At 49.5% G+C, this 55,808-nt stretch overlaps 4 protein-coding genes and 1 long non-coding RNA gene across 11 annotated transcripts; 4 read left to right on the forward strand and 1 right to left on the reverse strand.

The window, feature by feature from the left end:
• Positions 1 to 288: 288 nt before the first annotated feature.
• On the forward strand, positions 289 to 4,661 carry Zscan10 (zinc finger and SCAN domain containing 10). Of its 4 annotated transcripts, none has more exons than XM_076577730.1 (6): positions 289 to 684; positions 1,589 to 1,853; positions 2,027 to 2,091; positions 2,245 to 2,302; positions 3,060 to 3,250; positions 3,335 to 4,661. In XM_076577730.1, exons 1-6 carry the CDS (start codon positions 289 to 291, stop codon positions 4,616 to 4,618), a joined length of 2,259 nt encoding a protein of 752 aa, XP_076433845.1. In that variant the 3' UTR covers positions 4,619 to 4,661. The 4 variants fall into 4 exon arrangements, with proteins under 4 accessions (XP_076433845.1, XP_076433846.1, XP_006996360.2 ...); XM_076577731.1 differs by having other exon boundaries at positions 289 to 549; XM_006996298.4 differs by having other exon boundaries at positions 3,060 to 4,661.
• Positions 4,662 to 9,339: 4,678 nt separating this feature from the next.
• LOC143274531 (uncharacterized) lies at positions 9,340 to 13,738 on the forward strand. 3 transcript variants are annotated; one of them, XM_076577967.1, is made up of 4 exons: positions 9,340 to 9,472; positions 9,625 to 9,665; positions 11,705 to 11,806; positions 13,115 to 13,738. In XM_076577967.1, exons 2-4 carry the CDS (start codon positions 9,651 to 9,653, stop codon positions 13,487 to 13,489), a joined length of 492 nt encoding a protein of 163 aa, XP_076434082.1. In that variant the 5' UTR covers positions 9,340 to 9,472; positions 9,625 to 9,650; the 3' UTR covers positions 13,490 to 13,738. The 3 variants fall into 3 exon arrangements, with proteins under 3 accessions (XP_076434082.1, XP_076434083.1, XP_076434081.1); XM_076577968.1 differs by having other exon boundaries at positions 9,347 to 9,503; positions 11,705 to 11,791; XM_076577966.1 differs by having other exon boundaries at positions 9,350 to 9,503.
• Positions 13,739 to 20,581: 6,843 nt separating this feature from the next.
• LOC107399923 (uncharacterized) lies at positions 20,582 to 26,026 on the forward strand. Of its 2 annotated transcripts, XM_076577965.1 has the most exons (5): positions 20,582 to 20,694; positions 20,871 to 21,040; positions 21,162 to 21,202; positions 25,076 to 25,312; positions 25,403 to 26,026. In XM_076577965.1, the coding sequence occupies exons 3-5, from the start codon at positions 21,188 to 21,190 to the stop codon at positions 25,823 to 25,825; spliced, it is 675 nt and encodes a 224-aa protein (XP_076434080.1). In that variant the 5' UTR covers positions 20,582 to 20,694; positions 20,871 to 21,040; positions 21,162 to 21,187; the 3' UTR covers positions 25,826 to 26,026. The 2 variants fall into 2 exon arrangements, with proteins under 2 accessions (XP_076434080.1, XP_076434079.1); XM_076577964.1 differs by having other exon boundaries at positions 20,602 to 20,694; positions 25,076 to 26,026.
• Positions 26,027 to 27,628: 1,602 nt separating this feature from the next.
• Mmp25 (matrix metallopeptidase 25) lies at positions 27,629 to 45,492 on the reverse strand. Its single transcript, XM_076577963.1, has 10 exons — positions 44,838 to 45,492; positions 44,296 to 44,428; positions 41,872 to 42,013; positions 41,489 to 41,778; positions 32,279 to 32,455; positions 32,100 to 32,184; positions 30,701 to 30,783; positions 30,253 to 30,405; positions 29,912 to 30,169; positions 27,629 to 29,751 (listed from the first exon to the last, which is right to left on the reverse strand). The coding sequence occupies exons 1-10, from the start codon at positions 44,943 to 44,945 to the stop codon at positions 29,480 to 29,482; spliced, it is 1,701 nt and encodes a 566-aa protein (XP_076434078.1). The 5' UTR covers positions 44,946 to 45,492; the 3' UTR covers positions 27,629 to 29,479.
• LOC143274532 (uncharacterized) lies at positions 29,346 to 30,921 on the forward strand. Its single transcript, XR_013053169.1, has 3 exons — positions 29,346 to 29,458; positions 29,870 to 30,041; positions 30,619 to 30,921. It is a non-coding gene; the product is annotated as an uncharacterized LOC143274532 (long non-coding RNA).
• Positions 45,493 to 55,808: the final 10,316 nt, after the last annotated feature.

Raw genomic sequence — 55,808 nt, forward strand, 5'->3', positions numbered from 1 at the left:
CTAAGATTTAGGCGCACTCTGGCCCATATTCCTACTTTTTAATGCCTGTAACTCAGGTAGGGATTAGCGTCCCTGCAGCGTATCTTGTTTTTGTGTTCCCCCTCCCCCTCTTTTTCCCCCTTTATGTGATAAGGCTGGCCTGGAACTCCTGATCCTCTTGTTTCCATATCCTGGAAAACAGACGCCGGGATTCCTGCGGCAGATCTTAACTCAGGGTCTTCAGTTCCACAGGTGTGGGAGGAGCTGACGAAAGGGACTAAGAGCGGTCCGGTTTCACAGGTGTGAAAGATGCTGGCCGAACCGGTCCCAGATGCTCCGGAACAAGAGCAGTTCGGAGCAGTGAAGCTGGAGGAGGAGGACTTGCCCGTCGAGGAGGACCCCGTGCGGGCAGAGGCCAGGCCTCGGCCTGAGGTGGCCCACCAGCTCTTTAGGTGCTTCCAGTACCAGGAAGATATGGGGCCACGAGCATCCCTGGGCCGGCTCCGGGAACTCTGCAACCACTGGCTGCGGCCGGCGCTGCACACCAAGAAGCAGATTCTAGAGCTGCTGGTGCTGGAGCAGTTCCTGAGCGTCCTGCCCCCGCACGTGCTCAGCCGACTGCAGGGCCAGCCACTCAGGGATGGAGAGGAGGTGGTCCAGCTGCTGGAGGGCGTGCCCAGAGACTCCAGCCACGTGGGGCCCCTGGTGAGCCGGGGCCAGACCAGGAGCTGTAGGGGTGGGGGTGGGTGGACAGAAACTGGTCACCTCAAGAAGAAACCTCTGCAGATTCCACTTGCTTCCATCTGTGACGAGACTCCTGGAGCTCATGGGGCGCATCACGACAAAGGCAGCGAACAGAGAGCTAGGAATTTATTTCTTTCAGTGGCACTTTCTACAGAGAGCTGGTGTTTAGAAGGTAGCAGATTAATATCTCAAACAAAACAGAAAAATTACCTTCTATCTCACCTCCAGAAGCAAGAAAGGGGTGGGGTGCCAGGAGAGGTATCAATAGTTCAGATTTGGTGTCATCCCTGTGGTCACATATCATTTCTTCTTTCTTTTTGAGACAGCACCTCTCAGTGTAGCCCTGGCTGTCCTGAGCTCTAGCTGTGGAGACCATTCTGGCTTTGAACACACAAAGACCAGCTTGCCTCTGCCTTCCAAGTGCTGGGATTAAAGTCATTCTCCACCACACCCAGCCTCTGGTCACATTTCGGTGCTTGTCATGTCTGGGCCTCTCTATCTATCACCCCTGCACCCTTTCCTTGATGTCTGGGGCTGAGCACGGCTTAAAACACTGCTGTCAGCCTTGTGCTCCAGGGTGTCTGGGCCATCACGGGGCTTAACTTGGAGCAAACCATTAAAAGTGTGTGCATGCTAAGCTATTAATAGCATGTGCATGTAGGCTCCTTTCTACAGTATGAGGTACAAGTGTGTTCCCATGAGGTAGAATATAAAAGCGCCCCTTCTGTTCTCTGTCCCCTTTCACGACACCGACTCATCCTTACCGTCTTAGCTGGGTGGCTCTCCTGTGTGGCTCTGTCCTGTTCTGGTAGAATCAGTAGACTCCTGCCGCCTGTCTGCCTCCTAAGACAGATATTTTCAACAGGATTTTAGCTTCAGTGCTGGCAAGAGTGCCCCTGCAGACATCATCTCGGAGGGACAGGATATCCTTTCCCAGGCCTCCAACACCAGCCCCAAAAGGGAGCTGCCCTCAGAGGAGACTCCAGCCCTGCATCCACTGAATGAATTACCCCCATCTCAGCCAGTGCCCACCAAGCCTGCTGAGCCTGAGGAGTGGAAACTTGCCCCGAGTTCAAACTGGCCAGTGAGCCCAGAGCCCCAGAGGATGCTCCAGGACCCACAAGAAATCCGTGAGGAGCTGGTGTCCTGGGAAGCAGACTGGAAGTGTGGGTGGGGGCTGGAGGTCAGGGAGGAGGGTGGTGGGAGAGTGCTGGGAAGCTTCGTGGTCTCGAGGATGGGTAGTCATGTCTTTAAAGCTGGCAACACTTCTAACAGCAATGTCTTCCTCTCCCGATGCTGCCAGACCCCTCCCAGGGCCCCTCGTGGCTTGAGGAGAATTCCAGAGACCAAGAGCTGGTGGCTGTGTTGGTAAGCGGAACCGATCCCTGTCACAGGTCTTTCTGAGGCTACCTGCTGCCTTTTAGCAGTCGATGTTTCCTTCTATTTAACCCCAGGAAGTACTGCCTCATGAAGGCCTCAGGGCCCGTTCTTCACTCAGAAGGGTCTCGGCTCTCTTTCCAGGAGTCCCTTACCTTTGAGGATACCTCAGAGAAGAAAGCTTGGCCTGCAAACCCTCTTGGTAAGCTCTGCCCCAGTCACGGCCACTGAATGCTCTTTGCTCAGGGTTCCAGATACCATCTGACTTTCTAACCTTTTGATGGGTTGATGCTGACCAAGTCTTGGGTTTGTTCATCTGTTTATTTAGTGGTATCCATAACCAAATCCAGGACCTTCCCCTTTCCTGTTCCTTGTGTCTGGTTGTTGTTCTTTTGATTTTGTTTGTTTTGGTTTTTGAGACAGGATTTCTCTGTGTAGCCCTACCTATCCTGGAACTCTCTATAGACCAGGCTGGCTTCGAACTCACGGAGATCCTCCTGCCTCTGCCTCCTAAGTGTGGGAACTAAAGGCGTGCACCACCACTACCTGGTGAACAAAGACATTTTTTTTAGAAGCACAAATATTTATTTGTAACAAAGGAGTTTGTGTATAGTGTTGAAAATCTACAACTTCTGAACAAAGACATTCTTTTTTGTGCTCAGACTGACCGTCATCGGGTTCTGATGATGCCTAGTAGCTCTTTCAGAAAGATCCTGTTGATAACTGTGCGCCACCACCTTCTCCTCCTTCTTCCTCCTTTTCCTCCTCCTTCTCTTTTCTTCTTGGTTGTTCTTGTTTTGTGAGGCAGGATCTCTCTATGTAACCCTGGCTGTTCTGGAACTGTCCATGTAGACCAAACTAGCAGTAAACTCAAACATCTACCTGCCTCTGCCTCCTGAGTTGCTGGAATTAAAGGTGTGTACCCCCATTTCCAGCCCTCTGTGTTTGCTTCTTCCCAGGATTTAGGAGCAGAATGCCTGACAAGGAGGATCTTAAAGTTGAAGAACCCAAGGAGAATATTTGGCCTGCCATCATTTTATCAGAGTCCCAGACAGAGGACCCTGGAGTCACAGCAGAGCCTCCTTCCCAGACACTAGGGCAGGAGGCAAATGGTGCTGGTGGAGGAGGGACCCCCGCTGACAGAGGTGAGGTTCTGGACAGCAGAGGAGCTGCAGGTGTCCCCGAGTCCGAGCCAGAGTTTATATGCACGGAGTGTGGAATGAACTTCCCACAGCTGTCCAGCCTGCAGGCACACCAGCTACAGTCTCACTCGGGCTCTGGACCTCAGCCAGTCTCTCGTTCCTTCCGGTGTCTGTGGTGCGGGAAGACTTTTGGGCGCAGCTCCATCCTCAAGCTGCACGTGCGCATACACACAGATGAGCGGCCGCACGCCTGTCACCTCTGCAGCCACCGCTTCCGCCAGAGCTCACACCTGGCGAAGCACTTGCTCACGCATTCCTCTGAGCCTGCCTTCCGATGTGCTGAGTGTGACCAGGGCTTCCAGCGTCGCTCCAGCCTCATGAAGCACCTGCTGGCACATGCCCAGGACCAAAATCCCACGCCAGACCCAGAAGGCAAGCCGAAAGTGCCAGAGAAGGCTGTTGTCCTCTGTCCCCAATGTGGGCAGACCTTCCAACGGCGCTCCAGTTTAAAGCGTCACCTGCGCATCCATGCAAAAGGCAAGGACCGTCAGTCCTCGGAAGACCCTGGCAGCCTTAGCTCTCACAAGGAGAGCAAGCCCTATGTGTGCGGTGACTGTGGCAAGGCCTTCCGACGAAGCGAGCACCTAATGGCCCACAAGCGAGTCCATACCGGCGAACGACCCTTTTCCTGCCAGGCCTGTGGCCGCTGCTTCACCCAAAGCTCCCAGCTGATCAGCCACCAGCAGGTGCACACGGGTGAGAAGCCTCATGCCTGTCCGCAGTGCAGCAAACGCTTTGTGAGACGTGCCGGTCTTGCTCGCCATCTGTTGACCCACGGTGGCCTCCGGCCTTACCACTGTGCCCAATGTAGCAAAAGCTTCAGCCAAATGCAAGACCTGACTCGCCACCTGCTCAGCCACACAGGAGAGAAGCCCTGCCGATGCAGTGAGTGCGGAGAGAGGTTCAGCCAGAGTGCCCACCTGGCACGCCACCAGCGCATCCACACGGGGGAGAAGCCTCACGCCTGTGACACCTGTGGTCACCGCTTCCGCAACAGCTCCAACTTGGCCCGCCACCGCCGCAGCCACACGGGCGAACGGCCCTACAGCTGCCCAACCTGCGGCCGCAGTTTCCGGCGCAATGCGCACCTGCAGCGCCACCTGGTCACACACACCGCCTCCAGGCAAGAGATGGAAGACCCCCAGGAGTGCCCCGAGTGTGGCAAGAGCTTCAGTCGCAGCTGCAACCTGCTGCGCCATCTGCTGGTGCACACGGGCGCAAGGCCTTACTCTTGTGTGCTGTGCGGTCGGGGTTTCAGCCGCAATTCGCACCTGCTGCGCCACCTGAGAACCCACGCCCGGGAGACGCTGTATTAGCTTCCCCCACGTCCCAGCAGCCTGTCCTGTATGCACTTCCCTGCATGAATAAGATTCCCTGTGATGTCCCCTTCACACGTACCTGCTCTTGGTTCCTCCACGTTTGGCGTCCCCACCATTGACCTCTTTTCCCTGACCCCAGGAATGTGGATTTGGATGCTTTAAGTAAAGCTACCTTCTCAAAATTGGTCCTTACAATTTTTTTTTCTTTTTCGGGACAGGGTGACCTTGAACTTCTGGTCTTCCTGCCTCTGCCTTCTGGGTGTTTGGATTATAGATAAATGCCATGTGTATGGTTTATGCAGTGTTGGGCATCATACCTAGGACCTTCAAGGCAAACACCCAACCAAATGAACTGCTTCCCCTTTGCTGAAGATCCAACCCGGGTTAGACAGGGGTGGTAGTGCTGAGCAAAGTGCCATCAGTCACCACGTTCCCCTGGGACACGGTTCCACCTCTGTCCTTCATGGCTGCAGAAGGTCCTCTAGCAGGCTGAAAAGGTGAGGCTGGCCGGCAGCGACGGCAGCTGAGGATAGAAGGTCCAGCACAGTCAGCTTTTCGCAGGCCTCTCCGTAAAATCAGCCTTACCAACCACAGGCCTCTGTGGCTTGTGGGACTCACTAAGACAGAGTCTAGGGTTAAATTGGGGTGCACTAGGGAACTTGGGTGTGGAGGCTTTGCAACTTTCCCAAACTGAACAGTGCCAGCAATTGAACAACCTGGTAGCAGGGCAATTCGACTATCTGTTGAGACCAGCTAACCACCCATAATCCTCTGATGCGATGCTGGTGTGGACATTGGCCCAATACCAGGGTGTCACACATAAGGAAGTCTCAGCTGCCTCCTTGCCTCTAAGTCAGGTGACTTGTGGTAAAAGCACAATAAGAAAGAGAACTTTCCTTTTCAAGGAAAAGGCTGTGTAATTTTTGTGTTTGTTTTACAGGGGACTTCATAGCAGTGACTTAGCTCCACCCAGGACTCTGCACCAAGAGCTGACCATAGATAATGAGGGAAGTACAAACTGTGCTTCCGTGTGTGTGTACATGGGCACACGTGCACACAAGTTGCTGAGTATCAGACCTAGAGACCCCACGGCTGGGTCTGTGCTTCACCAATGAGATGCTCCTCAAGCCTGGGGGGAATCTTAGGCCCAGTCAGCAGCGATCTCTAAGATCTGGAAGAGGCACCAGCCTCGGGAGGTTGGGGAGGTTGGCAAGGTTAGGTGGTAGAAATTTACCTGGTTGTCACAGAATACTTCCATTTCGTTAAAGGTCCTGGAGAAGGAAACTTTGAACAGAAGGGTCAGCCAGCTAAGAGGCTGGGAGTGAGCACCACAGGGTTAAGCTTTATCTATTAAGATAAATGTGGGCCAGGCATTATGTTGGGTTGTTGAAGAGGACAGAGTCTGAGATGCATCCTTCAAAGGGACAGAGGACCCTCTTGGTGACTAATGACACCTGAGGGAGAGGCTAGGATGGCAAGTTCCATGTCGGTCTGAGTACAGAGTCAAGTCCAGCCCAAGTGTTAGTTTTATGTGGTGACACAATGTTATTCATTACGTGGTGCTGTTTACCATGCAAGAAAAGCCACAAGGTATGAGAAAACCCACTATAAGAGTTTATTCAGGAAAGATGTGTTGAGGCCTATGGAAATGGTCATGCAAAGAGAGGAAGAAGAAGAGGGGGTAGGAGTCTGTGACCTGCTTTTTATTGATTTTCCCACACATGTATGTATGGGCTCACATAGCTACACCAAGCATTCACCATAGATTGTGTGATCAGGCTGTGCACAAATTATGTGACCATGCAGTGCACTGATTATGTAGGACGTAAGGCGGTGGGAAAACCAAGCCTCCTGCCTGACTACTGGACAGCACATGGGCGGCCGTGTAGCAACACTGAGGAACTTAAAAGACCTCGTCTAAAAGGTGAAATGAGGACAGGAAAAGGGCCTGCTTAGCAGGCATAAAGCCCAGACTCAGTTCTCAGAACCATCAAGAAACCAACAAACCTGCAGGAAAAGAAAAGCGGTTCCTGCCTGTAATCCCCACACCAGGGATGCAGGAGGATCCTGAGTGTGAGGCCACCCTGCACTGCATAGCCAGACCCCATCAAATCTCTGGCATAGCAGCCCAGGTCTTTAAAACCAGCATCCGGGAGGCAGAGGAAGGGTTCAAGACCATCCTGGTCTATACAGAGTTCAGGACAGCCAGGGCTATATAGAAAAACTCTGCCCCAAAAACACAAAATTGAATTAAATGTAAGAAAAAGACTCTCTGGGCAATGGAAGCACATGCCTTTAATCCCAGCCTTCAGGAAGCAGAGCCAGGCAGATCTCTGTGAGTTTAAGGCCAGCCTGGTCTACAGAGTGAGTTCCAGGACATGCTCCAAAAGATATACAGAGAAACGCTATCTCAAACCCCCCCCCCCAAAAAAAAAGACTGCCTAAAAAAAATGCCAAGGGAGAGAGCTCAGCAGTTAAGAGCACTGATTGCTCTTTCAGAGGACCCAGGTTCAATTCCCAGCACCCACCCGGTGCTAACAACGGTCTCTAATTCTAGTACCAGGGAATAGAAGCCCTCTTCTGGCCTCCAAGGGCACTGTGTGCATGAAGAGAACAGACACAGGCAGGCAAAACTGCAGACGTAAAAAATAAAATAAATTTTAAAAAACAATAGAGGCCAGGGAGCTCACACACACACAGCACTCTGAGAGTGGAGGAGGGAGATCAGGAGTTCAGGGCCTGTCTCTGCTACACAGGGCGTTTGTGGCCAATCTGGTTCCTGTCTTGACAAACCACAACAAAATGAAAGATTAGGAGACAGGCCTGTTAGGCAGAGGCCAGGAGGGAGGTGCTTGGCCCCGCAGCCAATGTCAGGGGTGGGGTTCTTTGTTGTGTTTCCCTTGAATTTAGATTTCATTAGCTTACTATATTGAAATATACTTACTATATGAAATATCTGAGAAGGGGCAGCTCAATGCGACTTCATTTCAACAGAGGTCTCTGTGTCATACTCCCAGGAATGTCACCTCCAAATAAGGAATGACCTTGCTGGCTACAACTCACTCTGTAAACCAGGGTGGCCATGAACTCACAGAAATCCTCCTGCCTCTGCTTCCTGAGTGCCAAAATTAAAGGCATGTGCCACCAACCCCAGCTGTTTAAGCCCTTATGTTTGGGGGAAGAACCTTGCCTCCAGCTTTCACGCTAACTGGTGCATCTCTCCACACTCTCCCCAGACCTGATCCCACAGATACTGCTGGTGCTCACATTTTCCCTTGAGATTTTTCTGGAAGCATGCTGTCACATTTTATTGCAGTTTTAGCTACACTGCTCTTGACCAATACTCTGGCAAACAATGGAAGGTAGTCTCTAGATGCTTGTCCTGCTGTGACTGTGCCCCTGCCCTGGGTCCCTGTTCTTTCATAATCACTGTGAGATGAGGATATCTTCGCTTTAGGAAGCTATGGTGAGCCTTTCAGGAAGGGATGATTTCATCTCCACCAATAAAGTTACTGGTATACCCTATGAACCTGACCTTGGCTTCTACAAGCTGAGAGAGAAGCCAGGAACATCCCTTTCCATCTGGACACTCACAGGAACCTGTATTATCCATAACTACATTTCAGACTGTGCCTGTAGACTGCCAGGCCTCCACAGGCTGAATGCCAGTTAATAGTCTGGGCTTAGATTAGTCCATATGCCTGGGGGAACCATACAGAAAGCCATATAATGCCTGAGCAGAGATGGGAGAATCTTGGGTCCAAGACTGGGGCATGAAGAAGACCTGGTCACATGACGCCAATCAGTGGAATAGGTGGAGGACTGCCCAACTCTCAGAAGGAGCCTCAGAATTCAGGCCATGGCAGAAGAGGGACAGGAACTTGCTTCGCTGAGTAGAGAGTCCAGCTGCCTTGAGTCCTCTTGAGGGCCATTCTGACCCTGGTGGAGTAGCATTGCTGTGACTCCTGATCCCACCTCTGTGGTATTGGAATGGGATTGGCCCCATAAGCCCATAGAGAGTGGCAGTATTAAAAAGTGTGGCTTTGTTGCAGTAGGCATGGCCTTGTTGGAGGAAGTGTGTCACGGTGGGGTGGCTTTGAGGGCTCTTTTGCCCAAGCTTCCCTCAGTGTGACACTCAGACCACTTCCCGTTGCCTGCAAGATGTAGGACTCTCAGCTGCTCTGCCAGCACCATGTCTGCCTGCAAATTGTCATGCTGCCTGCCATGATGACAATGGACTGAACCTCTGAGCTGTAAGGGAGCCAGCCCTAATTAAATGGTTTTCTCCATAAGAGCAGCTGCGGTCATGGTGTCCCTTCACAGCACTAGAAACTGTAACTAAGACAGCCTCCAGACCCCTGGCCACAAAGGCCCAGTACAGTGCCTGGCAGGTTCTGCCTCCTCCATCCAGCAGCTGCAGCAAGAGCTTGTCAGGGTTCTAGAAGGGTGCAGTGCCGGGCACACCCTGGTCAGGCTTGCCCTCTGACCCACACACCCGGCTGTGGGCCTCACACAAACCTGCAGATCCCACCTGCTCCTCCAAGTCAGGACTTTGCTTGTTTCTTTTCAGTGTGGGGTCAGCCCAGGATGTGGCCTTCACTAACGAAAGCAGTCTGTTCTGAGCCACACCCAAACCTAAGTCCTCTGCTCTGAAGAGGGATGGGCGACCCTGCTCTGACTCTTTTTTCCTGACTGTTTCTCTTTCACTTTCTCTTCCAGTGTTCTCTTCTGAAAGAGGCTCTCACCAGGGAAACCCCACCCTTCCTTCCTCCTGTGGGATCAGAACAGCCAAGACCTTCCTCCTAGGCAGACATCAGCTAGCCTTTGAGCTGGGAAGACAAGAAGAAGAAGGTGATAATCTTAGATCAGAACCTGGGACAAGGTCAGTAGCAGATGTCCAGTTAGAGGGAGCTGGGCCTCCATTCCTTCGGCCCATGACTCTCTGGGATAGTGTCCAGGAAGTTACCTAATACGTTCCTTCATTCTCTGTTTCTTCGGGACAGGCTCCGGCCCTGAACCTTGACGTGCTATGGGCGTCCTGAAGGTGAGTGAGAGAAGTTAACGGGCTGGGTCCTGGAAGCTGTCTCCATCATTCTCCTTGGGTCTTGAATGGGGAGGAGTTGCTGGGAGCCATGATTATGGACAAATTCACTTTTTAGTCAGGAGACAAATGCAGTCTCTGCAACGTACCTGGTCACCTAGGTGACTGTCCTGCTGTCACTGTCCTGTCCTAACTGCCAGAGACCAGCTTTGGGAGCGGTTCAGGTCCTAGAGAGGATGTGTGGAGTGGGCTGGGGGGAGAGGAGGAGATTGACAGGATCTGAGGGAGAACTGGGATGACTGGCCTTGAGCTTATTGAAAAAAGAGCACAGCTTTATCCTCTGTAGTCACACATAGGATTAAACTGGAGACAGGGGCATGTGAGCTGTGGTGCGGCTTGAGACCAGGGACTGAGAAAGCTGGCATTGACCTTGACAAGCTACTAGGAACCAGTCCTATGTTGATGGAAGGACCACCAGTTCCTCTTGCCTGGGGTAACAATGTCTCCTTTTATAGCAAGCAGGAACTTTCTTCGAGCCCCTGAGAGAATGGAGTTTTTTTGTCTAAAGGCCTGGCCATGGAAAAAAGGACTTTCATGAGGGGTCAGACATGATATTATAGAATATTGTACTTTCTTGTATGGCTTAGGTTTTCCAATTAAATAAAACTTAAAGATGAGCAAAGACAAGGCCAGACAAATATTTCTGTGAACCTGAGTAGAAGTGAGGACTTTATAAATCTTGATTATCCAATATACCTTATTTATCAAGCAAATGTGATTTGTCTAAATGTCCTAGCAGCTTGGTGTTGACTTGTATGGGAGCAGACAAAGTTATCAAGCTATGTGGTCCTATGGTGATGAGGACTTTTTCCAAGATAATCAGTTTGTTTAGAGGCTGCCATTTTATACATCTCCATCCTTCAAATCCCACACATAATTACCCAAAGGAAAAGGCATAGGGAACTCTCATGACACATAGTAGAATCAGTAAAAACAAAACTAAAAGGGTGCTGGAGATTTGTGATCTGCAAAGTCAAACGATTTGCTGGAACTTTGTCAAGCAGCACTGGTCACCATGGGTCCACACCACCTAACATTCTGAGTCAACACTGAGCAAAAGGCCCAAAACGTTTCTTCCTTTGAGTTCTGCAAATGACAAGGTAGGTCGTAGACATGGAACACACTCCAGACAGGGATAATTTAGACTGGAGGACTGGAGCAGGATTGTGTGATTTTAGAAAAGGAACTTAGAGACACTGAGTGTCAGGAATGTAGTTAAAAATGGGGACAGCTGGGTGGTGGGGTGCTCACCTTTAATCTCAGGACTCAGGAGGCAGGGGCAGGCAGATCTCTGTGAGTTCAAGGCCTGCCAGGTCTACAGAGTGAGTTCCAGGGCCTAGAAACCCTATTCTGAAAAACCATAAAAATCAAAAACAAAGCAAGCAAGCAATGAGGATAGACTGGTGGGTTAATTACGAGGTCACATGGCCCCATTCAAATAAAATGATCCTTTCATCTGAGTGTGGTGGGTCACACTTGTAATCACAGTGCATGGGTGGCTGAGGCAGGAGTTCTGTGGTTCAAGACCAGCCTGGCTATGTAATTAATGAGTTCCAGGCCAGTCTGAGTTAAGTTCTTGCTCCCAAAGAGGGAAAAGTAGTGACCTCCCCTGCCCCTTCTCTGAGCTGGGACCGAACCCAAGGCCTTGCGCTTGCTAGGCAAGTGCTCTACCACTGAGCTAAGTCCCCAACCCCTTGACCTCCTCTCAAACACAGGCCGTCTGACACTCAGATCCAAAGTGAAAGGCAGCCCTGAGTGTGTGTACACTCATGTTCAGTGAGCTGTGGTCTCTGTAGGGGGAAACTTAGGGCAGGGTCCCTCGGAAAAGGCTGTGTGTCTGTGGAATTGTTCTCAGGAAACTGGCCTTTGTCCCCACGACTCTCACAGAGGTGAGGTGGCCTCCCCAAGCTCAGGACCAGGAGAGCCAGACCCTGGCCTGAGCCTCTTCAGCCATCAGCCCTGAGCAGCCTCTCTTCCCACAGGACTCTCCTCTCTTCACTGAATTGGAGCATATACAACAGAAAATCCAGGGTTACTCCGACAGCTTCCCAGATGTTGAGAATCTAAAGGTCGTGAAGTGGCAGGTGATATTTGGAAATAAGCTGTGGGGGTTGTTCCTAGCATTGCTGGTTGGGGGGCTGGGCAGAAGTGCTGGACTCAGGGTGCTGAAAGCAATGTGAGCCAGCACATCTGGTGATGTGCATCATTGCATGTTTCTCTGCAGGGATGTTTGTAGGACAGGGTGTGTATGCATTTGTGGCTGGTTGGAAGGTGGCATGGGTCACAGAAGAGGCAGAGTGCACATTATTTCCCCAGATAAAAGAAGATTCCTGGACAGCAGGGATTCACATAGGCAAGGCTGTTCTGCGTGTGTGTCCGGGGTACTATTGTAACCTTGTTTTCTGTGATGCTTAGGAGGTTCTGACCTCCTGGGACCCACAAGGATGGAGGATCTGGCACAATGATCCCACCTCTGTATCTCATCACATTCACATCTGTATCTAGACAGACGCTTTCATAAACATCCGTTGTATGCCCAGGTGTGGTAGCACACCTATTAAATCCTAGCACTGGGGGTAGGGGGGGTGCAGAGACAGGCCGCTTGAACTCAGAGACAGCCTGGTCTACAAAATGAGTTTCAGGCCTCATTCAGCCATAGCTACACAACACTGTACACTGTGTACAACTCTACGCAACTGTGAGACCCGGTCTCAACATCAGACAAAACAAAAAGAAGGAAAGAAAGGAAGGAAGGAAGGAAGGAAGGAAGGAAGGAAGGAAGGAAGGAAGGAAGGAAGGAAGGAAGAAAAAAGAAAGACAAACAGGATTCCTCGGTTCTCATGCCATGCAAGAAATGACTATGCAGAGCAGGTGTACTGCTCTCTCCTGTAATCCCTGACCTCAGAAGCCTGAGGCAGGAAGATGCCAGTAAGTCCTGAGCAGGCTGGGCTGCAGAGTCAGTTCCAGACAGGAACTGTCTCAAAAAGACCTAAGGTAATTAAACAAGTAAACATAAAGTTCCAGACTGTTGAATCTGCCATCAGACTCCCCACCTACCCAGGCTTATGTTCCAGCAACCTCAGCCTCTCACTCGTGTTTATTGGTTGGAGAAGTTTGTCCTATCTCAATGAGGAAGCTTGTTTCTCAGGCTTGCCCATCCTTCACGTACAGACTCCTGCAGACTCCCCAACTTCTCAGTTAGTGTGGACACAGAAGGCCTTGGAGACTAAAGGTGGTGTTTGCATCTCATGTCACATTCAGAGCAGGCCAGGGATCCCTGGCTCACTGGTCTCTAAGTCCTAGCTGGACTTAAGGGGATTATGAGGCCTGGGAACAGGGTTTGGGAGACAAAAAGATTCAGGCCTTTAAACCTTGTGATCCTTTCCTACCAGAGTCTGTCTGACAGAGCTGGGGTATTGGAGACCAGAGATGGGGTTGAGTTTATCCGAGTCCAGGCTCACTTGACCGGCAACCTGAATAAGTTGATCCAAGCCATGGCTGACAAAATCCAAGCCCAGAATGAGAAGACCAGAGCCGAGGCTGACTGGATCCGAGCCCAGGCTGAGTTGACCCGAGCCCAGGCTGAGTTGATCCGAGCCCAGGCTGAGTTGACCCGAGCCCAGGCTGAGGTGACCCGAGCCAAAGCAAACCATGATGAGACTGGAGACGGCTCACAGCAAAGACCTAGCAAAAGTTTATGGGACAAAATCGGCAATATCTTTAAGATGTTGAAAGAAATTTGTATGGCTCTCTACAAGTTTTTTTAAGAAATTCAAAGCACTGTAACCATATCTTTCCACTGTATTAAAATTTCTGAGAATCTTACTCATCTGAAATTCACTCAAATATGTCTAGGTAACAGTGCAGAGTCTGCCCTTTCCTAAGGCCTCACACAGAATGCCCTCATTTTGACTACTGTGCACACCGACACTCAGGCCCTCTGTGTCACGGTTCCCCTGTATGTCCATCCTGTTGCTCTTGTCCTGTGCCCCTTAATAAAAGCCCTTTAAAAGGAATCGGGTATTTGTCTGGAATCTTCTTTGACAGGCAGGCATTAGATCTATGTGGGAACCCAGTACAAGGTTCCACCTTTGGAAGGTTGTGTCATCCCTACTGTGTGTGCCCTGGGACACTGATCACTCTGCAGTACTGGGTTTGTGGTGAACTCTTGATGGAGGCTTCATTCTGGCACACACTGAGTGTTCAGCGGTCCTTGGTTCTGGGTCAGCACATGTAGACGCTTAGGGACTTCAGTCAGCCTGTCCATGTCTGTGTCACAGGACATAGAAGACAGGCTGGTTTTGCTTTGTTTGTTTGTTGTGAGATTGTATCTACCTTACACTGGCTTCAAATTCTGGGGCTCAAGTCATCCCCCTGTCTCAGACTCCAGATTAATTCAACTGCAGGTGTACACATGCCATTGCTTATTTCTTAAAATCCCTGCATGGAACAGAAGTCACAGGGCCGTTAAAGACTTAGACATCAGGAAGGAGAAAGTGGGGGTTAGGACACCCGGGAACTCTGAGGCATCAAATGATGGCTGACACCAGACACCTGGAAACCCCCAGAGTAAAGAGTGATGTAATTAATATGCAGATACCACATTTTTGTGAATTTTGTATAACTATGTCCTTAAAATCCAAGGCCTGTGCCTTCGCCCTGTTGCCTTTGCCTGTGTGTGGCCCGTGTTTCAGTAAATAAAGTCCGTCTCATCTACCTACAGTTCCTGGAATTCTTCTCAACCTCCTGGCCTCTGCTGAACCTCCCCTTTTCTAGCTTGGTAGCTTGGACCTCATCAACTCCCTGTGCCTGTCTCCACTGAACAAGTACTGTGGGATACTATGATGTGACTTTTGCTCTGGGCTTGACATGACCTCTGCCCCAGGAAGCAGAGCTACTGTGGTCACCTAGGGAACAAAATAAACAATTATATAGCTAAGAGCTAGGTCTATGGTAGTAGGGCTGTTCACATTTTTTCTGAAATGGTGGAGGGGACCACCTCCCCCCCCCCCCCACTGCTCAAGCGATATATAATCATGGGAATTCTAAAGTAAATCTGATAATGTTGGGTCATGAGTTCAACACCAGCCTCAGGTATATAGTGAGTTTGAGGGAATTCCAGGCTACAAAAAAAAAACAAAAAACAAAAAAAACAAAAAACACTACTATATACTATATACATGAGGTTGAAAACTGATCAGGGGTGAGGCTTCCAGATGTGACTCTGTTTGCAAGTTGCCCATGTTCCTGCAAGTTACTCATGGACCCATTCATTCACCAAATTGGACCTCAAGCCTGTGTGTGTGTGTGTGTGTGTGTGTGTGTGTGTGTGTGTGTGTGTGTGTGCGTGCTCTCCCCTGGGTGAACTGAAGTCCCCAAGGTTGGGGTAGGGTGGAGAGGAGTTACACCTGTGTTAAGATTCCACAAGCCGACAGGCACCGCAGCAGCGACAAGCAGAGGCAGGTAGGCCTGCGGCGGCAGATGGCAGAGACATACAGGCCCAGCAGCAGCCCGCAGAGGTAGACAAGCCCGGCAGCAGCGACAAGCAGAGGCAGGGATGCCTCTAACCCCAACACCCGGGGAAGAAGCTATCTCCGTGGGACGGAACCAGAACAAATCTGAACACTCCTTCTGAGAACAACCCAGGGCCCAGCTGCTGATCCTGCAAAACCCAACAACTTGGAGGTGTTGGTGAGACTACCCCGCTCAGCTGAAATCCTTCCAGGAGAGGATTCAGATCCCTACAGTTTGAAGTCTGAAGAAACAAGATCAGCTGAGGAGTTGACGAATGAACAAAACGTGACCTGGGAACACAGAAGAAGGCGCTGCCCAGCCACCAAACCAGATCACCAGAATCATAAGTATATACTTCACCGACTGAGATCAGCTACCCCTGAAGAAACAGCCCAATAGCACCAATTTAACCAAGAACTCCTACTGAACCAAGACTAAAAATTAGAACAAGGGAGGCACTCTCAGACACAGACACCACCTGCACCGAGCAGAGGAAGAGATGAGTAGACGCCAGTGCAAAAATACAGGCAACAACATAAAGACCTATATGGCAACATCAGAACCTAGTGATTCTACACCTGCAAGACCTGAACATACCAAGACAGAAGAAACAGAAGAAATCAATCCTAAAAATGACTTTAAGAAGATGATAGAGGCCCTTAAAGAAGAAATAAAACATTCCCTCAAAGAGGAAATAAAAACTTTCCTTAAAGAGGAAATGAAAAACTCCCTTAAAGAGGAAATAAAAACTTCCCTTAAAGAGGAAACGAAAAATTCCATTAAAGAGGAAATAAAAAACTCCCTTAAAGAAATGGAAGAAAAAACGAACAAAAAATGGGAAGAAATCAAATCAAGCCAAGAAAAAGCAATTAAACAGATGAAAGAAACATTCCAAGATTGAAAAATGAATTTGAGACAATAAAGAAAACACATGCTGAGGGAACGCTGGAAATAGAAATCCTGACTAAATGAACAAAAACTACAGAAACAAGCATAACCAACTGATTGCAAAAGATGGAACAGAGAATCTCTGACACTGAAGACACAATAGAGAAAATAGATTCATCAGTTAAAGAAAACACTAAAGACAAAAAAGTCGTAACACAAAATGTCCAGGAAATTTGGGACACCATGAAAAGACCAAACCTAAGAATAATGGGGATAGAAGAAGGAGAAGAATACCAACTCAAAGGCACAGAAAATATATTCAACAAAATCATAGAAAAAAACTTTCCTAACCTAAAGAAAGAAATACCTATGAAGATACAAGAAGCTTACAGAACACCGAATAGGCTGGATCCAAAAAAAAGTCCCCTTGCCACATAATAATCAAAACACTAAACACACAGAACAAAGAAAAAATATTAAGAGCCGCAAAGGAAAAAGACCAAGTAACATATAAAGGCAAACCCATCAGAATAACACCAGACTTCTCAATAGAGACTATGAAAGCTAGAAGATCATGGACAAATCTCATGCAGACACTAAGAGACCACGAATGCCAACCCAGACTATTATACCCAACAAAACTCTCAATCACTCAATAGGCGGAGTAAACAAAATATTCCAGGATAAAACCAGATTTAATCAATACCTGTCCACAAACCCATCCCTACAGAAAGCACTAGAAGGGAAAATCCAACCCAAAGAAACTAAACACATCCATGAAAAATCAAGCAATAGATAATCCCACACCAACATACACCACAGAAGGACAACACAACACAACCACAAAAAATAACAGGAATTAACAATCACTGGTCATTAATATCTATCAATATCAATGGTCTCAACTCACCTATAAAAAGACACAGGCTAACAGAATGGATAAGAAAACAGGACCCATCCATCTGCTGCATACAAGAAACACACCTTAACCTCAAAGACAGACACTACCTCCGAGTAAAGGGCTGGGAAAAGGTTTTCCAAGCAAATGGACCTAAGAAACAAGCTGGTGTAGCTATCCTAATATCTAATAAAATAGACTTCAAACTAAAAATCAATTAAAAGAGATCAGGATGGACATTACATATTTATCATGGGAAAAATCCACCAAGATGAAGTCTCGATTCTAAACATTTATGCTTCAAATACAAAAGCACCCACATTCATAAAAGAAACACTACTAAAGTTTAAAACGCACATCAAACCCCACACATTAGTAGTGGGAGATTTTAACACACCACTCTCACCAAAAGATAGATCTACCAGACTGAAACTTAACAAAGAAATAAAGGGCCTAACAGATGTTATGACTCAAATGGACCTAATAGATATCTACAGAATATTCCATCCTAACACAAAAGAATATACCTTCTTCTCAGCACCCCATGGAACCTTCTCAAAAATTGACCACATGCTTGGACACAAAACAAATCTCAACAGATACAAAAAAATTGGAATAACCTCCTGTATCTTATCAGACCACCATGCCTTAAAGTTAGACCTCAACAACAACAAAAATTATAGAAAACCCACAAACTCATGGAAACTGAATAATGCCCACCTGAAACATCAATGGGTCAAGGAAGAAATAAAGAAAGAAATTAAAGATTTCCTAGAATTCAATGGAAATGAAAGCACAACATACCCAAACTTATGGGACACTATGAAAGCAGTGCTAAGAGGAAAATTCATAGCTCTAAATGCACACATAAAGAAGATGGAGCAATCCCATACCAATGAATTAACAGCACAACTGAAAGCTCTAGAACAAAAAGAAACAAACTCACCCAGGAGAAATAGACGCCAGGATATAATCAAATTGAGGGCTGAAATCAACGAAATAGAAAACAAGAGAACAATACAAAACATCAATGAAACAAAGAGTTGGTTCTTTGAAAAAAATCAACAAGATAGACAAAACCCTAGCCAAATTAACCAAAAGGCAAAGAGAGAGCACCCAAATTCACAAAATCAGAAATGAAAAGGGAGACATAACAACAGACAATGAGGAAATCCAGAGAATCATCAGATCATACTTCAAAAACCTGTACTGCACAAAAATGGAAAGCCAGGAAGAAATGGACAATTTTCTGGATAAATACCACATACCAAAATTAAATCAAGACCAGATAAACCATTTAAATAGACCAATAACCCCTAAAGAAATAGAAACAGTCATCAAAAGTCTCCCAACCAAAAAAAGCCCAGGACCAGATGGTTTCAGTGCAGAATTCTACCAGACTTTCAAAGAAGAACTGATACCAATCCTCTTCAAAGTGTTCCACACAATAGAAACAGAAGGAACACTACCAAACTCTTTTTATGAGGCTACAATGACCCTGATACCCAAAGCCACAAGGTATGAGAAAACCCACTATAGGAGTTTATTATGGAAAGATGTGCTGAGGCCTATGGAAATGGTCATGCAAAGAGAGAGGAAGAAGAAGAGGCGGTAGGAGTCTGTGACCTGCTTTTTATGAATCCCCGGCACAAGTATATATGGGCTCACATAGCTACACCACGCGTGCAGCATAGATTGTGTATTTACGCTGCATGCAAATATGCAACCATACAGCACATGGATTACATAGGACATAAGGCCCCGGGATGACCAAGCCTCCTGCCTAGATACTGAACGGCACATACGTGGCCATGTAGGAACATTCCAGACTCTTCGTTTATTAAAAAGAAATGGCGGGTGAACAGGAGTGTGGGCACTGTGTCTCCCGAAACTGCTTCCAGCTGACTCGGTGGGCATCAGTTAACTCTTGTGCAGCAGGGATGGGGGCTTTTGGAGCAGCTGGACGTCCTGAGGCAGTGGATCGTCCTCTGCTGCTTTGGGAATCATCTAACACCTTTCACTGCTTAGGGCTCAGTGGCTGCTTGGGTCTGACAAGGTGCTGTCCAGGTCAAGCTGTCTCTGGATCTCCCTGACCTGTCCAGGTGGATTCAAGCTGGCTCTGGAGCTCAGAAGAATTTTTAAACATATTAAGAAGCAGCCACGGGGAATTTAAAATATTTTGTTGTTGATTTGTTTTCTTTCCAAGACAGGGTTTTTCTGTGTATCTTTGGAGCCTATCCTGGAACGAACTCTATAGACCAGGCTGGCCTTGAACTCACAGAGATCCACCTGCCTCTGAATCCTGAGTGCTGGGATTAAAAGCATATGCCACCACACGCTTTTAAAATTTTAAAATCTTGAGTTGGTATCCATGATATTATAATGTTTAGTACTCTGCTATATTGGTTAGTGTTAGTGGGGGGCGGGCGAGATATTTGGAACATGCTTTTAATTTTTACCTGAGATAAGCCTTATCTGAGACAGATTTTAATGCACCTGTTTTCTTTATTAGTTTAGTATCCAGGAGACACAGGTGATCAATTGCTGAGGGCATTTAACAGTGATAGATTGTTATATAAAATCTGTTTTTTGCAGAGTCCAGACAGACCCTGTTGGAACTTGGGGTGTAAATACCTCTGGACTATTGCTATTCCTTATGGCCTGGGTATACTTGATGGTCCTCAGCGTCCAGCTCTATGGTGGTCCTAGAACAATTATCTGAGTGGTTAATTAGGAGAGGGAACCAGGAAGGAAAAGCTTGTAGGATGAAACCTCATTCTTCTGGAAGTGGTGACAAGGCAGTGGATCCCGATGTCCTCTGGACTTGAGAGAGCAGGGCCCTGTCTGTGTCCCTGTGCATGGGGAGGAGAAGAGGCACTTCTGACAGGTCTGGAGTGAGGCACATGGAGGGAGCAATGCAATGAAAGCTCCTACCTTAGCTGGAAAACCTCTTCCCATTAGGGGCCCAGAGCCTCAGAATTCAGGCCATGGCAAAAGAGGGACAGGAACTCGCTTCGCTGAGTAGAGAGTGCAGCTGCCTTGAGTCCTCTTGAGGGCCATTCTGTCCCTGGTGGAGTAGCATTGCTGTGACTACTGATCCCACCTCTGTGGTATTGGAATGGGATTGGCCCCATAAGCCCATAGAGAGTGGCAGTATTAAAAAGTGTGGCTTTGTTGCAGTAGGCATGGCCTTGTTGGAGGAAGTGTGTCACTGTGGGGGTGGCTTTGAGGGCTCTTTTTCCCAAGCTTCCCTCAGTGTGACACTCAGACCACTTCCCGTTGCCTGCAAGATGTAGGACTCTCAGCTGCTTTGCCAGCACCATGTCTGCCTGCAAGTCGTCATGCTCCCCGCCATGATGACAATGGACTGAACCTCTGAGCTGTAAGGGAGCCAGCCCTAATTAAATGGTTTTCTCCATAAGAGCAGCTGCGGTCATGGTGTCCCTTCACAGCACTAGAAACTGTAACTAAGACAGCCTCCCGACCCCTGGCCACAAAGGCCCAGTACAGTGCCTGGCAGGTTCTGCCTCCTCCATCCAGCAGCTGCAGCAAGAGCTTGTCAGTGTTCCAGAAGGGTGCAGTGCCCGGCACACCCTGGTCAGGCTTGCCCTTCGACCCACACACCCGGCTGTGGGCCTCACACAAACCTGCAGATCCCACCTGCTCCTCCAAGTCAGGACTTTGCTTGTTTCTTTTCAGTGTGGGGTCAGCCCAGGATGTGGCCTTCACTAACGAAAGCAGTCTGTTCTGAGCCACACCCAAACCTAAGTCCTCTGCTCTGAAGAGGGATGGGCGGCCCTGCTCTGACTCTTTGTTCCTGACTGTTTCTCTTTCACTTTCTCTTCCAGTGTTCTCTTCTGAAAGAGGCTCTCACCCAGGGAAACCCCACTCTTCCTTTCTCCTGTGGGATCAGAACAGCCAGGACCTTCCTCCTAGGCAGACATCAGCTAGCCTTTGAGCTGGGAAGACAAGAAGAGGAAGGTGACAATCTTAGTGGAGATCAGAACCTGGGGACAAAGTCAGTAGCAGATGTCCCGTTAGAGGGAGCTGGGCCTCCATTCCTGCGGCCCATGACTCTCTGGGATAGTGTCCAGGAAGTTACCTAATACGTTCCTTCATTCTCTGTTTCTTCGGGACAGGCTCCGGCCCTGAACCTTGACGTGCTATGGACGTCCAGAAGGTGAGTGAGAGAAGTCAATGGGCTGGGTCCTGGAAGCTGTCTCCATCATTCTCCTTGGGTCTTGGATGGGGAGGAGTTGCTGGGAGCCAAGATTATTGACAAAACCCACTTTTTAGTCAGGAGACAAATGCAGTCTGTAAACGTCCCTGGTCACCTAGGTGACTGTCCTGCTGTCACTGCCCTGTCCTAACTGCCAGAGACCAGCTTTGGGAGCAGTTTGGGTCCCATAGAGGATGTGTGGACTGGGCTAGGGGAGAGGAGGATCTGAGGGAGAATCATGATGGCTGCCTTCGAACTTATTGAAAAAAAGAGCACACCTTTATACTCTGAAATGCAAACAATATTAGGACCAGAAAATACTGTTTGCTCCCAGGGTCTGTGAAAGAGTCTAACAACCAGCTGAGGATTCTAATCTGAGGGATGTTCAATGAATCTAAGCACATGGAGTTCTTCAATCCATTCACTTTATTCTCAGTCAATTCTATCTGCACAGTTCCTTTTCTGCTCTCTTACTTAGCTCCTCTAGGTCCCTCCTGCTCTGGGTCCCTCCTGCTGTTCTCTCATCATTCTGCCTAGTTCTCTCCATCTCCATCCTCATCTCTGTTCTTCTCCATCAATCCTCTCAGTGCTCTCAGAAAACCCGTATATGTACCCACACAGTAATTCTTTGGCAAAGGCTTGTGAGTCTTGAAGTTTTCAGGGTCTCAGAGAGAGGTGATAAGGATCCACACATAAAGCAATTAATTGTCAGCTTCCAATCACAACCTCAAAGGGGAGTGACTAAAGGGGAGTTCTCTGGTAGGTCAACTAAAGGCTAAGATCAATAGGGAATTTATGTGCTCAAGCTATAATCTAGAAATGGCTAGGTATAGGTAAACTTGTGCCCAAGACTGAGCTGCAATCGTGCGATCACATGTACAACAACATGGAGATGCACGGTAAGTGGGGAGACTCACAGCTGTCACTGCACAAGAAGTTTACAAGAGACAGCCAGTTCATTCAAAAGGCAGGAACTCCATAATGCCTTGCATGATGGTTTCCTCTAACAGAACCCTTAGTTCTGATAGGTGGACCTTCTGAACTCTAGCTGTCACTGCTGTATACTCCCATGGATTTTTGCTACCAGCGGCTCTCAATAACTCTGTAGATGCACATAGAATTAATGGAGACAGGGGCATGTGAGCTGTGGTGCGGCTTAAGACCAGAAATTGAGAAAGCTGGCATTGACCTTGACAAGCTACTAGGAACCAGTCCTATGTTGATGGAAGGACCACCAGTTCCTCTTGCCTGGGATAAGAATGTCTCCTTTTAGAGCAAGCAGAAACTTTCTTCAAGCCCCTGAGAAAATGAGCTTTTTGTCTAAATGCCTGGCCATGGTAAAAAGGACTTTTTTAGGGGATCAGACACGATATTATAGAATATTGTACACTCTTGTATGGCTTAGGCTTTCCAATTAACTAAAGCTTAAAGTTGAGCAAAGACAAGGCCAAACAAATATGTCTGTGAACCTGAGTGGAAGTGAGGACTTTATAAATCTTGAATATTCAATATACCTTCTTTATCAAGAAAATGTGATTTATCTAAATGTCCTAGCAGCTTGGTATTGACTTGTATGGGAGCAGACAGAGTTATCAAGGTATGTGGTCCTATGGTGATGAGGACATTTTCCAAGATAATTAGTTTGTTTAGAGAGGCTGCCATTTTATACATCTTCATCCTTCAAATCCCACACATAATTACCCAAAGGAAAAGGCATAGGGAACTCCCATAACACATAGTAGAATCAGTAAAAACAAAATTAAAAGGGTGCTGGAGAATCGTGATCTGCAAAGTCGAACAAATTGCTGGAACTTTGTCAAGCATCAATTGTCGCCATGTGGTCCACACCACCTAACATTCTGAGTCAGCACTGAGCAAAAGGCCCAAAACGTTTCTGCAAATGACAAGGTAGGTCGTAGACATGGAACACACTCCAGACAGGGATAATTCTAGACTGGAGGACTGGAGCAGGATTGTGTGATTTTAGAAAAGGAACTTAGAGACACTGAGTGTCAGGAATGTAGTTAAGAAATGGGGACAGCCGGGCGGAGGTGGCGCACGCCTTTAATCCCAGCACTCGGGAGGCAGAGGCAGGCGGATCTCTGTGAGTTCGAGGCCAGCCTGGGCTACCAAGTGAGTTCCAGGAAAGGCGCAAAGCTACACAGAGAAACCCTGTCTTGAAAAACCAAAAAAAAAAAAAAAGAAAAAAAAGAAAAAGAAATGGGGACAGCTGGATGGTTGGGTCCACACCTTTAGTCTTAGGACTCAGTAGGCAGGGACAGGCAGATCTCTGTGAGTTTGAGGCCTGCCTGGTCTGCAGAGTGAATTACAGGACATAGGAACTTTGTCTCGAAACCTCTGCCGCCCCAAAAAAGCAAAGAAAGAAAGGAAGAAAACAAGGATGATAGACTGGTGGGTTAATTACCAAGTCACATGCCCCCATTGGAAAAAAATGATCCTTGATCTGAGCGTGGTGGGTCACACTCGTAGTCACAGTGCATGGATAGCTGAGGCAGGAGTTCTGTGGTTCAACACCAGCCTGGTTCCATAGTGAGTTCCAGGCCAGCCTGAGTTCCATTCTTCCTCCTAAAAAAGGGAAAGTAGTGACCTCCTCTCAAACACAGGCCCTCTGACACTCAGATCCAAAGTGAAAGGCAGCCCTGAGTGTGTGCACTCTGGCCAGGGAGCTCTGGCCTCTTGGAGAGGGAAATTTAGGGCAGGGGCTCTAGGAAAAGGCTGTGTGACTGTGGAACTGTTCTCAGGAAACTGGCCTTTGTCCCCACCACTCTCACAGAGGTGAGGTGGCCTCCCCAAGCTCAGGACCAGGAGAGGCAGACCCTGGCCTGAGCCTCTTCAGCCATCAGCCCTGAGCAGCCTCTATTCCCACAGGACTCTCCTCTTCTATGGTGTAGAGGCTGCTGTAAACTCAGAGACAGCCTGGGCTGCAAATGAGTTTCAGGCTTCATTCAGCCAGAGTTACACTGTGAGACTCTGTCTCAACCAACACACAGAGAGAGAAAGAAAGAAAGAAAGAAAGAAAGAAAGAAAGAAAGAAAGAAAGAAAGAAAGAAAGAAAGAAAGAAAGGAGGGAGGGAGGGAGGGAGGGAGGGAGGGAGGGAGGGAGGGAGGGAGGGAGGGAGGGAGGGAGGGAAAAAGGAAGGAAGGAAGAAAAAGCGATAGAGAAAGAGAAGAGAGAGGAGAGATGTAGAGATAGAGAGAGAAAGAGAGAAGGGGGTAGAAGGAAGGAAGGGAAGAAAGGAAGGAGACACACAGACAGGATTTGTCAGTCTACACCCAAGAAATGACTATGCAGAGCAGGTGTACTGCTCTCTCCTGTAACCCCTGACCTCAGAAGCCTGAGGCAGGAAGATGCCAGTCAGGCTGGGCTACAGAGTCAGTCCCAGACAAGAAATGTCTCAAAAAGACCTAAGGTAATTCAACAAAGAAACGTAAGGTTCCAGACTGTTGAATCTGCCTTCAGACCCCACCACACACCCAGGCTTATGTTCTAGCAACCTCAGCCTCTCACTCGTGTTCAATGGTTGGAGAAGTCTGTCCCAGCTCAGTGAGGAAGCTTCTTTCTCAGGCTTGCCCATCCTTCATGCACAGACTCCTGCAGACTCCCCAACTTCTCAGTTAGTGTGGACATAGGTGGCCTTGGAGACTAAAGGAGGTGTCTGCATCCCATGTCACATTCAGAACCAGCCAGGGATTTCTGGCTCACTGGTCTCTAAGTCCTAGCTGGTGCCAGTTAAGGGGATTATGAGGCCTGGGAACAGGGTTTGGGGGACAAAAAGATCCAGACCTTTAAACCTTGTGATCCTTTCCTACCAGAGTCTGTGTGACATAGCTGTGGAAGAGGAGACCAGAGATGGGAGTGAGGAGATCGGAGCCCAGGCTGAGTTGATCCGAATCCCGGCTGAGGTGACCAGAGGCCAGACTGAGTTGATCCCACCCCGGGCTAAGTTGACTCGAGCCAAGCCTAGACATGAGCAGATTCAAGCCCAGGCTGAGTTTATCCGAGACCCCGCTGTGTTGAACCGAGTCCTGGCTGAGTTTGTCCGAGCTCAGGCTGAGTGGACCCGAACTCAGGCTAAGTTGACCGGGGCTCAGGCTGACTTGACCCAATACCAGGGTGGAGATGAGTGGATTCAAGCCCAGGCTGAGTTTGTCCGAGCTCAGGCTGAGTATATCCAAGCCCAGACTGAGTTGACCCAATACCGGGGTGGAGATGAGCGGATTCAAGCCCAGGCTGAGTTGATCCGTGCCCAGGCTGAGTTGATCCGTGCCAAGGCTGAATTGACCAGAGCCCAAGCGAAGAAGGGAGATGTGATAGAGGAGGGCGAAGCTAAGAATCAGAACCAAATCCAGACTGAAGAGAGTCAAGCCAAGGCCAAGGGGAATCAGGACAAACAGAATAGACACCGTCGGTCCAAACCCAGAAAAAGGGTTGGGAAAAAAATCCTGGATTTTTTAGAGTTAGTGAAAAAAATTATGATAGCCTTGCTTGAGATATTAGTAATACTCAAGGCACTACAACCATATTTTTCCACTCCTTTTGATTCCTGCAATGAAACCCAATAGGTGTAGGTAACAGTGCCGAGTCTGCCCTTTCCTAAGGCCTTGCACAGAATGTTCTCAAGACCCTTTTATTTAGTCTATAGTCCACACCGACCCTCAGGCCCTCTGTGTCACATTCCCCTGTATGTCCATCCTGTTGCTCTTGTCCTGTGCCCCTTAATAAAAGCCCTTTAAAAGGAATCGGGTATTTGTCTGGAATCTTCTTTGACAGGTAGACATTAGATCTATGTGGGAACCCAGTACAAGGTTCCACCTTTGGAAGGTTGTGTCATCCCTACTGTGTGTGCCCTGGGTCACTCTGCAGTACTGGGTTTGGGGTCAACTCTTGATGGAGGCTTCATTCTGGCACATAGTGAGTGCTCAGCGGTCCTTGGTTCTGGGCCAGCACATGTAGACGCTTAGGGACTTCAGTCAGCCTGTCCATGTCTGTGTCACAGGACATAGAAGACAGGCTGGCTTTGCTTTGTTTGTTTGTTGTGAGATTGTATCTACCTTACACTGGCTTCAAATTCTGGGGCTCAAGTCATCCCCCTGTCTCAGACTCCAGATTAATTCAACTGCAGGTGTACACATGCCATTGCTTATTTCTTAAAATCCCTGCATGGAACAGAAGGCACAGGGCCGTTAAAGACTTAGACATCAGGAATGAGAAAGTGGGGGTTAAGACACCCGGGAACTCTGAGGCATCAAATGATGGCTGACACCAGACACCTGGAAACCCCCAGAGTAAAGAGTGATGTAATTAATATGCAGAATACCACAGTTTTGTGAATTTTGTATAACTATGTCCTTAAAATCCAAGGCCTGTGCCTACGCCCTGTTGCCTTTGCCTGTGTGTGGCCCGTGTTTCAGTAAATAAAGTCCGTCTCATCTACCTACAGTTCCTGGAATTCTTCTCAACCTCCTGGCCTCTGCTGAACCTCCCCTTTTCTAGCTTGGTAGCTTGGACCTCATCAACTCCCTGTGCCTGTCTCCACTGAACAAGTACTGTGGGATACTATGATGTGGCTTTTGCTCTGGGCTTGACATGAACTCTGCCCCAGGAAGCAGAGCTACTGTGGTCACCTTGGGAACAAAATAAACAAGGATATGGCTAAGAGCTGGGTCTATGGTTGTAGGGCTGTCCACATTCCTCCTGAAATGGTAGGAGGACCTCCCCCTCCGACCCCAGCTATGTATAATCTTGGGAATTCTAAAGTAAATCTGATAATGTTGGGTTGGGAGTTCAAGACCAGCCTCAGGTATATAGTGAGTTTGAGGGAATTCCAGGCTACAAAAAAGAAACACTACCATATACATGAGGTTGAAAACTGACCAGGGGTGAGGTTTCCTGATGTGAGTCTGTTTGTGAGTTGCCCATGATCATGCAAGTCACACATGGACTCATTCTTTCACCAAATTGGATTTCAAGCCGTGTGTGTGTGTGTGTGTGTGTGTGTGTGTGTGTGTGTGTGTGCTCTCCCCTGGGTGAATGGAAGTCCCCGAGGGGGGGGGGTTAGGGTGGAGAGGAGTTACACCTGTGTTAAGATTCCACAGGCCAAATAAGTGAACTTCATGGTTATGGAGTTAAAATGTGGAGGAGGCTGGTGAGACGGCTCAGCAGGTAAGGAGCCTGCCCCAGAGCCTGATGACAGCCTGAGTTTGACCCCAGGATCTACAGGAAGGAAGGAAAAATATCTCCCACAGATGGCCTCTGACTTCCACACAGGCCTGTGGGCTCACGTGTACCTGTGCAAACACACACACATGAGATCACAACCTGTCTCCTAACAAGATGGGCATTTTGAGAAACCACGTTTTGCTGGGTGTTGGTGGCACACACCTTTATTCCCAGCACATGGGTAGACATGGGCTTTGCTCACTAGCTTCGTTCTTTGGTCTTTCTCAATAAGCAAATCAATCAGTCCGTGCCTCTTGACTGGATGGATTCACTCCGTCAAGAAAACAAGAATGGAGAGATCCCCGTGACATCTGGGACATTCTCCCGTGGAACAGAGTCTGGGGGAGACATAGACGGCTCCCAGTCATCAGCCTGGCCCCGTGGAGAACCCAAGAAGAGGTGGTCCCCAGAAGGACGGCAGCACTGTGAGGAGACCAGCATCTGCTCCTCAGGCTCACTGTGCCTCCTAGCCCTGACTTATAAAAGTGCAGGTTCCTGGCCCCAACACCAGGATGAGGATCAGGCTGAGGGATGGGATCTGCACTCTAAATTCCCAGGAGATGGTGCTGGCACGTGTTTCAAGCCCAGGACTTCGGAGACAGAGGCAGGCAGATCTACAGAGTGAGTTCCAGGACAGCCAGGGCTACACAGAGAAACCCTGTCTTGAAAAAAAATCCCCATGAACTTATTCTGATGAGGAATATTCTAGAATCCATGATCTAGCTCCTGGATATGGGGAAGTTGTTTTTCTTCACTCCTAACCCTGTACAGCTGGGCACCTGGTGGGTGATAAAAAGGCCAGGGCAGGGGCTAGAGCTGTGACTCAGTGGTTAACGCTCATGCCATTGTCATAGAGGATCTGAGGTCTACACTCACCACCCAGGCTGAACAACCACTCCAGGTCCAAGAAGATCCAGAAGTGAGGGCCCCTCAGGTCAGGCCCCCACAGACACAGGCCCCCACTGGCACCCACAGGCCCCCACTGGCACAGGCCCTCACAGGCACAGATCTCTACAGACACACTAAAATTACAATGTTAGAAGAAGACAGAAGAGGAGGAGGCTGCTACAGCCATAGCTGAGAGAGTCATGTCCACATCTTCCCAGCAGCACTGTGCAGATGGGAGCCAAGCTGTTCAAGAAGGAAGCAATGGTCACTTCAGTTGGTGACAGGGACAGGCATCTTAGGATCCCTTCCAATTGAATTGAGATATCCTGAATTCAGGGTGACACCTCCCCCCAGGTTATGTTCAGGGATGAGGGTGACCTGAACTGAGATCACCAGGGCCACAGGAGAAACCCCACCATGTCAACACTGATGTCAACCAGGACTTGAAGCATACCCTAGGGGAGGTATTGATGCTTGGTCTCTGTCCCCACCCTGTGGCAGTGACTGTCAAGGGACATGGAGTACAACAAGGTCAGAAGGCTCAGGAACACATTCAGCGGCCACAGGAGGCACTGGAGTTCAATGTCCTGGTCCTGTTTAACCATCTAGTCAGAGTACAGTCACTGTGCCCTGTAGACCAATTGTGGAGAATCAGAGGAGAGCACATTCCCAGGAAGCCGGTCAGCACAGCAGAACGCAGCACACAACCTGAGGCAGGCGTGGTGTGGCCTCTGTCTGAGGAGACGCGGGATAGAGCGAGCACTGAGTGTCCAATCCACAGTTCAGGTGGGTTCCTAACACCAGTAGCAGCGGCAATGCGCCATTCTTGGCGGTGGAGAGAAAGGGTGAATACCGCCCCCTGTCGGTATCCTTGACTGTGACCACAGCTCCTGAGCCCCAACAGGAAGCAGGCTGGGGGACCCCGGAGGTGTCCGCAGTCTTCAGATAGGAATCCGCCCAGCTCTGTGAGCCTGAGTCCCCCTGTGGGAACAGTGAGGCTCTGCTCCGAGGGAACAAACAGTGAGGTTCCCGCAGATCCCACGACCCCACACTAAGTCGGGTTGCGGGAGACTCCTGCTCCTTTCGAGGTAGGGAGCTGACACCATGTTTCAGCAAGCAAAGACAGATCCAGCCAGTGAGGGCAGGAGGGGCAGCAGGAAGGTCACCAAGAGCTGCCCTGAGGCTTGATTGAGCTCGCAGTGACAATCACAGGTTCCAGTTTTGGGTGTCGTTTTCGGGGAGTTGGGGATTTGAGGGTCATATTTGGGGGCAGGGCAGTCCAGCCACTTGGGCCCCATGGGCTGGGGGGAATCCGACTCAGATTTGACACTCCCCTTCGCAAAGCGCCAGAAATGGGTGCCCTTGAAAAAGTAGGTGTCACCTGTAGGGGAGGAGACACCTCAGAGCCATGGTCCAGACCTGTCCCAAAGCCACTGCTCCTTTTACACACCCACTCCCGGGCCCGGCCCCTCCGTTTTCCCCTTCTTCCCCTCTCCCAGGGACTGCAGTTTGTAGACAAGGACTCCCAGGGCTCCCCACACCTGTGTTGCTGATGGTGACATCGTCTGGCGACGGGGGCGCCCCCTCCCAGAGACTCAGGGCACGTGGGTAGCCAGGGTCCAGGCGCGCGGCCTCCTCGTCATAGCGCCAGTACTGCTGGCCTCGGATCAGGTACGTCTTGCCATTGAGAGGCCAGGAGAACACAGCATCCACTTCTTCTCCAGGGGGAAGCCCAAACTCCACCAGTGGCCGCGCTGCGCCCTCCAGCTGCCGGTCCTGGAACACCCAGAACTGGGGGCCTGGAAGGAGGCATGTTGGTAGTGGAGCAGCAGGGAGGCGCTTCTTAGACCTGCCCTATCCGGTACCCATGACCCCTACCCACCGCTGAAAAGGATGATTCGGCCATCTCGGGGCCGGGCATAAGCAGCCTGGATGACCCTCACGTGTTCGGGCAGCCCCTCCCAAAAGCGGTGCAGCCGAGCTGGACGGGGCGATACCAGCTGTCCTGAGGGTTGGAGGCGCCAGAACCAGGGGCCTGCAGGGGAAGAAGGGAACAAGGCCTGGGGATGTGACAAAGTAAGAGTTCATGTCCTTTCCCTGACCTCCCTCTATCCAACCCAGCGAGTGGCTGGGCAGGGGAGAATCACTGTATATATCAAGCAGATCTATGGCCATCATTTTATCACTTGCCCAGGATGTCTCCCCCACACCACTCCACTTTTTTAACACCAAAATTCTCACCTCCCAGGAAGCTTTGCAGCCTGGGTGAGTCACCTGAAGTGTAAAAGAAGCCAGTCATGCAGATCCAAGGGTCATCCTAAGTGACTTACCTTTGAAGAAGAAGATCTCCCCTCGGATGTTGGCAATAGCATCAAAATTGCCCTCACAGCGATCAGGCACAGGTGTGGAGGGCCTGGGAATGATGAGGAGAGAACAGGAGGTAGGCTTCCCTGTCCTTGATCTTGACTAGTCTGGTAAGGATGCTTCCCATCCGCATCTTTTGTGTGCTTGTGTTGTAGTGATGTATGTGCACGTGTGTATGTGTGTGTGTAGTGATATATGTGCACGTGTGTATGTGTGTACTGATGTATGTGCATGTGTGTATGTGTGTGTGTACTGATGTATGTGCATGTGTGTATGTGTGTGTGTACTGATGTGTGTGCAATTGTGTATGTGTGTGTGTACTGATGCATGTGCACGTGTGTATGTGTGTGTGTAGTGATGTATGTGCACGTGTGTATGTGTGTGTGTAGTGATGTATGTGAACGTGTGTATGTGTGTGTGTAGTGATGTATGTGCACGTGTGTATGTGTGTACTGATTTATGTGCATGTGTGTATGTGTGTGTGTACTGATGTATGTGCATGTGTGTATGTGTGTGTGTACTGATGTATGTGCATGTGTGTATGTGTGTGTGTACTGATGTGTGTGCAATTGTGTATGTGTGTGTGTACTGATGCATGTGCACGTGTGTATGTGTGTAGTGGTGCATGTGCAAGTGTGTATGTATGTGTGTACTGGTGCATGTGCAAGTGTGTGTGTATGCAGGCCATAAGTTGACAGTGTGTCTTCGCTGGTTGCTTTTCACCTTGTGTTTTTGGGGTCTGGGTTTGTTTTTTGAAACAGAGTCTCTCTGTGCAGCCCTCACTATTCTGGAACTTGCTATGTAGACCAGGCAGGTCTTGAACTCACAGAGATCTACCTGTCTCTGCCTCCTGAGAGCTGAGATTAAAGGTGTGCACCACACCTGGCTTCCACCTTATTTTCTGAGACAAGCTCTCTCGTTGAACCCGGAGTTCATTGACTCAGTGAGGCTGGCTGGCCAATGAGCTCCAGGAACCTGCTTGTCTCTGCCTCCCTGAGTCATGGGATTACAGACCCACAGCTCTGGCTCTCCCGGGGCCTTCTCAAATGTGATTTCAGAGCCTCATGCTTGGGTGGCAATTGCTCTGCTCCAGCGGCCATCTCCCCAGCCCTGTGTTTATTATTATTATTTTTTATTTTTATTTATGTGTGTGTGCCACGTGTGTGGGTGTTCGAGAGGGCCACAGGTGTTCTCCAGAGTGGGAGTGACAGGTGGTAGCAGGCTGATTGAAGTGGTTTCTGGGAGCTGAACCTGGGTCCTCAGAGAAAAGCAAATGCTCTTCAACACTGACCATCTGCCCAGCACTTCCAGCCCCTTCCCATGGAGGACCCCGAGCCAGGGTCACACAAATGGCAGGGGACTCACCTGTCAGGGGGCAAGGCTGGAGGCTGTGGAGGGGAAGCCAGGGGTTTCCTTGTGGGCTTGTCACCCGGGGTATGGGACACTTTCCCTGTGGGAGAGGCAGACAGATATGGGTTCCCTGACCTGCTGTACAGGTCATAAGGAAGCTACACCTGGGGTGGTTTGGCGTCTCCCTTCCATACCATAGAGCTGCTGCAATCCATCACGGTCATCTTGGGACAAGCGGTATTTGTCAGGGTCACCCACCGGGCCCTGGTAGAAGGGTCTCATAATGGAGTTGGGAGCAGAAGAGTGGCCAAGGCCTAGGGCGTGGCCAAACTCATGAACAGCTACTGCAAACAGGTCGGTTCCTTCGCCATCTGGGGAGAGAGGACAGAGGGCGGAGCTAAGGCCACCCCACATTGGGAAGGGAGCACAGGCATTGGGTCTGCTGTCCTGGAAGAAGACCCAGGGGACCCTGGGGTGTGGACTCCAGCTCCTCTGCCCTGACTCTTTCTGATCGGCACCACCCGCCTGTGCTCCTTCAACCATTCAGCAAATATTTTTGCTGTGGCACTGGGCTGTGGGGTCAAGAAGCCCAGAGGTCAGAAGAAAGGTGTCCTTGCGCTGCCGGAGCCCCTCACCCACCGAGGGAAAACTGATTATAGAGACTTAGGGTGCAGAAGGCCTGGGTGCCCGGCACCTGGAGTACCCCCTGCCAATTCCTGCCTGTGGGTAGAAATCCCTACTCTGGGGACTGGAGACATGGATCATCGGTTAAGAGCTGCTCTTCTGGAAGTTGTGAGTTCAATTCCCAGCAACCACATGGTGACTCACACCCTGATGCCCTCTTCTAGAATAAAAGTGACCATGTAGATAGACCAGTCATATACAAAAATAAACAAATACTGGGGCTCGAAAGGTGGACCTGCAGTTAAGAGCACTGGCTGCTCTTCTGAAGGACACAGGTTCAATTCCCAGCACCCACATAACGGCTGTCCACCATCTACATTGGAATATGCTGTCCTCTGCTGGCAGAAAGCTGTATGTGCAGATAGAGCACTCACATACATTAAATAAATAAGTAAATAAATAAATAAATAAAGCTTTAAAAATCTTTTTAAATAATCGGAAGAAATAAAGAAATCCCCCACTGCTGGGTGTGGTGGTGTAGGCCTTTGTTCTCAGCATTCAGGAGGCAGAGACAGGAGAATCTCTGTGTGTTACAGGCCAGCCTGGCCTACATAGCAAATTAAAATGTAGCCAGGACTACATAGAGAGACCATGTCTCAAAAAAAAGAAAGAAAAAAGAAAAAAAAAGAAAAAAAAAGCCCCAACCTCCTCTTCCTGCCTCCATCTCCCCAGGATCTCTTTCATTTCTTTTCTTCCATCCCTTCTGTTCTTGGATCCACATCTCCAGGCCATTTCCCAGCCCTCACATCTCTGCCCTCGCCAACCCCGCACCCCCCACCCCATCCCCACCCCCACCTTGCTGCCCTCCTCCAACTCAGGGAGGACCAGAGCTCCCACACAGACACTCCCAGACCACAGCCAGCTGCTCTGGCGCCTCTTCCCGCCACAGCTTCTTCCCTGGGGATCCCACCCAGGCCCGGCCAGAGCTCTGGATACTTGGCTTCATCGATCTCTGACTTCATCGGCTAAGAAGGCCTGTCCGGAAGACACTAAGACAGTTAACAGCCAGGCAGCCCGTCAGCAAGGCCCAGGTTTCTGAATGTTGCTCCACCTCATAGTTTCTAACCAGTATTAATGATACTGAAAGTGAGATATTTAGATATAACTGGTGAGCAAAAAAGCAACTTGCTCTTACCTGTCAAATCTACCAGTGAAATAACAGGAAAAACAAAAAAACTACTTTTTTTTTTTTTTGAGACTGGGTCCCACTCTATAGCCCTGGCTGGACTTTAATTCACTATTCAGACTGAGCAGGCCTTGATCTTGATTCAATCCTCCTGCCGCTACCTCCTCAGTATATGCCACTATACTTGGCATACCAGGTAAATTCTAAGAGCAGCAAATGTTAGGCTTGGGTTCATCTTAGACTTCTATCTCCTATCATTTTTTATTATTATGTATACAGTGTTCTGCCTGCATGTATACCCGCACGCCACAAGAGGGCGCCAGATCTCATTACACAGGATTGAGCGCCACCATGTAGTTGCAGGAAATTGAACTCAGGACCTCTGGAAGGGCAACCATCTCTCAGTCACCAAAAGTCAGAGGCGGAGCCAGGCCGGAAGGTGAGTGCCCCGGCTGTGCCCCTGCCTTTTGCCAGGTCCTGTCTTCAGGTGAACCTGTTCGAACTACAATTGAACTTCCATGTTGGCTGCAGGTCATCTTATTGCTCTGAATCCTTTTACTGAGAAATCAGAGGAAGTTGGGTGTCTCAATCAGGGTGTTCTCTTTCTCCTTCCTTATCTCACCTCTCTTGGGGCAACATGGGCCTTCCGGGCCCTGAACCCCTTCCTGCACCTTTCTCACGCTAGGCGGGTGGAGAAAATTGCATAATCACCCTAACGAACCCTGTGAGAGCCCTGGTGGACAATGTTCAGGGTCCCTGTCACCACCTGGCTTTCTTGTCCTTGGCCTAGCAGGTGGCTGCTTTGGTCCTCTCAACTTCTAGGTCCACAGCCCCTCAAAGATGGACCGGACTCAGCCCCACCTTGTCAGACACAGCGGCAAGTGTGCCTCCTATTTCATCAAGACAGACGGGGCTGGGGATGGACTCAATCCGGAGAGAGCTTGCCTAGCATGCAGAGTCCTGGGTTGGCTTCCCAGTGCAACGTCAAGAAGCCGTGACGGTGCATGCCTGTGACAGAGAGGGTGGTAGAATGAGCAGGAGTCCAAGGTAATTCTTAGCAAGTTTGAGGCCAGCCTGAGATACTCGAGACCCTTAATAAAAAACAAAATAAAACCAGAGGGCTGGAGGGACGGCTCAGCTATTAGGAATGTTTACTGCTCTTCCAGAGGCCCCCCTTTGGCTCCCAGCCCCCACCTCGAGTGGCTCACACCTGCCCGTAACTCCAGGTCCAAGGAAGTCTGTACCTTCCTCTAGTCCCTGCACACTCATATGCACACACCACACACAGACGGACATACACATCACTAAAAACAACAAAAATGAATCTTAAAAACAACACCAGAACCAAACAAAATGAAAAGGCAGGCAATGCAATGTAACGTCACTTCTGGTACACACGTACACACGGGCAGATAGCTTCTCGGCTCCACGTTCACCTCTTGTCTCCTGTCCATGCTCATTTCTTTCTTTCTTTCTGTCCAGGCATCCATGCCCCCACTCTCAGTTTTGAGACAGTGTATATAAACTCTGTAGACCAGGCTAGTCTGAACTCATCTGCCTGCTTCTGTCTGCCAAGTGCTGGGGTGAAAGGTGTGCCCCCCCACACCCTTTCTATCTAGGCATCCACATCCTCCTTCTGTTGACTCACTGGGAGATCCAGTGCTTAAAACACTTCATCCTGAGCCACCCTTTCAACTGGTCCAGGCTCCCAGCCTCACTAGTGGCCGCCTTGCTCTTTAGCCAAGTTCTCAGTGGTTTGAAGAGTCCTCACTTCCTCTCTTCTTCTCACGCCTAACTCTACAGTTTGGGACTCTTCTCACACCCAGAAAGCAAGCAGGCACCAAAAGGTCACTTGTCAGCCAGGTGGTGGTGGTGAGTTCGAGGCCAGCCTGGTCTGCAAATCGAGTTCTAGGACAGCTGAGCTGTTATACCAAGAAACCTTATTCCAAAAAACCAAAACCAAAGAGGAAAAAAAAAAGTCACTTGTCCCCACATAACTAAATCCTGGCCATGTGACTTACTGGACTTGTTCCCCGCGTCGCTGTGTCTAACCACTTCCTCTGAACTTCTGCTCATCATCTGGCAGCCTGTTTCCTCCCCTCCTCCATTGTTTTAGGTTTGGGGGTTTTTCCAAGACAGTATCTCTTGTCTGCAGGCCTCGATCTTTGTGTAGATTATTCACCAACTGGTCATTTGTATCGACCACCCAGCCTTTGCCTCCAAACACTGGGATTATAGGCATGTACCCCCCCCCAGGTCCCCATCTCTCTTCCCAGCCACCCACTTCTTAATGTCCAGTCTCTCCATTGCTCTGTATTTGACTTTTGCGTTCTATACTTTCTTCCTGGCCCCTCGCCACCCCTCCCCAGGCTCAGCTCTGAGAGCAGCTGGCAATGCAGTCAGGAGCACGGGTGCCCACGAGCGAAAAGACCACAAGCCACGTGGCGAGCGGGGACTCTTGTCCCCTCATCTCTCAGCGGAGGAAACAGAGCAACAAGGCAGAGTCATCTGTACTGGTTATGAGGGGAGGAACCGGAGCTGACTCAGCCTCAAAGCTGAGCTGCATGCACTGGAGGTGCAGCTCTGTGGTCTGCACAAGCTCCTGGCCTGCATCTCTAGCCTCACAGTGCTGCAGGATGCTGCTTTGCTGTCACAGTCCGGGACTGGCTGCCAGTGCCCCACAGAGCCTGGGCACCAGACCCAACTATCCCCCCCCCATCCTACCCTAGCGCAGTAAACGACTGATTGCTACAAAGCTGAGAAGAAGCTGGCCTCACATCCACGGTCGGCTCTGTCCCCTCCTGCTTCCCTTTCTCCCAAGAACCATTTCCCTTGAGAAACTCCTTACTTAAGAACTTCTATCTGGCTGGCTGGTTGTGGCACACACCTTTAATCCCAGCACTCAGGAGGTAGAGGCTGGCAGATTTCTGTTAGTGAGTTCCAGGACAGCCAGGGCTACACAGAGAAACCCTGTTCTGAAAGACGAAACAAAACAAAAAACAAACAAGAAAAAAATAAAAATAAAAACAGGAGGCTGGAGAGATGGCTCACCAGGTAAGAATACTGGCTGCTCTTCCAGAGGTCCTGAATTCAATTCCCAGCACCCACATGGTGGCTCACAACCATCTTCTGGAATAAAGGAGTACATGCAGATAGAGCGCTCATTTACATGAAATAAATAAATAAAATCTTCACAAAACAAAGACAAAGAAACAAAATTTCTATCTGGAAACAAGAGAAAAATATACAAAAAAAGAAAGAAAGAAAGAAAGAAAGAAAGAAAGAAAGAAAGAAAGAAAGAAAGAAAGAAAGAAAGAAAGGAAAGAAGGAAGGGAAAGAAAGGAAGGAAGGAAGGAAGAAAGCCAGGTGGTGGTGGTGCACGCCTTTAATCCCAGCACTCAGGAGACAGAGGCAGGCGGATCTCTGTGAGTTCGAGGCCAGCCTGGGCTACAGAGCGAGATCCAGGACAGGCACCAAAACTACACAGAGAAACCCTGTCTTGAAAAACCAAAAAAAAAAAAAAAAAAAAAAAAAGAAAAAGAAAGAAAGAAAGAAAGAAAGAAAGAAAGAAAGAAAGAAAGAAAGAAAGAAAGAAAAAGAAAAAAGAACAGTTCAGTGAGGGAGAGGGAGGGCAGGAAAAGAATTACTAACTGAAGCTCTACTTCTAAGAAACCTGACCTAGAACAGAATTGGGAGTCCAAGCTCTAAAGAGGATGCTAACCCTCCCTGCCGCCTACACAGAACACAAACCCACTGCCAACACACACCCTGACCCACACTCAGCAGCCTCAGCAGCCCACCGCTTCCTCCCCATGGACACAAACAGAAGCAGTCTTCTAGGATGCCCCACTGAACCTGGCCCCGTCATCACCTCACCCTCCCTGTCACTAGGGGTCTAGTCGGATGGCAATCTGGACCTGTTCTGACTTCGCTCCCATCTGCCCCTCCACATCAGTCCCCACATTCTCTGACCCGGACTCTTTGGCCACTCCCTCCCCCTTCACCTCTCTCCACTCTCCCTCCAGTCCACTCCCCCTGCATCCAGGAATAGTTCTAGGATGCAAAACTATTTGATGTGTTCCCATAGTTTCCCAAATCCCGTTGGTCAATCTGCTTGCTTTCCAAAGCCCTTTGTAATCTCGAGCCCACTCTCCTCTGTGACATCATCCCTTCTTGTGTAATATTAGAAGGACCAGCCTTAACATTATACTTCCCAGGGGCTCAGGAGAGAAAATGACCAAGGGCAGGAATTGTTTTCGGGAAATGAATCTAAGTCCACCAAGCTCTGAGTCCGTCTACTTCATTCCTCTGAGATAAAATCCTGTCTACACAGCCTCAGTTCTGTTCTCGTGCCTGGCTCCTCTCTTGACTGATTTCTTTCTACCTTTAACTACTGTTCCCTCTAAGTTCTATCTTAATTCTCTCATCTTAATTCTGCCTCATCTAGGTCCTTCTCATCTCATTCTTACCCAGCTAGTTCTTCCCCATCTGGCTCTTCCTCATCTTCCATCTCGTTCACACGTTCTCGCTGGTCAAAAATCCTCCTTATCCCTCTCAGTTCTCCGTCCTCAAGTTCTCCTCTCCTCTCTTCCTCTGTCTCCTCATACCTCTAAATTCTATCCTCCCTCTCTGAAAATAAAACTGCTTTTTTATCCCTTGGACTCTTATCTGTCCAAGCTATCTGCCACTTTTCTGCAGGGTAGGGAAAAGTGTGCTCAGTCGCTAGGCAGCCTGTGTACAGCTAGATGCCTCTGGTGATAGTTAAAGGGAGATCTGGAACTAGAGGTAAGATTTGGGAAAGGAGGAAGTTAAGCTTAATTGGCACATCCGCCAGGCCTTCTCAAACAGGTAATTTGGACACTAGAGTCTGTTCTTAGACAGTACAGAGGTATCTCTGATAAGGTACTTTCATCCCTCTGGGGATGGACCTGGCCGGATGCTGCCAATGATGATAATTACAGGGAGGCTTGAACTGGGGTTCTGGCTGCCCATAGCTGTCAGCGCAGAAGGTTATCTAAATATTCCTAGAAGTGGTTAGGTAAGGAGTTAAAGGTCTATAAAGTTAGTAAGGCTGTAAGAAAAGGAGGGTCTGAGCTAAATTGTGTAAAGCTATTACTTAAGGTCCACCTGACCTAGGCGGTGTCTCCGTGTGGAATTTACCTTAAAATCAGGAGACTTGCATGTGCACTGTTGTTTCTGTTAGTCCTTGAATGTGGCTAAGGGAGATATCTGATTCCAGTGCTGAAAGGGGAGAAATGGATGAGCTGGGGGGGAAGGAAGCCTTTCCTGAGGCTGTTCTCCAAACACCTGGAATGTGTATGTCCAGAGAGTGATCGGTCCACACTGTTAGCCCTTCTTAGGGAAAAGTCAATTGGGAAAACTATGAAGGCACACATGATTTTCATAACAGAATGCAGCTGATCTATAACAAGCCAAATAACACGAAAAGCTCCTTGGAATTTGGCTTCCTCTGAAGGAATTCCTTGATCCCTTCAGGTAGTAGCTTTGCCATAACCAGCTGAGTTCTTATGATATATTCCTGCGGCCCGTGCAATCCCCGCTGAAGCCACCCACAATTTGGTTTTCCAGCCATGGAGGCTCCAGACCATATCTCCCCTCAGTGGTTCCTCCCAAGTCTGGCTACATGGCACTCAGCCATCTCACTGGCTGGTGTGTTCTTGTATGTCCCTATACCTATGCACCTCAGATGAACAAGACTTTGTCCATCTGGCCTGTGACACCTGGCACTCAGCGCTCTTTGTTGTCTTGTTCAAGACTTGGTCACTCTGTAGCCCCAGGTTGGCCTCAAACTTGCTACAATCCTTCTTTAGCCTTCTAAGCACTAGGATTCCAGGTGTGCACATCACACCTGCTCGGAACCTTGTCTTTTAAAAATAAAATGTTTGTCTTGAGTTGGAGTCTTTTTTGATTTGGTTTTTCAAGACAGGGTTTCTTTGTGTAGCCATGGCTGTCCTGGAACTCTCTCTGTAGACCAGGCTGGCCTCGAACTCACAGAGATCCACCTGCCTCTGCCTCCCAAGTGCTGGGACTAAAGGCATGCACCACCACGCCCAGCTCTGGAGTCTCGCTCTACATCTTCAGCTGGTTTCAATTTCATAATCCTCCTGCCTCAGCTTCTCAAGCACTGGGATTACAGATATGTGCTGTTACCCTCAGTGCCACCACATCTGGCACATGTGTGTATTTAAACAGAAAGAGTCACCACTTCTAGGAAGTCTCCTCTGCTCAAGAGTACTAGGCTGCCACCTCCTCGGGAAACTCAAGCTGAGAACTTCCTCTGCTAGGATTTCTGGCTATCTCGTCACTGTACGTAGTAATGACAGTCACTCTTCTGCATAAATGATGGACAAAGAGGTGTTTGAGTTTTTCACACCAGTCCATCTCTGAGCTGGGCACTTGACAAGGCACTTTTTTTTTTTTTCTCTCTCTCTTTTGAGACAGGGTTTCAGTGTGTAGCCTTGGCTGCCCTGGAACTCGATCTGTAGACCAGGCTGGCCTTGAAATCAAAAGAGATCTGCCTGCCTCTGCCTCCCTAGTGCTTGATCAAAGGTGTGCACCACCACTGCCTGAGCTGGGCACTTGAAAGGCCTCTGTAGTGGTAATTTTGGATTGATTTGGTTGTGCCCATGTGGATGTTGCTGTGAAGGTTTTTCAGAGATTTGACTACCATCTACTCTCACTAAAGCAGACAGACCACATTCATCCAGGCCCTACGCGCAAACGCTGGGGGTTCTAGGAGGGAAGAAATTCTATCTCAAGACTGTAACAGAAATCTAGCTTGAGTTTTCATCCTGCTTTACAAATTTTGGTCATGCTAACTCCTACAATCTCCATGCGCCAATTCCTTAAAGTAAATCTCTTGTAGGACATCCTGGACTAAATAGTGAGCTCAAAGCCAGCCTGGGCTATAACAGTGAGACCAAGTCTCAAAAAAACAAAACCAAAAACCTCTTTTTAAGTATTTTTTAGGGGTGGGGGAGGGGCTGGAGACTAGAGAGGTAGTTTAGTGATTGGGAGCACTGGCTGTTCTTCCACAGGATCCAGGTTCTATTCCCAGCACCCACATGGTAGATCACACCGTTATGTAATGCCAGTTCCATATCCTCTTCTGGCTTCCTAGGGCACCAGGCAATGAACCTGGTACAGACATTCAGGCAGATAAAACATCCATACACATAAAATTAATCAGCTTTTTAAAAAGTTTTTTGTTTGTCTGGGATGCAAGCTCTCTCTATGTAGCCCTGCTGGGCTCACTATGTAGACCAGGCTAACCTCAAATTCACAGATATCCACCTGCCACTGTCTCCTGAGTGCTGGGATTAAAACTGTGTGCTACCATGCTATGCAGCGCGCACGTGTGTGTGTGTGTGTGTGTGTGTGTGTGTGTGTGTGTGTGTGTGTGTTCTGAACCCATACATGCTGGACAAGCAGTATTACCACTGTACTGCACACCTCCAGCTCCTCTGGGGAAATCCCTGACTGACCTAGCTTTCATCAATCAATTAATATAAACCCAGTTCTTCAGCACAGACAGATCTGAAGAGGGGACCACTCTGAAGATGGAAACTTTTACCTTTTGACCCAAAAGTCCAGGTCTCCTCATCGTCAAAGTGAGTGTCTCCAGAGATGGGGTGCTCCCCAGGGAAGAAGGCATGAGCCAGGGTGCCACCAGGCCCATCAAAGGGGTAACTGTCTTGGTGGTAGCCCCGGGAAAAGTGGATAAGGATGTCAGGCTCCTGGTGCCGAGAATCCACCTCCTGGAAGGTAAGGCCTGACTCAACAGCCCAGACAGTCAGGGCATAGCTCATGAGGGTCCGCACCATCGGCTGGCTCAACTGGGAGTTCTGAGAGAAGGACTGGATCCTGAGGAGAGAGGAGGAGAGCCAGGGGCTGTGGAGGGAATGGCCAGCCAGACAAGTTAGCAGGCCAAGGGGAAGCACAGGCACCCAGACCTACCTCCACGTCAGGGTGCGCTTCTTCCACACGCTGCCACTCAGAGCATAGCGTCGCCGCCGCCGCCGCCTGACCAGCCCAGCAGGCCCCAGAATATCAGGCAGGGAACAGCGGGGTTTGTGCATGGTGGCTATCGTTACTGGGTCTGTGGAGACAGGCATGGTGAGTAACAGGACAGTCTGTCATCATGGTACCAAATAATTAAGAAATTGGCTGAATGGAGCTGAACAGTTAGCTCAACAGTTAAAGCCACTGGCTGTTCTTCTAGAGGACCTGAGTTCAAGTCTCAGCACCCATGTGGTGGCTCACAATAGTCTGTCACTCCAATTTCAGGGGACCCGACACCCTCTTCTGACCTCGATGATGCATAGACATAATACACAGGCCAAATACCCGAACACATAAAATAAAAACAACTGAGTCTTTAAAAAAGAAAGAAACTGGCTAATGCCTCAAGCCTGGACCCAGTCACTGTGAAAGCTAGCTTAAGCCAGGCACTCTCTCTGCTTGACCATGGGTGGACTGGCCACTGTAGGAGGCACTTAGAGGCTTAAGCTGGGTCTCTTGTACCACTTCCCCAGCCCCAGTGGGTGGATCCTGAAGGAAGGTACTCCAAAGGTGAAATGGCGTGCATCTGTGTGTGCCTAGGGGTCCACGTGCAGCTGTGACTGTGGAGACCAGAGGCCAGCCTTGGATGTCATTCTTCACCTGCTATAATCTTGGGTGTTTGAGACAGCATCTCTGACTTGGTGCAGAACTCTCCAGCTAGGTTGGACTGGCCAGTGAGTCCCAAGGATCTGCATCCCTACCTCCACAGAGCTGGGAGGACAAGGCATTCCACCAGGCCCCTTTTCAGCTGGGTTCTAGGGATCAAATGCAAGCCTTCATGCTTACAAGGCAAACGCTTAACCAACTGGACCACCTCCCCTTTAAGGCCAGAGCTCCAAAAGGCTGCCGTCTCGCGTGGAAGCTGCCCATCACTCACTTTTTGTTGTTGTTCTTGTTTGTTGTCCCCCCTCCCCTGACACACACCGGCTTTTTAAGAGTTTCTCTGTGTAACTCTGGCTGTCCTGGAACTCATTCTGTAGACCAGGCTGGCCTTGAACTCGAACTCAGAGATCCGCCTCTATCTGCCTCCCAAACACTAGGACTAAAAACGTGCGCCACCATCCCACCACCACCCTGCCTCATGGGATGCTGATCACAGTCTGAAAACCAGCAGGGCTCTTTAGTCCGCAACAGCTAACCATCCCTTCTCAACTTAGGTCTATCTGTAAAGCCCCTTTCTACGCATTTCCAGGAGACATCTCACCTTCAAACGAGGTCACACCACATCTCACTGGTAGCAATAGCAAACCGTAGCCAAGGACATAGTGATGTCACACTCTGTTCCAGGCTGCGGGTGAGCAGAGTAGGGGGAATTTTTTCCAAGCTCCTCTGCCTTTCTATTTCACTCTGCACATGAGAGCCCTCAGCTCTACCTCCAAAATATACTCTGGGCCACATCCCCACCTCTACTTCCCAGCACCCCCTGCAAAAGGCTCCTGGTTCTCCATCCACCCACCACTCTCCAACGGCAGACAAAAGATGCTGAAGGACAAACCAGAGCTGAGCATGATGGCCACTGTTTCCCGTCTGTCCACTCGGGGAGGTTGAAACAGAAGGACCACATGTTTAAAACCAGCCTAAGCAACACAGAGGAATATCCACCCCCACAATAAAACAAACAACAAAAACCTGAAAGTCAGATCAAGCTGCTTCCCTCCTCTGAGCCCTCCTTCCCTGGCTTCTTATTGTCCGTGGAACAAACCTCTTTCAAGGTCACCTAATCAGGCGCCTGCCTAAGCCCCCCGGCCTGCCTTGCACGGCAGGCAGATAAACCTGTGTCTGCCACAGTTCTTTTGAAGTTACTGGGCCATTTCCCCCCACATTTCCCTGTCGCTGTGTCCTCCTATTTGTGATCTTAGCTTATAAGCTCACATGACATCTTTCAGAGTAGCTTGCCCAGCTAGAGGCAGTGGGTACAGACCTGGAATTTCAGCGCTCAGGCTGAGGCGGGAGGATCTTGAGTTCGAGGCCAACCTGTGCTTATACAGCAAGACTGTCTCCAGAAACAAATCAGTGGCCTACCCTAACCAGACTAGCTCTTAGCGTTTGGTCTTCTTCAGAATGGCACCATCGGAAATAATTTTGCATATTGATCTGTTTCTTCCTTCCTCAGAATGTCAGCTCCAGGCAGTGGGGGCCAGATCTGTGGCAACAGCGGAGGCTGACAAAGCCAAAACCGGTTATCTGGATGCCCGCAGACCTCCAAGGTCTGGGCTAGGAGACCCAGCATCTCTATGTGATTCAGGCGTTCCCTGCGGTTTAAAGACTCTGGGTCACCGACTGAGGCAGGACCGCCTCGTGTAGTGCAGGGCTACCTACCCATTTGGCCTGTCTCAGGCAGCCCGGCAAATCTCTGCATGACTTTGATGGCATCCTGCAGCTTCGCAAGGCTCTGCAGCTGGGCTTGGGTAGGATCTGCCGGCGGCAGGTAGCCATAGCGAGTCAGCCAGTCCTAGGGCACGGGAGAGGAACCATGAAGCACTAACAGGATGGGGCGTTCCTTTCTCACCGTTATTTGAAAAGACCAACCCTCTAGGGAATCCAGAGCCAACGCTCCTAGCCCCGGATGATAGAACCCACCTCCCTTATACACACGGCCAGGGTCCCCAACCCCCGGCTCTGAGTTTTTCAAGTCTTTATAGATGTAGCAGGTGAGGCCTCAGTTTCCCATTTTAGCTCCTTTCCACACTTCCGAATCTCAGCCACCAAACCACCAGAGAGAAGAGCCAGTAATCCAGGGCCCCCAGAGCTTCAGGACATTTGAATCCAGCCCGCTCTTTCCTTCAGACCCAGGAGTCCGCCCTGCACCTTTCCTTTTACAGGCTCTCTGTGATCTCAGGAGCCAGCGGACCGAAGCTCACCACGCCCAGGCTCACGTCCTGCGCCCTGGGAATCGGAGCGCGCACAGGCTGCAGCAGAAGAACCAGCAGAAGCGCCAGAAACCGGAGCTCTAGCGCCCACAGCCTCATGGCGTGTTCAGCCTGGACCTCCGGGGCACTCGAAGGGGCCCTGACTCCGGCCGCCCTGGAGGTCTGGAGGAGGACAGGGACCCGGCGAGGATCTAGGGAGCCGACACAGGGTAGTAGAGATGAGCAGGAGAGATCCGGGATCCTAGGAGGCACAGCAGGGGCTGAACGGCGATAACCGAACCCGAACGAGGGTCCTCGGAGGGTGGAGAAGGCGCAGGAGGGGACAGAGATCCGGTAAAGAGGTCCACTATGGGGGCCTCTCCAGTGCCCCGGCCCCCAGATGCTGTCCCGGCCTGGGCGCTGCGCCAACTGCCCCACCTGCAAGTGGAAGCCTGGATGGGGCGGGGCTCACTGCGATAAGTGCTAAGGGTGCGGCGGGGGAAGTAGTCCAATCTTCCAATGTCCAGCCCGAGGGGAGGGCCAGGGGTTCCCCCCCCCCTCCGCTCACTGGGACGCAGGGACTCTCCTGAGAGCTCAAGGACTAGCGGTGGGGCAAGAGGTCTAATGCGTCCTCTCCTCCACAGCCTCCGTCAGAAAAGTTTCTGTTCCCAGATCGGGGACTCCTGGAGCAGGCCTTGCTTCTGCTTCCTTCGGACCGCGAGCCGGGGGAGGGGTGGCCGGAGCTCCCTTCCCCCACGCATCCTGCCGCTCTGCCGGGGGACCCCAGGCTACCGGCAGTCTCAGCTCCGCTGCTTCCTTTCGCCGCAGGATACCAGCCCGGGCCAGCTGTGCTCAGCATGAATACCCCGGACCATTCATTGTCCCAACCCACCTAAAAGGCTCCGCTCTGAGCACCAGGCGCTGGCATCTCTAGCTCAGGACCAGTTCCCATCTCAAGGTGTTCTCACCAGGGACTAGGCATTTAAACCCAAAACCTGCACCCAGAGGAGACAGCAAAAGGTGGAAGAGGCAATCCCTGGGGAAAGGGCACGGCCTGGGGACCAGCAGAGGCTCCCCTCCAGCCAAAGGAACCTGGAGATAGGAGACCAGACTAGTGGAGAACGGCTGAGAGGAATCAGGCTGCGGGTTAGAATGGAAGGAGATTATGGTCAACGGAGTGTGTGTTGACTGCTCGCTATCAGGAGCAGCAGGAGGAGATCCATTTGCATTTCAGACAAAATAAACAGTGTGCAGGATGAACAAGCAGCAAATGTAAACTAAAACATTGGTATCCTGTATTCTTCTGCCGAGCTGTGGACAAGTATCACAGACTGGGTGACTTACACAGAAATTCAAGGAGCCAGTACAGCTGGTTTCCCTTTGTAGGGACACCAGTCATTGGGTTTAACTTAACCAACTTTCTTTTTCCCCCTCTCTCATACATTACATCCTGATGGCAGTTTCCCCTCCCTCCAGTCCTCCTAGCCCCTCCCCTGCCCCTCCCCCAGATCCACTCCACCTCCGTTTCCCTTTTAAAAAAAAAAAAAAAAAAAAAAAAAAAAAAAAGGCAGGTCTTCCAGGGATATTCACCTAACAAGTTACCATAAACCAGGTGGTAGTGGCGGCGCATGCCTTTAATCCCAGCATTTGGGAGGCAAAGGTAGGCAGATCTTTAGGTTCCAGGCCAACCTGTACTGCCCACGACTTCCAGGACAGCCAGGGCTTCAAAGAGAAACTTTGTCTCAAAAAAACAAAACAAAACAAAAAAGGATTGAATCTTAACTCTGTAGCCTACTCTGTAATAGACCTTGAGCTCATGGCAATCCTCCTGCCTCAGCCTCTGGAGTATCACGATTACCAGTGAGCACCACTACACCCACCAAGGAATGGCTTTTATTGTACGGGGGGGGGGGGGGGGGGCGGGCGGGCGTGCGAGGGGGCGCGGGGTGTGTGTGTGTGTGTGTGTGTGTGTGTGTGTGTGTGTGTGTGTGGAGGGCTGTGGCAGGAGTCCTTTGAAAGTGGCCAGGGCTTTCCAGGTTTAAATGCGTCTCCAGAGTGAGAGCATAAGGTCTCAGCTTGCTTCGATGCGTCGAAGGCACAGCATTTGAAAGCCATCAGCAAACGGACACTTGTTGGTTGTGAGCCTAGCCTGCAGCAACTGAGCCGTCTCTCCAGTCTGCAGCTAAACGGTTTAATAAGGAATTACAGGTAGGTAGGCACTGGGCTGGTCGTCCTGACCCTTGGAAGTTGGAGGCAGAAAGATCAAAAGTTTAAGGTCAGGGCTGGAGAGACGACTCCGCAGTTAAGAGCACTGGCTGCTCCTCCAGACCATCAGGGTTCAATTCCCAGCACCACATGGTGGCCCACAACTGACTGTAACTCCAGTCCTAGAGAATCCGACACCTTCTTCTGGCCTCCTTGTGCAGCACACCCATAGGATGCACAGGTGTGCATGCAGGTAATACACCTAGCAGCATACACATAAAATAATTAAAAAGAAATATAAAGGGTCAGGATCATCTTCAACAACATGAAAGACTGAGGTCAGCATGGGATACATCAAGTTGTGTCTCAAAACATGTGGTATATGCTCTTGATCCCAGCACTCAGGAGGTGGATCACCATGATTTCAAGGACAGCTTTGTCTACATAATGAGTTCCAGGCTATCCAGGGATACACAGTAAGACCAGGTTTCAAGTCAGGCAGTGGTGGCACATGCTTTAATCCCAGCACTCTGGAGGCAGGAGGATCTCTGTGAGTTCGAAGGACAGGACAGGCAGGATTACACAGTGAAACCCTGTCTTGAAAAAAAAAAAAAAAAAAAAAGCAAAAACCTTGTTTCAAAAAACATATAGCTAGGCACAGCGACCAAAAGAAGAATCCCTGTGATTTTGAGGCCAGCCTGATCTACATAGCAAGTTCCAGGCCATCCAGGACTGCACAACGGAGACTTAGTCTTAAAACAAAACACAACAAAAAGTAAAAGAAACAAGGAAGGGTGCTGTAGCCCAGATGGCAGAGTGCTCGCTTGGTGGTCAGGAAGCTTTGGAGTCCATCCCCAGCACTGACTAAAATCCACATGGTGGTGCTCCCCCCAAAACCAACTCAGGAAGATCCCAAGTTCAAGGTCATCCTCTGCTATATAGTAAATTAGAGGCCAGCCTGGACTACATAAAACAGCGCTGAAGAGTCTAGCCACCATGAAGATGAAAGACTTGTCACTTAAGAGGTGGCATCTAATCTTCTCCCCATCCTGTGCTGATCTGGCCAGCCAGCCCAGATACCAGGTGTGGGTGTGGAGAAACTTTCCACTAAACTCACCCGCCCCCACCTCCCAGTGCAGTCTGCCTGCAGGTTCAAGTACCACCAGGCAGGGCTCTGCCAACCTCACACCTGTGTGAGAGAGTAAGAGATGGGTGTGACCCTATGGAGTGCTTGCCCAGTACATGAAAGCCCTTGGTTCATTCTCAAAAAAAAGGAAAAAAAAAGTTATTAAGCATCTAGGTTATAAGGTAATTAGCACATGGCAAGAGATCCTGGAGCCCTCCACCCATTAACTCCACCCTTATGTATAAGACAGAGTGGGACTCCCTCCCATGTATCCATAGAGATGCTCAGGCAGACCGGGCTGGGCTCAAATTCACTACATACTAAGGATGACTCTCCATTCACTTCTTCCTCTCAGGTGCTGGCAGTACAGGCCTGTGCTACCATGTCTGATTTTATGCAGTGCTGGAGACAGAATCCAGGACCTAGTGCATTCTAGTCAAGATGCTACATTCCTAGACCTAGATGTGTTTACATTATTGAAAATATGAAGATCCCAGCATTCAAGAGGAAGAGAAGGGCAGATCCCTGTGAGTTTGAAGCAAGTCTGATCTGCATAGAGAGTTCCAGGCTAGTGAGACCCTGCCTCAAAAAAAAAGAAAGAAAGAGAGAGAAAGAAAGAAAGAAAGAAAGAAAGAAAGAAAGAAAGAAAGAAAGAAAGAAAGAAAGAAAGAAAGGAAGGAAGGAAGGAAACTGTAAAGAAAGCTAATTGCAGCTGGGTGGTGGTGTTGCACACCTTTGATCCCAGGACTTGGGAGGCAAAGGCATGCAGATCTCAGAGTTCGAGGCTAGCCTGGTCTACAGAGAGAGTTACAGGACAGGCAAGGCTACACAGAGAAACCCTGTCTCAAAAAACTAAAAAATGAAAAGAGAGAGCAAGAAGAAGAAGAAATCCTTGTCCTTGGGAGACATGGGCTAAAGTAGACAATAGTCTAGCCAGAATGGTAAGTGTGCATTTGTCTATACAATATTCACAGTTATTGCATTTGTTTAACTCTGTGGACCTGTGTTTCTGTGCCTGTCTAAAACACCTGATGGTCTAATAAAGAGCTGGCCAATAGCAAGGCAGGAGAAAGGATAGGTGGGGCTGGCAGGCAGAGAGGATAAATAGAAGGAGAAATCTGGGAGGAGGGATTGGAGAGCTAGGAGCCTGAGAAGGAGAGGGCTCCAGGGCCAGCCACCCAGCCACCCAGCCACCCAGCCACCCAGCCACCCAGCCACACAGCCACACAGCCACACAGCCACACAGCCACACAGCCACACAGCCACACAGCCACAAATCCAGCCATGGAGTAAGAAACAAAGAAAGGTATACAGGAATAGAAGAGGAAAAGCCCAGAGGCAAAAGGTTGTCGGGATAATTTAAGTTAAATAAAGCTGGCTAGACACTAAGCCAAGCTAAGGTCAGGCATTCATAATTAAGAATAAGCCTCCGTGTGTGATTTATTTGATAGCTGGGTGGCAGGCCCCCCAAAAAAGAACAAAAACCGCCAACAACACATACACAATTCACAGAGAGAGAGAGAGAGGGAGGGAGAGAGAGAGAGAGTCAAACCCAAAGGCCCACATTCTATCTATGACTCCTTTAGAAAAAATTGACTGACTTATGTGTGTGAGTGGTTTGCCTGCATTCACTACGTGCACCATGTGTATCCTTGGTTCCCAAGAATTCCAGAAGAGGCCATCAGCTCCCCTAGAACTGAAGTTATGGACAGCTGTGGGCCACCGTGTGGGTGCTGAGAACTGAATCTTCTTCGAGAGCAGCTGTTGTGGAGTATTACTTTAACTAGGCACAGATGTGTTACTTTTGTTTATGCTGCATCTGTTTAATTGTTTAAAGATGTGTTGCTGTTTCACCTTGCCTGCCTAAGGCACCTGATAGGTCTAATCAAAAGCTGAACAGTCAATAGCCAGGCAGGGGAGGGACAGGCGGGGCTGGTGGCAGAGGGAGTGAGTAGGGGGAGAAATCTAGGCAGAGGAGAGAAGAAGGGAGAAAGAGAGGACCATGCCCTGGCCAGAAGCCAGGCAGTCACCAGACAGACACAAGAAGCAGTGAAATTAGGACACACAGAGGAAAGAAAAGTAAAAAGCCCCGAGGTGAAACGTAGCTGAAGAGAAACAGCTTAAGTTAAAGAGCTAGGCAAAAATGAGCCTAAGTTAGGCCAAGCCTTCATAACTAGTAAGTCTCTGCGTCATGGTTTGGGAGCTGGTTGGTGGCCCAAAAGAAAAAGCCAGGTACAAGCAGCAGGTGCTCTTTAACCACTGAGCCACCTCTCCAGCCCCAAATCTACTTTCTTTAGGGACAATGTGGAAAAGCCACAAAAAAGTGGCTCAGTCATTGCCAGCGGTTAGACCTTGACCGAGAAGGTCTTGGGAGGCTGGGCAGTGGTGGCGCATACCTACTATCCCAGCACCCAGGAGGTAGAGGCAGATCTCTGTGAGTTCGAGGCCAGCCTGGTCTACAGAGTGAGTTCCAGGACAGGCTCCAAGGCTACACAGAGAAACCCTGTCTCGAAAAACCAAAAGAGAGAGAGAGAGAGAGAGAGAGAGAGAGAGAGAGAGAGAAAAGGTATTAAGGGGACTTTGTTGGGTGAGGGGGTGTTAGTTAACATGGTTATGGCAATTATGCTATGTTCCATTTTTGTCCAAACTCATCATATTTAAGACACTTATGGACTGGGTTGTAATTCAGTTAGTAGAGTACTAACTTAACATGCATAAAGCCCTGGGTTCCACCCCCAGCACTACATACACTGAGTAGAGTGGTACAGGCCTGTAATCCCAGCACTCAGATGTGAGCAAGAGTCAGAAGTTCAAAGCCAACATCAACTATATAGGTAATTCCAGGCAGGCAGGCCTGGACTAGAGACCTTATCTCAAAAGCAGAACAAAACACTTGAGGGCTGTGGTGTGGTTCTGAGCTAGAACATCCCAGCATTCTGGAGGCCTTAGTTCAGTGTCCTTGTGGAAAATCAAACATTTTTTAAAAAAACTTTCAAATTTTAAATTTAGGTGGGCATGGTGGCACACACCTTTAGTCCCAGCACTCAGGAGGCAGAGGCAGGTAGATCTCTTGAGTTTGAGGTCAGCCCAGTCTACAGAGCCAGTTCCAAGATAGCCAAGGCTACACATAGAAACTGTCTCGAAAAACCAACCAACAAACATTTATATACATTAATATATACATTAATCCTTGTGATAAGTAGAATTGTGTCCCCTGGAATATATGAGGAGGCCCTGTGTCCAGATACCTGAGCATGTGACTTTATCTGGAAGTAGGATCTTTTTTTTTTTCTTTTGTTTTGTTTTGTTTTTTTGAGACAGGGTTTCTCTGTGTAGTTTTGGTGCCTTTCCTGGATCTCGCTCTGTAGATCAGGCTGGTCTCGAACTCACAGAGATCTGCCTGCCTTTGCCTCCCAATTGCTGGGATTAAAGGCATGTGCCACCATTGCCCTTGTTTTGGTTTTAATTATGAGATAGGTTTCATAATGTAGTCCAGGTTGGCTTGGAACTCACCATATAGCCCAGGCTGGTCTCAGACTCCCAGCAATCCCCTTGCCTCTGAGTGCTGTAATTACAACAAAAGCCACCATACCTGGCCTCCATCGGCTTTCTTCTGTTTTGAATATCACCCAAAACTCAAAGGAGAAGCTAAGTCTGATGGTGTGAGCCTGTAATCCTTTTTTTTTTCCAGGTTTTTTTTATTTTATTTTATTTTATTTTACAATACCATTCAGTTCTACATATCAGCCACGGGTTCCCCTATTCTCCCCCCTCCCACCCTCTCCCCTTACCCCCGCCTATCCCCCATTCCCACCTCCTCCAGGGCAAATCCTCCCCCCCCCCCAGGACTGCAATCAACCTGTTAGACTCAGTCCAGGCAGGTCCAGTCCCGAGCCTGTAATCTTAGTATGTGGGAGGTTGAGGCAGGAGAATCAAGAGTTGGAGGCCAACCTGGGCTACAGAGTACCTGTCTCAAAATATTTTTTTTCCTGATTTGGGGATATTTTATTTTTAGATAGTTAAAGATGTGTAACATGTCAAAAGGCAGATCCTTCCATGATACGTGAAGAAGCAGAAGGCTTAGGTAAGGCCACCCGTCTTCAAAGGAAGGGGGAAGAGGAAGCCGGGGGCCAGTGTCACTGGAGTGGGGTTGGCTGTCAACAAGACTGGCTGCACTAGGTGGTGGCCGACTGGAGCAGCCCCCAGATGTCACTCTAAATCCCCAGCACTGGATTTCTCAGGCTCCAGTGCTCACTCCCTGGAGCACAGAGAGCTGGAAGAGAACAGCTTTGAGGATGGGCTCTGGGCAGGCATGCTGGCGGGGTTCCACGGGTTCCACTTTCCTGGGTTGCAAGTGTAGGAACCCAGCCAGGGGGCTCTTCCTCCTGCTTCAGGAAGCTCTCTGGGTTTGTGTCCTCAACAGGCCCAAGTCAGAAAACCACAGGGTTCAGCAAGCAGCTCCTTGCCCAAGTCCCAGCTGTCATCAGAGTTGTGGCCCAGCTTTGAAATCAATGCAGTGGCCAGGGACCTAACCTCCAGGGTACAGGTCTCTCGAGATTCTAGGCTCTGAAGCCTGGCCTTTGGAATTCCAGGCCTCCCTCACACAGAGCTGACAGAGCTGCCCCATGGCATCCCTCTCACAGCAGGTGACGGTAGGCACGTGACATCCAAAAGACTCCAGAGCTGGCATATCTTCATACACTTCCTGAGGAGGGGGTCCTGTGCTCGCTCAGGGAGGCATACAGGGGAATGATGGGAAAACTAGGAGCTCATTGCATCTGAAGCCCCTACCCACCTGGTACTTTGAACTTAGATCCATTTTGGATGAAATTATCCAAAGTCAAAAGGAACTGAAGGTGGGTTGGATTAGCAGTTGTGTTGGGTATCCAAAGCAGAAGTGAGCAGGGTGTGGTCTTTGTAGTCCAACAATGGCTGTCTCACCTCACACTAGAGAGGTCTCCAAGTTGTTCAGTCCAGGAGGCTGGCTGTCTCAGCAGTCCCAACCTGGCACTGGAAGGTTCCTAGACAATTGCTGATCTCCAATCTACACTGGAATCCAGAAGTTGGTTCTAATATTGGAGAAGGAACGCCTCAACACCAGGATAGGGGGACCTGCCGTGCAGAGTGAGGGCGAGCAGGCCAAGCAGAGTTTCTTCCTTCCTCTTCCATGTCCTTTTGTTTTTGTTTTGAGACAAGGGCTCACTTTGTTCTGAAACTCACTCTGTAGACCAGGCTGGTCTCTTACTCAGGGAGATCCTCCTCTCTCCGCCACCTGAGTGCTGGAATTCCTTAATATATAACACCACCCCGCCGCCGCCGCCGCCGCCGCCGCCGCCCCCACAAGACAGAGTTTCCCTGTGTAACAGCTCTGGCTGTCCTGGAACTCAATTTGTAGTCCAGGCTGATCTGGAACTCAGAGATCTGCCTGCCTCTGTCTCCGAAGCACTGGGATTAAAGGTATTCCATATCACACCCTGGTTCAAGTCAAGGGCACTTGCCCACTATTTGTGAGACCCTGGGTCCAATCTCTGGTACTGAAAAAACAAGCAAAACAAGACAAAACCCTTCTAAACTGAAGAAAATACTGGAAAAGAATATTATTGTACACTGAGTTAAATAATCTGGAATAGAAAAATTAAAAGGGGGAGGGGCAAGGGATCAAAATTGGAAAGAGCAAGAGGGATAATGAAGGTGACAGATGCCCTGGGTCCAGGAAGATTTTCTCCTTGTCTGTAAAGCATCTCTCCCCTCCCAAACAGCTCACTCTTGTCCCTGCCCAGTGTTTGGAGACTGAGTCTCAGCTGGGCAGTGGTGGCACACAACTTTAATCCCAGCACTCTTTTTTTTTTTTTTTTTTTTTTTTTTGAGACAGGGTTTCTCCGTGTAGCCCAGCTGTTCTGGAACTCAAACTCACAGAGATCCACCTGCCTCTGCCTCCCAAGTGCTGGGGTTAAAGGTGTGCGCCACTATTACCAGGCATAATTCACCTTTCTAAGGAGGAAGATGAAATGCAAGGCTGTGGAAGCTTGATTGTTTTGGGCTCTGAGTCAGGGTCTTGCCTTGTAGCTTAGGCTGGACTCAAGATCAGCATTCTCCAGCCTCAGCCTCTGACACACAGACTTTAAAGCAGTTTTGACATACAGAGTGGACCAGCTATATATAGGGACAGCGTTTCTTTGATCCAGTTGTCTTTGATATAGCATATATGACATCACTATATTACTAAATACTTCTCTGTAACTGCGAAAAGCATTCGAGCTATTTTCTTGACATTCTGAAAGCTTCTATGTGATTTTTAAAAATAAATTAACAGTGCATTCCGTGTGAAACATTTCATACAAAGATTTCAAGTCCTCCCCACAATATACTTATTGTTCACAGACTTCATACATGTTAAAAGCCTGAGGGCACTGTGGTTTGGAACCAAGCCTTTCCTTCCAGTCGCCTGTGTGGAAGAGAAGGGAGGCCTCTGGGTGCCCAACAGAGCTTGGCCAAGGTACTGTAAGATCTGGGAAGGCTCCCCCAAAAGGAGACTTCCTCCCTCCACCCTCGTCATGGATCGCTAGGGGCTAGTTAGATGGAGAGGGGGTGAGAAGAGGTGTGGGAGTCGGGCATGGGCCTCTGGAAGGCTGGCTGGCTCGGGAGCCCCTCTGAAGAGCACGAGAGGACTGTCGAATGGTTCCTCATGTCCAGCTTCTCCAGGGCCTCCCTGAGGACACTTTGTCCCTTCTGCCTATCTCCCTCCACATGAGTAGGGAAGGGGGACAGGACTGGAAGTCTCCAATCCAACAGCTAGGTGCAGAGCTGGGAACTAGATTCAAACGTCCAAAAGCTCCAGTGCTCTAGAGACTAAGGCTGGATGATTGAGTATGCACAGTCAGTCTGGATGACATAGAAAAGACTCCATCTTCAAAACAAACAACACCAAGAGTGTCTGGGACCCAGTGCTAGACAATCCAGGGTGAGGGTATGTATGCACCCACAAACATTGGCTTTACCTCTCACATCTGGGTCCCTCACCTATGACTGGGGTGACCTCATAGGTTTGTCCTGAGGGTGGAACACAGTGGAACACACAGGTGAGTCACAAGGGCAGTTCTTTACTCTCATTGGATCTTTCCATTCCTGCCACCCAGCAGCTGCTGTGGCCCCTACTTACAAACAGGGGAGCTGGGGGCCACAGGGGGCTAGTCAGCTGGGGGCACAGGCACACACACCTCAGGCCCACAGCCCAACTGGAATTAGAACTGCAGCCACGGGACGTCAGCACCCACGCACCACGCTCCTTTGCTCTATTGTTTTACTGCTTTGTTTCCAGTTTATTGGCCCTTCCCACGCCTGGGGTGCGCTGTGAGCCTCCCAGAGGGCGGGCCCTCGTCTCATCGAGTCCAGATGAACTCAGCACCTGCCTCTTTGGAGGGCCTCTGCCAGGTGGGTCCAAGTGACTGACCATTGGAGGGGACGCTTCACTTGATTTTCTTTCTTTTCTTTTTTTTTTTTTCTTTTTTTCTTTTTTTGGTTTTTCAAGATATGGTTTCTCTGTGTAGTCCTGGCTGTCCTGGCACTCACTCTGTAGACCAGGTTGACCCTGAACTCACAGAGATCCTCCTGCCTCTGCCTCCTCAGTGCTGGGACTAAAGGCCTACACCACC

The sequence above is a fragment of the Peromyscus maniculatus genome, chromosome 8 (assembly GCF_049852395.1).
Source record: "Peromyscus maniculatus bairdii isolate BWxNUB_F1_BW_parent chromosome 8, HU_Pman_BW_mat_3.1, whole genome shotgun sequence".
Lineage (NCBI taxonomy): Eukaryota > Metazoa > Chordata > Mammalia > Rodentia > Cricetidae > Peromyscus > Peromyscus maniculatus.

Excerpts from the sequence above, each read along its gene's own strand:
- LOC143274531 (XM_076577967.1), top strand. Across the intron at positions 11,807-13,114 it reads TAAAGGTCGTGAAGTGGCAG|AGTCTGTCTGACAGAGCTGG; the intron begins GTGATATTTGGA and ends CTTTCCTACCAG.
- Zscan10 (XM_006996298.4), top strand. The coding sequence starts at position 289 with ATGCTGGCCGAACCGGTCCCAGATGCTCCGGAACAAGAGCAGTTCGGA. Across the intron at positions 1,854-2,026 it reads CCAGGACCCACAAGAAATCC|ACCCCTCCCAGGGCCCCTCG; the intron begins GTGAGGAGCTGG and ends CGATGCTGCCAG. Across the intron at positions 2,092-2,244 it reads AAGAGCTGGTGGCTGTGTTG|GAGTCCCTTACCTTTGAGGA; the intron begins GTAAGCGGAACC and ends CTCTCTTTCCAG.
- Mmp25 (XM_076577963.1), bottom strand. The coding sequence starts at position 44,945 with ATGAGGCTGTGGGCGCTAGAGCTCCGGTTTCTGGCGCTTCTGCTGGTT. Across the intron at positions 44,429-44,837 it reads AGGACGTGAGCCTGGGCGTG|GACTGGCTGACTCGCTATGG; the intron begins GTGAGCTTCGGT and ends CCCGTGCCCTAG. Across the intron at positions 32,185-32,278 it reads TGGATTGCAGCAGCTCTATG|GGAAAGTGTCCCATACCCCG; the intron begins GTATGGAAGGGA and ends CCTCTCCCACAG.